This window comes from Anomalospiza imberbis, chromosome 1 (assembly GCF_031753505.1).
Source record: "Anomalospiza imberbis isolate Cuckoo-Finch-1a 21T00152 chromosome 1, ASM3175350v1, whole genome shotgun sequence".
Classification (NCBI taxonomy): Eukaryota; Metazoa; Chordata; class Aves; order Passeriformes; family Viduidae; genus Anomalospiza; species Anomalospiza imberbis.
Genome location: NC_089681.1, coordinates 44222976 through 44295064, shown reverse-complemented (window position 1 = coordinate 44295064; position 72089 = coordinate 44222976). Strand labels below are relative to the sequence as shown.

Sequence of the window (72089 nt, the reverse complement as noted above, 5' to 3'; positions counted from 1 at the left end):
CTTCAGTAGGACAGATACTCTGAATCAGCCTGTCAAGGCTCTTCCTGAGTGCATCCATCAAGGGTGTTTTTATTGCATTCATTCATTCATTCATTCATTCATTCATTCATTCATTCATTATTTATTTATTTATTTATTTATTTATCTCTCTTTTTTTAAATTTATTTATTGCCCAGTTTCTTAAAAATCTTTGTTCAGAAACTTTTTCATGCTAAAAAGTGGCAGGACAAAGGAAGAGGAAATGGCCTCAAGTTGTGCCACAGGAGGCTCAGATTGAATATTAGAAAACATTTCCTCATCAAAAGGGTTGTTGAGCATTGGAACTGGTTGTCCAGGGAAGTGGTAGAGTAGCCAGCCCTGGAGGGGCTGTTAAAAGACATATAGCTGTGGCACTTGGGGACATGGTTTAGTGGTGGAACTGGCAGTGTTGGTTTTATGGTTGGACTTGATGATTTTAAAGCTCTTTTCCAACCTGGGTGAATCTGTGATTTTTGCTCTTTGTATTGTTCTACACAATGGTGTGAGAGGAAAAAAAAAAAAAACTGTGACTGGGTGACTAATGACTGGACACTGTAGCAAGTTAGAGAGCAATGGTGGTAACCCAGCTGAGGTCCTCTTTCCAGAAAATCCTCAAAGCAGGCACTAGATACTTGCATTTGTTCCTATTACAGATCCTAGTACTTGATAGAGAGTAGTTAACAAATTCCTCTAGCTGGTGCCTGCCTCTTTCTTTCTTTTCTTTCTTTTCTTTCTTTTCTTTCTTTTCTCTTTCTTTCTTTCTTTCTTTCTTTCTTTCTTTCTTTCTTTCTTTCTTTCTTTCTTTCTTTCTTTCTTTCTTTCTTTCTTTCTTTCTTTCTTTCTTTCTTTCTTTCTTTCCTTCCTTCCTTCCTTCCTTCCTTCCTTCCTTCCTTCCTTCCTTCCTTCCTTCCTTCCTTCCTTCCTTCCTTCCTTCCTTCCTTCCTTCCTTCCTTCTTTCCTTCTCTTTCTTTTCTTTCACAAATACAGAATTTTAGAATCTGGTAGGAATGTTAATAACCAGAAGAGAAGGCATTCAGTATTAAAACATCTTGATAATTGTTCTCCTTCACTGGTCTTTGAAAATAAGTGATGCGCACTTACTTTTTTTGTAAATTAAAAGGTTCTCTACACTGGCTTTAGGTCACATTTTGCTTTATTCCCTGAAGTGATGCTTTCTGTATGATAATTTTCTTTCCCTGGGAATACATTTTTTGCCCTGAGTTGCATACTTAATAAGGGACAGACAAAAGTAAAAAAAGAACAGAAATCTTCAGGCCCTTTGAAGGATAAAATCAGAAGTTCACCATTTGGAAGATGCCTATTATGCTATTTCTTGCTTATCAGCTGCCTGTAGATGTGTTGTCTTCATCATATCTGTGCTCACATTTAATTACTTATGAACACTTCAATGTTTATTTATGAAAACACCTAACCACTTTTTTTTTTTAGATCTTCTGTTTAAATTATTTCTTTTCAATTAAGCCCGAGCCAGTGAGTGTTCCAGCATGTTGGCCTTTGAATGCCTGTATGAGTGGTAATTAACGCATTAGCATTGCCAGTCACAAGAAATCACCCCTGTAGGAGCAAGAGCACCGATGTAGGAGCAGCACTTTTCACCCTGAAACAAAAGAAGCAGGGCATTGTTTGTTTGTTGTTTGTTTTTTTTAAATCAGAATAAGAGCAGAAATAACAGATCTATAATTATTCCCTGAGAGGTGCTAACCACTATATTTCCATGTCGATTTCTTAATTTCCTTTGGTTAGCTGTTTGCGATGAAATGGTAGTGAAAAATGGCAGCATATGGTAGTGGGCAAGGAAGAGAAAACAGAAGTGTGGGAATGTACCAAGGCAAAAATTAGTAAAAGTCAAATCTGTGCTGCTGGGTCGTTTTCTCTCATCTCTCCTTGCAGTTAATTAACAGCAAAATATGCCTTATGCACATTAATGCCTCCACTGAGTCCCAGAGTAAGTGATTCTGTCTTCATCCATTAAATTACTGAAATAACTTCTGTTTCTTAGCCTTGAATTTTAACCAGAGCTTGTGAAACAGAAAAAAATGCAAGCAAATAGAATTTCAAATTGAGACTCGGAAGCTCAATTTTGGGTCTTCAAACTATGTGACTTAGTGTACATATGAGTCAACAATATGATGTTAGAATATGCTATTTTAACTGCAGCTGGAAAAGAGATGACTTGTACCCTGACTTTTAAATTCTGTGGAAGACCAGATACTTAATACTATAAAAAGTTATTTCCCTGGTTGAGCCTGAAAGGACAATGATGTTTTAATTACCCAAATCTGTAGCTTCCGTTTATGTCACCTGCTCCATTTCACTTCCCTTGTAAATAAATTCTCAGTCTTACTACAAGAAAAAATAAAATGTGTTATTTTTGTAATTTAATTTAAGGGAGAAAGGAGGAGGAGAACATGGCTTTTAGTCTTAAAGAGATGTTGTTTCTGCTGTTGACACACATGTCAGTAAAAGCAACAGTTTTGTTGCTGGTACAAGAGCTGCTGTGCTTTGACTAGCAGATTACAAACAGTCTTGGCAGAGTCAGTAAACTGTGACAGCAAGAGATTATAGCTACAGTAGAGTAGAGTACAGTTAGGTAGGATGTAGTGCTAAATGCCTGAGGGATAAAAGAACATGCATTGAAGTTCCCCGCAGAGATTTTGGATCTAGCACATATCCTGTAGTAGGACTAGGGCTGAAAAGGAGCAATCTCTTCAATGCAGTGCAGAGTCTGCTCTCTCCCCTTCCACCAAAAGGCAGATTTTGGATATTTTCTGCAAGAAGCAAACCTCATTGCCATAAGTCTACCCATACTTTCTCTCTATAAAAGAGATTCTCACTTCAGGACTATTTCCAATTTGTGTTGAGCAGAGTGATGGTCGTATTTGTCCACTGACTCGAAGTTTATTAAATGCTCTGATATGTATTTGAAACAAAAATATTTCAAAGTAAAGTTTAATCTATAATAACCTGTTAACCTCATTACTGTCTTACTTCTTTCTTTATTATGTATACAGGCATATATGTCTGCTATTATCTGGGCATTTGTTTTCTGTACTTCTAGTTACCTTTTTTTTAAATACTGAGTGCTCAGATAATAATAATGCCTCACTCATCAATGCAAAACTCCCATTAGTTTTCTTCACATCCGTTACCTGAGCAGTAACTTTCATTTTGAGACTAAACGTTAAACTGTGTAAATATCTTATATTCAGCCATGATTGATGACTGTAGAACTGAGCTTTTGTTTGCCAGGGTTTTGTGTCTGTGGTTTTAACTCCAGGTAACAGTTCTTACTGACCTGATATATTCAGGTGTCCAAACCCACACTATTTTCTGAGGTATTTTGTTTCTTAACAAGAAATAGAGCTGAATTCCAGTCTCTCAAATATTGAGAATCTGTCTTCTAAAATTATGAAGATTTTTGTTTAACAAATGATCAAAGAGTGGAGAGGGCTTCTTACCATTCATCCAGCTCCTACGTGCAGAAATGTTAATGACTTACTCCTCAGCTAATGATGAAATAAAGCAGTCCAAAATGTTCTCAGGACAGCTTAGATATTTTCAGAAAGCAATGATTTGCCATCATTTTCTCTATGCACTTTCTACCTAAATGGCTGAAAAGAGAAGAAATGGACAGAAAAAAACTCGGTCTAATTTGATGATGTGGAGCAGTGGAGAAATCTCTGCTGTGCTGCAGACTCCCTGTGTCAGCAGAAAGGTACAGCAGGAAAGGAATAACATACTGTCTTTCAAAGAGATGAGATTATTGTCATAAAGGAAAAGGGGGAGAAAACCAGACAGCTTTAATTCCTGTTCACAGATTGTGAGCTATCTTACTTATTTTTTGGCTGTTAATAATTCTACTAACATATGATAGCCTTCAGCATGGTTGCTGCTGTGCTTTTGGAGCATAACCTATCACACACTGTATCAGGGTCCTATACTATCACTTGATTTAAGCACAGTGAATACCAAAGGCATATTTTGAGTTAATCTGACTGATGTGTCTTCTAATGATGTGCTTGGGCAAGATGGAGACTAAAGGTTAGTTTTACTCTGTGCATCTGATGATCTGACTGACATACACTAAACACAAATTTCCATGGGCACAGCTATTGTGATTTGGCCTATGTACAGGGGTAATACTCTCATTTCAGTCTGTAAGTCTCCATCCAGGCTGATTATGCCATTGTACTCCTTTATTTGTGGCATCTAAGGTGTTGTCAAAGGCAAACTGGTATGTAACAATGTTCCTTGCTTCCCCCAGGCACTCCACTAATAGTCCAGAGCTCTAGAAAGCCTCCTGAATGTTGCTTCATTTTGTGTGGTTTTTTTCTCCTCTTTCATAACTGCTCGGTGTCAGTAGTTGCTTGGCATGTGGTTTTAAAACTATTCCTGTATTAATCACCTGTACAGCAAGGAATGTCTCCCTTGGGCTGCTGCATGACACCAGGTGGTCAGTGGACAATGGGACACACCTCCTAGACAATTCAGCTGAAGTGCCACTGCTCCCCATGCACACAAGCTGCCTTGTAGACTGATGGGCTCAGGTGTCTGCTAATTGGGATATCTCTACACTGTAATCTTCTGTAGAGTACCCCATGTACTGATATAGCCAATAGCTGCCAGGCAGCTCTGAAGAACTGAGCTGTAGTTGCCTTTCTCTAATGAGAAGAGATCTCTAGCAACATTATGTAAGTCCATAAAGCAAGAAAACAAAAATAAACACATGATTGTGCTTTATTTGCATCTGCCTTCATTACTGCTGGTGAACTTGAATTGGAATAAAGCTGATTCTGCTGTTGCCTACACCTTCTTACTTGTGTGAAACAAATATTTTTGCTGGCCTCAGAAAAAAAATTCAAGTAAAACTCTGCTCTGTTAAACCACAACATCAGTACTGCTTTAAATGGTTCTGAACGCCTCACTCACATGTGTCCTTGTGCTTTTCAGAAACCACAAAGTGAAGAACAACATATATGCACTGACCTTAATATTGCTCTTTTGCCAACTTTTTTCTCATTTTCCTTTGAGTTTGGGTACCACAATTAAATAAATTAATTTAGCACAATTGGGTAATATTTCTCTATTTTCTGTCTTGTTCAACAGATTGAATTTAGTGACACTAATCAGTTATGCCGATTATGCATGTGAGGTGTGTGTTTTATTTTTGCTACCAAATTTGTTTAACAAGGAACAAAATGGCAGATAGGAAAAACAATTCCTCTTTAAAGGCATTGACAACTTGGGGTTTTCTGGTGGTTCCTTCTTTCACCTTGCCACCCTAAAAACACCCCTTCTACTATAAAGGTATGAGTAGGCATAACCAAACTTTAGAGAATTGACCTCTAAAGTAGAATAGGAAAGGCAGTAAAAGCTTCTTTATAGAAAAGACATCTAAGTTCTGTTTTATCTTCACAACGGGCTATATTTATTTTGCAGTTTGGGGGAGTGTCCATAGAAATGCTTGTCTTTGCTGCAGAATTGTCTAAACCTCTGTAAATAATTTAATTGAGCTGTGAATATTCAGTGATTGAAAACTAATTACTTTGGCTTAATTTGAGTACTGCCTGACTGCTCTGGAGTTGCGGGTAATTTAACAACGTAGATAGTGCATGAACATGGAATGTTAAACAGTGACTGGGACAGAGTTAAAAATTAAAAAATAACTCATAGAGTTTACAAGTATTCCATGGACTGGGCTGTTTGTACAATCCAAGGGCTTTTTGCAGACAGTTTTATGCACAGTGCTTTCTGAAACATCTATTGGAATATTTTTGTACATCATTAAGTAATTGCTTTTCACTCCCCACAGAATTTTGCAATAATTTTGCTCATAAAGATTAATGATGTAGCACAATGAATGGTATTCACTCATGAGCTTCAGCTTTCAGTTTTAATCATTGGTTAGGTATCATGCAGATATTTTTCCTATGAGTTTCTTTAAACATTTTCACCAATAGTCTCTTTGTTCCTGGAGGGAATGTGGTGGCTGTGCTTTTCTTGAGAAGGCATTTCAGTCATGTTAAATTGCACAGTATGCGGTGTTTCTTCATTTTGTGTTGCTGAACCTGTAAAATGCAGATATCATTGAATATTCTTCCTACAGAACTTTAAGCTTTGTTTTCTGAGGTCATGACAAATCAATGCTGTTATTCTTCTTATATATGATTGCGTGCTTCTAGTTTTCAACTGACTTGTAATAGACTCCTAATATGAATGTCTACGGTTAAATTATATAGAGAGTTAATATTTAGCTGCCCATAAATTAATAAACTTCTAAAGAAAGCTGCATTTTAATTTTCATTCTTATTTTTTAGCAGTGACTAGGCAAAGTTCAGGAACTGTGTGGAGAGAGTTAATTTTTTTTAAAAATGTGTACTATGTACTTTCCTGTGGAAAGCAAGGGAAATGAGACCAATGGAAAAATAGAAAAATATGAATAAAGTTTATATACTATGCTTGTACTGTTCATCCATTATTCTGTGAGCTAGTCACCAATAGTGATGTGGCCAATAGTTTACTAGCATTTTACTAAAATTAATAAATAAGAGTTCCAATTAATATACCAGTTTATTATCTAACTTTCTGTTCTATGTTCACAGATCTCAAGGAAGATGTGTAAGAATTGTCAGGAGGATGGGTTTAAGAGTTATCTGTGTTTCATGACAATGAACTAAAAGAATTTCAAGGTTCTTCTCTACTGAGTACTGTGATGGTAGAAATATTTGTTGATTTTGGTTTTCTTTTCCTAATTATTTTACATGAGTAAGATGAGAACTTTTAACAAGAAGTTCTCATCTTCAGTAGATTAACTAAGGCCACAAAGGGGAACCATCCTGCAGTTCAAAGGCCTTCACAGGTAACATGCATCAAGTATGTTGGATCACTGCATAAAACTTGCAAAATTAAATCTGTGAACATAGTCTGAGCAATTCCTGAAGAGAGAGTGACTGTGCTCTGTTAAGGGGAGGATTTTCTTTATTGGGTATCAAATAACATCTGAGATGAGTTTCCTGCAAAGCTGAACAGAATTTAGTGCTGCTCTTGGACTTCCTGTGACACCACCGGGTCAGTTCTTGGGAATGACTGTAACAATCCTTAAAAGCTGATGGAAAAATAGTCAGCTAAGCTACAGTGCAGCAGGAGATGTTTCACATCTTAAAAAATAAAAATCTAAAATCCAAACCAAACCCAAAGCAATTCCACACAAGATCATGATTGGTTGAGGTGTTATGGTATTTTTTCTTAAGGATCTAACCTGCCTGTATGGAGAGCTTGAAACCTGTCATACTGTTATGCAACAGTCACCACACTGGACAACAGAATATATAATAGGTACAACAGGACAAGAGAAGCGGCAGGTATTCCAAAATTGTCCTTCATGGAGTGTCTGCAGCCTATGATGTCCAACCAACCTTTTTAGACTACACCTAGTCTGCGTGTAGTAAAATAAGGACAGAGCATTCACCTCACCCACAGGGCAGAGGAGAGAATAATTCATCCCCTGAACAGTACCCTGAGGACTAGTGTGTGCCTCCCAAGGAATGGTGATATTTCATTAAGTTATTCAAGTTATTCAATAAACAGTATGCTAGCTGGATCTGGATCAAGGATCTAATAACTAATTTTGTGATATTCTTTTACTGCTCTTATTGTCCCTGTTTTGGCCAAGGAAAGGGTTACATTTTTGAAGTAGCTATAAGGGGTTGGAGCCATGTGGGGGTGACCAAGAGCCTGGTACTATTCAATAACATCTTCCATCATTATTGGGGGTGGGAGGAGGAGAATCTCTCTTTTCTGGGAAGAAGGGTGTTCCTTTCTGGAACTTGGAAAAGTGTGGTGGCTGGAGGTTCTGTCTGCCATTGTTTTCAGTGGTCCTAGGCTTGGCGAGCACTGTGCAAAGTAAAATGCCCTCTCTTTGTACATCATAAGCTATTATTGTTTTCTCATTTCATTGGTGTTTTCAGTAAATTGTTCTTATCTCAGGCTGTGATCTTTGCCTTTTGTGTTTACAGCTGGAGGGAGAAGGGAAGCTAGTGCTGGCACAATTTCAGTGGGAGCAATAAATTGGGGAATACCATTCCTAAACCACAACATTTATCAGACTTTCCAGTATGTCAGAATACATGGTACAAATAAAATAAGACCCCTTGAATTTTAAACATATTCACTGAAAAATCCTCTCCACTCCAGAGGATGTGAGTAGCACCTCTTTTTGATTCTTCCCTCTTTCCTTCACCCTTGAAATTCTCTGTGATGGTGCTCATAAGAAAAGTCTCTGGCACAAGGGGATCTGAATCTTTTTAGAGTGTGCTTGCAAATGTTTTAATCACATGTAGTTTTCAACTTCGAAGTGAACCTGAGGAGTGCCTTTAAAACCATTTATACATCCAGTTTTCCCTCCTAGGATTGTCTTCAACCCTGAGGAGATTTTTCAGAAGTTACGTATATCCAGAGGGTGGGGCCTCCAAACTCTAAATGTCACAAAGTGCAATTCCTTGACTCCTGAGTAAAAAACAATCTAATGGTCCAGATGTTTTTTTTTTTTTTTTCCCTAAAAGCTTTGACAACCCTTGAGGTACAGAGCCAAGATTAAATACTTTTTTGTACTGTGAGACTACATAGGAACACAATAACTTTCCTTAGTCTGTCAATATAATGACTATTCTCTGGGTTTGTTTTTTAAAATCTATAAATGCTCTTGCAATGAAAGCCATTAAAGAAGTACTCCAGAAATTCTGCTTTTCTGGGAAGTTTTTCTTCAAGTAACCCACAAATTCAATCTAGATGGGAAGCTGTCCGACAGCTTTAAAATTCTATTGAAAAGTAGGACATGGACAAAGGTTTTGTTCTCCTGTGTTTGAGAAGGTGGAAGGAAGAGGCTAGCCATAAATAAAAAAAAAATCACATATTTCAAATTCTTTTTGAGATAAGGCATTATTATTTTCTAGGGCTGTTAATGCTGTTGTTTAACTTCACCAGCAGCAGTAGGAGAGGAGCTGCAAGACAGAGAAGTGCAGAGAATTCTATGCATTCTGTATCAGGTGGATAACTGATGGATGAATGTGTGATATATCTCTTCAGTTATACAGCAGATCTCAGAAGTTTTGAGTGACTGAACAGATTTTTATATTCCCAGTGAGCTAAAAGCTGAAAAATAGGATTATCCTTCACTGTGATTTACTTTGCTATATGAAGAGCAATGAGATCAAATAAGGTCCTAGAAGTAAATGGGAGCACCACAGTGGGTTTGCAGCAGTTGAAACACTTATCACTATCAGAACAGGTTCAATGATTCACCACAGCTTGAGTCCATATGCTGACTCTAGTCAGTAAACGAAGTGCAGGAGACTTCAGACTTCCTGAAGATTAAAGCTTGTTTCTACCTAGCACCTTGTTCTCTAATTAAGCCAATCTTCTTGAATGTAATGTTAGTAGTGGTCTATTTTCAAATGGAACAGATGGAGAGAAGTCTAGGCAGCCATTTGTTTAACAGGAGTGGAAACTGTGAAAGTGAGTGTACCACAGGATTCAGCATTAATAGCATGTGATAAAAAGGAAGAAGTATCCTGAATTGTGAAACTCACACTTTTATTGAAATCACAGAAAAATTAGGTTGGAAGAGACCTTCAGTCAAAGCAGGGGCAACTTTTAACTTACATTCCAAGCATAATTCAAAGCAAGTTTTGGCAAGACAGTGAAGAAGAGTCACATATGGATTTTTTTTTTTGTTTTGTTTTGTTTTGTTTTGTTTTGTTTTGTTTTGTTTTGTTTGTTTCTCCCATAGTCCTGAGGAATCAGTCCATTTTATTCACAAGCTTCCTGAGGGTTTTGATCAACTACTGCTTTAAAATACAGGAGTAAAATGCAGGACATGTCCCCAGACACACATGCTGTGTTTCTGCTCTCATTCTTCCCTGGGTCTTCTTTCCTTGATGTGCTTCTGCATAGCGCAGGGTAGGTCACAAGAAAAGGTAGCAGTACTCACAAGGGAAACTACAGGTATCTGAAGCTGACCCAAGCTCTTCTGTTCTCTGTGAAGAGAGATGCTTTTGCAGAGCACTAGAGGTGAAATCCCACTCTGAGTTGTCCTCTGGAACTCTCTGTCTCTATTGAGTAGAAGACTAATTTCCAAATCTAGGCCACTTTCAAAAGTGTGAAGCCTCCCAGGGCACAAGCTGGTGTCTAATCAGAATCCCAAAGGCCCAAGTGACCTTACCATCCAAGAGGTCATATATTCATAGCTAACTTTTTGCATGTTGTCAGTGTCTGTTTGCTTGAGTCTTATCTGGATGGTGCAAAGATTAATCAGGTATTTATAAACAATCTGACCTAGTATTTTAAGACTATACCGTCCCTTTACACATAGTGAGTAGTTAATTTGAATCCAGTGAAAGGAGTTATTTTTCTCCAGCAAAATCATCCTTTCTTCATTGGGTTTTGTGGGTTTTTTTGGGTTTGGTGGGTTTTTTTGTGATTTTTTTTTGTTTCTTTTTTATTATTATTTTTTATTTTTCTGGTTGTTAAAATTCTTCCCTGCTCTATTCACTTTTCAGCATCTGAGTAAGTGGTAAGTGGAAATATTCAATCAACACATCATTCATATTTGTCTTTTTCTTGCTTCAGGAAGGCATTCTCTTAGTCAATTTTGACAAAGGTACCGCGGTTGGTTCTTGGTTCTTGTACAAACTTCTCCCTCATGTAAGTAGTGATATCCAAACTGGCTGCATACTGAGAGTTTCACATCTATGGAGAACAGCAAATATTGCTTTGGAAAGCCTGAGAAATTATGTGACTTTCTCTGTGCTTTTGCAGCCTCTCTGAAAGGAGGTTCCCAAAGTAATTGGTGTTTGATGGAACAATACAAGGAAAGTTTGTTTACTTATACTCCCTCAGCCCTTCCTATACTTCATTTGCCTTGCATGGTCCCCCCCACATAATGAAAAAACAGTTGACTTTTTTGACTTCAAGTTATATTTTCCCTATTACTCTTAGACATTTCTATGATGAATCATCTCTTCCCAGAGCCTACACCAACTCACTGAGATTCACATTAACTCTTTCCTACTCATGTTGCTTCGTGGACTGATGGTTTGGGAAGCATGTAAGAGGCCTGCTTTTTTTAGTTCTCTACCTTCACAGGCATACAAAGTCATGTTTGCCACAATCATATATGCAATGCAAATCTGTGTATAAGTTTAAATTCCGTTTTTTTCCCCCTGCAATGTTACCTTCACAAAGAGGGAGACTTGCACTATCAGTAAATCTATAAAAAATTTTGAATAAAATTCTTTTTTCAGTTTGAGTAGCAAAATGATCACATCAGAATTGATCATTTGCCTCAAGTAGAGATAGGCAATGGATAAAACTGGGTAATATGCTTACTCTCTTACCCATTTGATCTATTCTTCACACACTTGCAGCAACCATAGAGTAGCACTGGAGTAACTACTTCGTTTCTTTCCAGTGCACTAATGAGACCTCTGTTCACAGTTTCAAACACAATACCTTTACTTTGCATAGTACTGATTACTCTTCCACTAAGATTAGAGAGTTGCATTGATGCAGTTTTACAAAGAAAAGGTGCTTAAATATGGCATCTTTTGACTTGTATCTAATGGACTTGGGTGAGAGAAATGTCCCCAAAAAGTACTTGAGACAGGCAAAAAAATAAAAGAAAATATATTAAGCTTGCTCTTGAGCTTTCTGACAGTGGGGAAACTGTAGACTTTGAAGGGAACTCTGCCTACAGGTTTAGTAATGGGGTTCCTGCTGACAGTGGAAGGGAATTCAAACCACTTTATATCTCTGGGGGATACTTTCCCACTTAATGGCAAGAAACTATTCCTATTTATGAAAACTACACTCAAGTGTTATATCCTAGCACATGGGACTGAGTTGGGGCAGAAGTTTTCTTCTTAGAACATCAATTAATTTTGCATATGGTGAGTTTATTGTACTTTACACTCTCTGTGCACTGTATTTCATCCAAGGCTACCCAAAGCTTTTGTTAATGCTTGAACATATTTCAGCAGGAAGAATGGAGATTTTTCTTTAGTTTTACACTGCCAGGTTTGCCAGACCCTGGTCAGTCTAGTCTACCTTGCAAGTCCACTTATGCTGATAGAACTTGGTTGGTCAAATGCTATCTCAGACAGCAATTCAAGTTTCAGATTATAGCACTGATTCAGTTTGCTATGATCACTGCCTAGTAATTATCCACAAACCTATGTCAAGGAATAATTTATTAGAAAATCTCATATTCCTTACCCTTTAGAAAACCTCATTTTCCTTATGCTTTAGGAGTAGAACTAATTTCAAAATCTGACATATAACTATTAGCAATAGATATTATAGAAGAATATCTGGCATTTATAGTCACAATTATGCAACAATAAATGCAATAATACTGCTTGATTAGTCCAAAGTATGTGAAGTGAAAAAAACTTTTTAACACACAACTTGGTTTAAGGTGAAATCACCTAAGGGATCTGAGAGTATAAACATTTTTTCTTAATATTAAGTCTTTTAATAGCATACAATGCTAAAACCTTGTTTCTGAAAATAAGGCAAATTCGGGGGAAAAAGGATGTTATTTATAGTGTTCTTCAGTGCAGCTATTTCTGCTCTTAGTTATTTTTGTCTTTTCTCATTTGCCAGTCTGCCATTAGTCTGTAAAGCTCTGCTCTATATAATTGTTTTCTCCCTTTCAAGACAAAGATACAATCAATTGTTTAGGATCTTCTTACAACTCCAGGGGAAAGAAATGTGATACTTTATCCTTCTGAGTGTAATAAATAAATAGCATCAGATTGTGGAAAAGACAATACCAATACTTTCAGGCATAGGAAAAAAAAAAAGAAAAAGCACTTTCATTTTTACCGTATTCCCTAGTCTTTCCTTTTAACCTGATTATGCCTGGAATTGTTATGGGAAGCTAAACAACTGACTATGTTTGGTTCTCTTCATATGTCTCTCTAAAAGTCTGCAAACACTAACAGTGCTCTGAAGCCTTGCAGCAATTCTGAAACAGGGTTTTCTTTTTTCTGTCTTCATACATATACCAAAGGATTGTGCAAGGTCTCTTCACAAGCTCTTTTAGGAGATGCCTGCAAAGATCTTTGTCTCAGCTTTCCATAACTGTCCAACATAGCCAGTGAAGGAATGCTGTACACCATTAACAGTGTAATCTTTTACACTTACATAGTATATTGAAACACTGGAGATTAACATTTTGGGGGGGTTTTTTGGGTTTATGATAATATTTCTTACCAAACAGGATGGGAAGAACTCAAAAGCAGTTTTATTGAGAAAAGATCTCTTTTGAAATTCAAAAGCACACAGGCTATTTTAAATCAATTATTTATCAAGTACGTTTGGGTGGTTTTATATGTTTTGTAAGTAGAAATACTTACAGAATCACTGAATCATTAAGGCTGGAAAAGGCCTCCAAGATCACCAAGTCCAGCCTTTCAACACCACTTTGTCAACTAGATCATGGCACTAAGTGCCACATCCAGTCATTTCCTGAACACCTTCTGAGAGGGTGATTCCATGATCTCCCTGGACAATCTGTTCAAATGCCTGACCACCCCTTTCATACAGAAATTCTTCCTGATGTCTGTCGGAACCCAGAATGTCCCTTGGACACTCTTGGATGTTCCGGGCCCAGGTCAGAAGTATCTGAGACCCTGGAATGCAGCCACAGACCCCTGTGGCTTTTAACCTGATCCATGGAACAATTTACCAGCTTTGCAAGAAGAACAAGAAATCCCAAAAGTTTAGATATTATAGTGGAAGTAGTCACAAAGTGAAAGGAAGAAATTTTGAGTGGTGTACAGGGGGGTTTTAGGCCTTGTACAGAGGGGCCTGAGTTTTGTACATGAGGATCAGAAGTTCTAAGATGGAGGGACTTGGGTGTGCCCTGTCCTCTTTCCTTCTTCCTCCTAACCTCCACGTTCTTGGTGATGTTGGCACTCACAGATTGGTTTAAAGTAGAAAGTCACTGTTCAATATAGGTGATGGGCATTGGGGAAAAACTGTAAACATCTAATATGTAATATATTATATAAAAGAGGGCACCAGCCCCCTGGGTGTCGGAGTGTGCCTTTGCCTGACTGCTGAACGGACCGCAGCAGCTCAGGGAGAAATCTTTTAGATAACATACAATAAAATACCTTGAGACCAGACGGCTGAAGACTACTGAGTCTTTCTTTTGAAGCTCGGGTTGGAGGAGAGACTTTTCCACCTTTCCAGGCCACCTCAATCAGGGGGTGAGGCCCGACAACACAACAAAAGTTCCCGCAGATGTCCAGCCTGAACTTCCTCTGTCAGACCCTGATTGAGGGTTATGTCTACTTGTCCTGCACTTACAGTACAGTGTACCCTTTGACAATGTCTATTAGAAATCTTTCTACAGAACCAGTATGACTGTGACAAGCTTATTCAAATAATGTTTGATAGCAATGTTGTTGCATCCCAGGTTTAGGTTCACATGGGTTTTTCCTTTGTTAGTTTTCCAGTTCTCTGTACCCTCGTGCATCCCCCGGGTTTTCCCCTACTCCTGTGGTTTCCGTGCCCGTCTTCCCGTTCTCGTGGTGCCACTCACCCCCAAGTCTCGTGTCCGCCCCTGCCGTGTTCCCATTGGTCACTGTAGTACACGTCATCACCACGATCTCTGTACCCATTGGGCGGGAGGACTCCCCGTCCGCCCTGTCCCTTCCCTATTTGATCCCACTCCTCGGCATGCTCGAGGCCATTTGCGTCCATGCGAAGCTGGGAGCTGCTGTCGCCTTTCCATCGCAGCTCTCGCAGCCAATAAAGCATCCAGCCGCCGCGCGGACGGATTTGGACGAATTCCCTGCCTCTTTGTTTCTTCCCTCGCGCCGACGGCAAAGCGCGGCCAACAGCCCACCCCAGAGCGCGACAGCAAAAGCGCCCGGAAACTGCGGCGAGCCCCGGCCCCGACGAAAAGCTGAGACGCCCAAGCCGGGCATTCGGGAGCTTACCGGGGCAGGCAAAGTAAAGAGCAGCCGCGCAATGTAAGTTTCCTTTTCGTTTTGGAGGTATAACTGAAGACCTCAGATAGACTCTTATTATGAAGCTTGGTCACAACAAAATGTAGAGAAAGATGGAATTTTTTTTCCCTACAATAGTAATTATAAGGATGTCCATAAGTCAAAAATATAGTATGACAGCTTTTGAGAAGATTTTTTTACATTTTCTTCAGAGATGTCTAACAAATGTCATATTTTTGCTGTATCTATAGGTGTCCCTTTAGTAAAAACCAGGTATCTCAGAAGAGGTTATAAAGTTCAGATATTTCTATACTTTTGAAACTTCTAGTCTACAGAGTTGTCAAATTAGCTTATTATTAACAAAGACAAATCTGTGGTATCAATATTATCTGTTCCACCTTGTTTGCATTACATGCTGGTAAATATATGTTTATTTAAACAAATTTCATAATCACTGAATAATTAAGTAGGATGAGAGCTCTGAAAGCCATCTGTTCCAAACTATATTCAAAGCTGGTCAAATCAGGTCAGCTTGCTTAAAGTGATGTCCAGTTGCATCTTAAGCACTTCTAAGATTCCCAGCCTCTCCAAGCAACCTCATGTTCAACCACACTCAAGAGCTGTTTTGTTGGTTGAGGGTTTTTTGGTAAGCTTAAAAGAGCAATAATAATAATAATAATAATAAAATCAGAATTTCCTCTTTTCTAGTTTATGCCTATTTCATCTTATTTTATCACTGTGCACCTCCAATAAAAGTCTGGAAACCTCTTGTATCTATGCTCTGATTATGTAATTATAATATCTTTCCTTAGAGCTGCAGGAAGAAAGGCTTCCATGAAAATTGTCAGTAACAATTATATGCACTGTTCATTGTTCATCAATTTTATTAATTTACTATCCCTGGAAACAATTATGTGTAGGCAAAAATATATAGGCTGCATAAGTTCCAATTATTTCATTAGCTTATTTATTCACTCTGTTTTGTGAAAAATGAATTTTAAAAGAGAAAGAAATCAGCTAGAATTCATAAAGCTTCCAAAGCTTTATGAAATCTAAATTCATTAGATAATTTATTTCTAGGAAATAATTAATCACTTCGATTTATAATGGAGATTGGAGCAGGAAAAACAGTACCTTCCTAACAAAACTCAGACAGATTGGTTCCTAATTACAATGTTATACATTCCAGAGTCATGTAGTCTTTTGGGTTTTGTCTGTATTCTTCTCTGAGAAGAGACATCCATATAAAACAGCTGCAGCTCCAAAAGGACTTTAAGTGGTAAATAGATTTGATTGATTCAAATTTGATTACATACTGGAAACACATTTAGTTCAAGTTAAGCACATTAGCACACATCAGCTAGAATAAAATTCCAATTGCTTCTTTATTATTCATTAATGGAACTTAATGACTCCAACAAAACATTAATGAAGAAAAAATATTGGCTTGCATAATTCATTTGGAAAAATTAATTAATTGTTGTATTAAGGGCAGTCTATTCCATGGAGTAATTACTGAAGCTTTGGTGGGGAATACTTCATGATATTTATTTTGCAAGCTGTTGTTTACTCCTTTCATTTCACATTGATTTCGTTATGCAGATAGTATAGTTTTCCTGCAGAAGTAAATGAAACACACTTTGTAATAATGCTCCTAACTAAATATTTGTAATTGATAGTGTCACCACAGTTTAAAACTCAAGCTGTTGACATGATGTTTACTACTTCCAGCACCTAGAGGAAAGATGAGAAAATTTATCAAGACATAATATGCAAAATCAAGAAAGACCTTTAATAGAGCCAATTCACCTGTCACAGTGTACAACATAGATAGTCACTTCTGCTCAGCCAAAACTTTCTAACAAGTAGAAAATAACATCTAGGGCTATATTTTCTTCTTGTGGACATCCATTAAGAAATACATGAGAATTTCCCATAATTTCTTACTAAAGACAATGAAGGTATTATCTAGAAACTTCTTTTTTTCTTCTTTTGTTTTCTTTTGACCAAATAGTCATTCTGTAAATAAGGCAGATAGAAGTTCACTGTAATTTCTGCATTTAAAGGAGTCTTAGTTCTTTACTGAAGCTAATCGCCAGTTGATAAAATTAATTTTAATTAAAACATGACATGAAAGTGGTTTTAGGGGAAGTTGCAAGTAGTCTTATTGACAACAAAAACAAAGTTTACCTCGAGAGATATAGTTCACTGAAGCCAAGTGTCATTTACCCGATAATGGATATCTGAGAAGAAAAAAAAAAAATTGTAAAATACCAGCAGCTCCTTTAAATAATTCCCCAAGGACAGTAGAACAATTTACAATTTTTAGGATTGTTTGTTTTGCTTTTTTTTCCTTCAGTGAAAAAGATATGTTCTTTTATCAGTGTTAGGTGAAAGGGAAATATGTGAGTGAAAATATTGCGTACTTCTAGCCAGAATGCCAGAAGAGCCAGTTCACGGAGCATTTGGAAGACTGCAGGCTCTAGATGTAAAGTGGAACCATGTGTCATCATATTTATTAAACTTTACAAAACAAATCGGGGTTTTGTTCTGTATCTGGGTTCTTGTTGCTGCCTAGATATTTGGTGGGTTTAATGAACAGTGTTTGGCTGTTCAATCATTGCTTCAGCAGAAAGGCAAAAGCTGTTTGTTTATATGACTTTTGGCATTTTGATCGCAGACTATGTTCCATGTATGATTGGAGTTTTCTCTTTTTCTTCTTTAGGAATTAATTTTAGCAACTTGTACTGTCTAACCAGCAAAGAAACTGCCTGACCACCAGAGATATGATCCAAAGCTTACTGTAATTTATGTGACCTTCTCCCTGCATTTAGTAGGATTTGCATTAAATTTTGTACTTAGCAATATGCATGGAACATGGTAGGGTACAAACAGATGGTGGAGATGTGTTAGTTTAGGTGGTCAGAGATGGAATAAATTACTAAAATCTTCTATTAAAAATATTTAGGTAGCAATTTTTCAACAAATAATAAATTATTTTGATAGTACTACTGAGGAATGAAACAAAATACTTCAAGCAATCCTCCTGTGGTTTGGGTGGGGAGAGAGGTTCAAGAGAAAACCTTTTTCCAGTTACTTTTATGATAACAGAGAAAAAGACACATTATTTATGTAAATTGAGGTAGAAAATGAAACTCATTACCAAATAAAGACATAATTTTCCTTCCTCATGGGTTAAAAAAAAAAAAGGAAAAAAAAAAAGAAAAAAGAAGGTTTAGTAGAAGTCTTAAACCTTCTGTTCACCAGTTTCTGACCGCTACTAGGTAAGGCTTTCCAGTGAAGCTAAAAATTACCCACAATATCAAAGGTTCAGCAGCTTCTATGCCTTTTACTGTTTGGCAAGACTTTACTGCAATGTCAGCCTGGATTTTCTGCTGGTTTTGAGAACAAAAGACAAAACCAGAAAAGAATCAGAAGAAGAAAACTCTCGAGTGCTTCTGGGGATTCAAGTCTTCCACCTCTCTCCTGACAGTCAGTGCCAGGCCAGCAGCAAATGAAAGAGAGAAACAATGGAAAACATGCATTTGTTTTTTCCGATTAATTTTCAATGCATGAACATGTAACATACCACACGATGGCAGCACAGTCTGAAAAATGCAGAGGAGTTGCTGTACACAAAAAAGGGGACAAACAGAGAGGATTTAACTTTGGGGCTCCTGTCTTGCAAATACTTCTGAGGGGTAGGATATCACTGAATATAACCAGCTGCAAAGTGAGGTTTTCCTGTTCACAAGTCACATCTATAGAGATCACTTTTCCAGCAAAGATTGTCTTTTTGAGATGGTATACATATTTCTTCTCAGAATTATAAGGACTTTATTGTCTACAGTGACATTTTACTTTCCCACTGCCCCAAATTTTCTGTGCTTTCTTTAAACAGAAGTAATGCCCTCATCTCAAGATGCACTGCTGCACTCTGACCTGCTCCACCTGCACAAGGTGAAGGTTACAGCTTAGCAGGACAGAACATACTTGAAGGTAGAGAGTGGTTCTAGCAGAAATTTTTGCTTTCCGCATACATCTGTCTCTGGCACCATTTCAAAGATTTCAGGTTTCAAAATGAAAAGCAAGATGAACCTCAGGAAGGAAAATAAGCTGCAATTTTGAAAACTGATTGAAGGTAGGCTTGGGAGCTGTGATGAAGAAGGGCTGGGTTTGAAAGCTGAACAAGATGCCCTTCTCTGCTGCCTTTTTAACTTCCCCTTTGGTTTTTTTTACTTCCTTTCTGTCCCAGCAATCCTGGACATCTGACTTTGTGCTCCTTTTTTATCTGTTGGTGATTAAGTGGTTTCTAGCAGACAAACACCAAATGAAAATATAGAAATCATAACACTTACAAAAAAGAAATAGCTGTCTAGAAACAAAACTGGATACATCACTTTGTCTGGATGTGGGATTATGATACCTTTTAATTCTATTTCACCCTAACATGATTTTGTGGTTTGTTACTGCAGCCTTTAGTCTGCATTTTGTTTGTTTGCAGCAGCCCAGGATGCAGTTTGGGTTGGAACTGATTATTAGAAGCTCTCTCTTTTCTGCCATCGCATGCTGCCATCCTGAGGCCAGTTCCCGCAGTGCCTGGAGCCGTGCATGCTGCGGGCTGGCTGCGTTGGGATGCACAAGCACTGTTTATCCCTGCCTGCTGAGAGACCACCCGAGATCAAAGTTTGACTCTATTGAGAATCATCGCAGTTTCAGAGGTAGTTCAAGATAATTTTTTATTTTCATTCCAAGGAGTTAAATTAAATTTCACTTTTACTAAGCACTCAAGTTTATCTTGTACTTTTAGTCTGTATGTTATAGTTTGAAAACATACAACTACTATTTTTACAACTGAAAGTTAAATTGGTGTAGTTCTTCACTTGATTAATATAATTATGCCAGGCACAATCATTCTTTGCCTTTTCTGGATCATAGATTATATATCTGTATTGTCTTGGCCACAACAACCCCCTGCAGTGTTACAGGCTGGTGACAGTGTGGCTGGACAGTGCCCAGGCGGAAAAGGACCTGGGAGTACTGGTCAACAACAGACTGAACATGAGCCAGCAGTGTGCCCTGGTGGCCAAGGCCAATGGCATCTGGGCCTGTATCAGGAATAGTGTGACCAGCAGGAGCAGAGAGGTCATCCTTCCCCCCTACTCAACAGTGGTGAGGCCACACCTTAAGTGCTGTGTCCAGTTCCGGGCCCCTCACTTTGGGAAGGACATTGAGACGCTTGAGCGTGTCCAGAGGAAGGCAACGAGGCTGGTGAGGGGCTTGGAACACAAGTCCTATGAGGAACGGCTGAGGGAGCTGGAGTTGTTTAGCCTGGAGAAAAGGAGACTCAGAGGCGACCTTATCACGCTCCACAACTTCCTGAAAGGTGGTTGTAGTCAGGTGGGGGTTGGTCTCTTTCTCCAGGCAGCAACTGACAGAACAAGAGGACACAGTCTCAAGCTGAGTCAAGGGAAATATAGGTTGGATATTAGGAAGTTTTTCACAGAAATAGTGATAAAATATTGGAATGGCCTGCCTGGGGAGGTGGCGGAGTCACCATCCCTGGATGTGTTCAAAAAAACACTGGATATGGCATTTGGTGCCATGGTTTAGTTAAAGTGTTTAGGGCATGGGTTGGACTTGATGATCTTGAAGGTCTCTTCCAACCTAGTCATTCTGTGATTCTGTGATTCTCGGTGTAAGTGGTGTATAACTAATCACTGGTTATCTTTGGGTCCTAAACACTCACATAGAATTTGGGAGGATGAGTACGTCACCTTCATAACTGCGCCTTGTTTCTAGTATATGTTTTGATCATAGGAAAAAGGCCTGAAATGAAACTGGATGTTGCCAAGCTTTGGGATAACACACATGAAGATAAGTGAGGCCAGCGAGGTGAATGGAAGCTGAGAGACACAGCAGGAGCTGGGAATTGTGACCATTAGGATAACAAAGGTCATGATGCCAGCTATGTGGGTGGGCATGGAGAAGGAGGCAGGAGACAAAGACTCAGGAGCAAGAGTGAGACTGTTGCAAGACTGGCACATGAGGAGATTGTGAGGGTATAAAAGCCCAAGTGTTCCTTGGCTGGGGATCCTCCTCAGTCAGACCAGCTCTGGCTGTTTCTGTGTTACTGCACTGTGAAAAAATGGCTTTATGGAATGAGACATCTGAGATTTTGCCATAGGAAACCTGGGGTAAAACTGGTGAGGAAACCCGGTCTGATTGTATGAGCAGGGTGTGTGGGGAGCCAAATGGGGACCCATTAAATCACTGGAGCCTCCTGCTGTGGAGGGACTTCAATCCGAGCAGTGAAAATCTCTGGCATCTTAAGTACAAATACCAGAAAGGTTTGTAAATGGTCAGACTGGGAAGCTTCCTTAACAAATGAGCCCCACAAGTTTCTATTATGGATCACAATGACAGAATGGGTAAAAAGATTGGGTTCAAAGTGACATTTACTCCTCTGTTCAACTGTGGATTCCTCTGTGTCAGGGAAATCATCTGCTTTGGCCCTGATAGGAAGAATGAGTGTCAAAGTGTAAACTGAGTCCTGTTATAGACTGGACCAGTAGTTAATGTAGTCCTGTATTGTGTTTCTAGAATCAATTGCAGACATTTTAAATGATGAAGCATAAAACTAGTTAGTTATTAGTAATAAAATTGTTTGTTTTCAACTAGTGTTTCTAAAATGAAACTCAATTCCTTTAACTGTCATCTCCGACATCCTCCCCAAAAATGTAGATGCAGTGTTTCCTTCTTTGTGTAAAACATTAATTCTTTATAACTAATTGAATAAGAGATAGCCTGTCTCCATGTGGCTTACTGCAATATTTAATTTTAAATATTTTCCTATTTAGGATCAATGGATTTGTTCAGGATGGAGCTTCACTGACAAGAAGCACTGGATGGAGCTTTCTATAGGAGGATCCAAGTTTCCCAGGGTCTCTTTCAATCAATAGCGGCCATCAGGATCCTCAAAAAACACTGAAAAAAAAGCTCAGATAAACTTATTTTCTGACATCTCACAGCAGAAGAAATGGAAATGTAGGAGTAGAAAATTGTAGGACTGGAGAAAGTGAACTTTCAAGCTCTCTGTTTCTCAACTTACTGTTGTGGAGTACATTAAGCTGTAAAACCAATTCAGGATCTTTATCCTGTGATCCTAGGTTAAACCAAGAATGCATACAGCCTGTAGCTAAATGCCCTTTCTAAAATTTCTACAAACAAAAATACATTTAATATGGAATTATAATGTTCTTTTCTGCAGGGGTTTCTTTCGGTAAACTTGAAATGCTAGATCTAGTGGAAGTCAGTTCTGGTGCTATTACATCCCCCTTAAGCATGAATTGGTACAAGTATTTCTTATCTCTTTAAGTACATGTGGCTAGATTTGCATTAATTTTCATTGTTTGTTTGGGGTATTTTTTTAAGCAAACTTGTAATATGATTTAATTCTTGCCTATAGAAGATTTCTTAGGTAATAAATTGAGAAGTAAGCTTGGAGAAAATCAGCTCGAAACACATTAGTGAGAATATTATAATTAAAATATTAATGGCTTGTTGAAACTTGGATAATTATGAAAATCAATGCAGTAGAGACACTCAGTTGTCATATATGAATATTAGGATAAGAGGAGAAGACCATATTACCTCAACTGAAATTGAGAGCAAATCTTATCCTTTGTAGTAACATGAAATAAAGAAATATGAAGTGTGTGAATAAGTGTTTTACATAAACTATAATTATCATTCTGAGGAAAAAAAAGTCATGTTTCCCACTGTAAGATGAATGAAAATATTTATACTCCTATGAGTACATGAGAGGAATAGTGTAAAAAGCAGCACCACATGGTAAAATCCAGGTGGAACACTGAGGTCCTGATACATCTGTTGACTGGAGAAGCACCCAACTGTTTTAGGCAGTGTTGTACATCTGATGATGCTGTCCTTTACCTTTCAATCAAAGTTCTTTGATTCACTTCTGTCGTGGTTTAACCTCGATAGGCAGCTAACACAGCTGTTTGCTCACTCCCCTGCAGAGGGGTAGGGGAGAAAATAAGACGAGCAAAAGTGTGAAAACACGTGGGTTGACATAAGGACAGTTTAAGAGGGAAAGCAAAGGCTGTGTCCACAGCAAAGCAAAGAAAATAAAGGAATTAATTCACCACTTCCCATTGACAGGAAGGCGCTCTGCCATCTTCAGGAAAACTGGGCTCTATCACACATCAGAGTTACTTGGGAAGACAGATTCCATAACTCCAAATGTCCCTCCTTCTGCCTTCTTCCACCAGATCTGGTCAGCTGGGGTGAGCTGTCCTAACTGTGCCCGCTTCCAACTCCTTGTGCTCTCCTAACCTCCTCACTGGTTTGGTGGGGTGAGGAGCAGAAAAGACCTTGATTCTGTGTAAGTGCTGCTCAACAATAACAAAAACATCCCAAACTTATCAATGCTAATTTCATCACAAACCCTCACCACAGCACCATTCAAGCTACTATACTCCAGCCAAAACCAATACAACTTATTTATAGTGCACACTCTGAAGTGTAGGCTCTTCTTGTTTGTCTTCTGCTTGTACAGAGTAAGCACAGCAAACCTGACCTATGAGTCTTACTGTTACCTGGAGTAACTTCAGACACTGCAGTCTTTGGCTACAAAGCTGTTACCTGTAAGCCCTCTTACAGGAATGAAGGGTTGAAGCAAAGAAAATGTGCTGTAATACAAAAAGCATAAATACTGTTTCTCCAGCATGTCGCACCATAATTTATTTTTACTCTCAGCCTTCATTTCAGTGGTCTAAATTCAATTCCTTCTGTTTTCAAGCAACTGGAATAGTTTATGCCAATATCTTAGTGAAAGAGTTTATCTTCGCCACTGCTGTTCTAACAGTTTCATGTTCACTGGGAATTGGCCCAAGAGATGAATGCTGTAAATCTGAAAGAGCACAAAACTTAGAGAACTGCCTGCTTGCTCTTCTCTGCATTTGCATCTTAGATAGTAGTGAAGTTCATGCACTCCATCCTGGTTCACTTTTCCTGTGAAGCTCAAGAGTTACTACTTAGCACTAACAGGGATTTTTGCCATAATTTCTTTTGCTTCTAGTCTTCACTTCCTCTGATAGCTACTGTACCACAATATTATTATTTTATAGATGAACGTCATAAAGCATTTGGGAATGCACTTGTTAGGAACAACAGTGGAAAAAAGTGATATAGCAGTTCTGGCTATGCAGCACAGTGCAGACAAGTAGGAACTGATCTGCAAAGGACATTGCCTGGTGTTGAGGGGCAGTGTCCACACTACAGGACAAGAGAATTCATGATCAGCTGTCCCTGTGTGTTTCACTGCTCAAGGTGAAGGCCAAAAAACAGGACAATAAAAAAGAAAATACAGCAGAGAAACAAAAAACTTTGACAAGCAAGAAACAGAGATTATGTTGATGACGTGTACCTAAGGAAGCTAAACTAAAGATCCACCCTTCAGTTTCTGAACTCTTGCTTCCAGGCACTCACCAATCACGTTTGTGGTTTGGTGTTCTACAACAGGTTATTCACTTTGAAGAGCTTAATCTTCCTTAGAGTTTAATCTTCCTTTCATATATGATTTTCTGATGATTGTGTTGGCCCAGTTGCCTCACAGGACATTGTATTTTAATGTTCCTTTCCAGAAGAATAAATCCAAGACATGTCTTTTGGCAAAATTAGCTTTACTGGGTGTCTCATGTGGCAAGAGTCAGATTTAGTTGCTCAACATTTCCCTTCTTCTATTGCATTTATGTTTGATCTTGTTCACAACTGAGTCACTGTTGAGGGAAATTTTGCAATCATTGTTCTTTGAGAATTTTTATTATCATAGCAATTTTGTTGGGAGCCAATTAAATCACGTTGGTAAAACATGTTTGGACAGTAAAAGGAAACTGCCTTGTACCAGCAGAACAGTACTCAGTAAGACTGTCAAATCACAGCAAGGAGCAAACCTCATGAACAAATATATGAATTTCAGCTTGCTTTTTAAAGCAGGTTGCATGACCAAAATAGAGGCTAGCAAGCAAGTCAATGTAAACTAGATATTTATACAGCTGCTAATGGATGCAATGCTTTCAAATTTATTCCACTTTTCTTTCTCATTGCTCATCTCACTTCTCCCTTCTCTTTTCTTTCTTTTCTTCTCTTTTCTTTTCTTTTCTTTTCTTTTCTTTTCTTTTCTTTTTTTTCTTTTCTTTTTTCTTTTCTTTTCATCAAGTTTATTCATTGAGCAAACTAATAATTTTAGCATTTTGAAAGAGTTGCTGGAGTATATGTTTTCTGCTCATTTAATCTTATAATATTTATTTCCTGTGTTTACCTAGAATGTAAAGGAGTATTTTATATAAATCACAAAGACAAATACATAAGAAATACCATTTTGAGAAATAGAAAATGTTGATTTCAGAATATGAGGAGACAGTATTATTCCAGTATATATAAATAATTTTTTTCTCTGTGCATTAAAATGCTAATGATTTTTTATATAAGCTCAAAGAGATAGCTGATGCAATACTTCAACTTTTTTTAACTTGGCTTGAAAATTGTTTTGAACAACTCATATTCACACAGTCATTATCTACACTTAATCTAACTAGTTTTGATATGTGCCTTCTGCCTTGATCTTAACTACTTTTAATATTCTCTTCATTCTTAGTATGATGCTATCAGTTGTCCCAGATTCTGCACCTACTATGTCATCAAAAGTTTTCTGTGCTTCACTAGCAAGATGTTCACCAGTTTCTTCACAGCTACAGACTTACAAGTTGATCCAGCCAAACAAATCCTGTTTTCTTTGTGCATTTGAGTTTCACAGCCTGGGGTGAATATGACCTTAACTTAACTTATATCAACAAATTTGTCACTTGATAATTTTAAAATATTAAACCTGTCTCATTTCTGCTTTTATTGCAATGAACCTGTCTTTCCATGTGGAATGACCCAGATAAATGTGGTATCTGTTGCTGAAGGCAACCAGAAAAATATATCCTCATGTATCTCTAAATTTAGTGAAATACAATAAGAAGTCCTTGATGAACCTCATGCAATATGAATTTAGGGATGACTTCTTACAGTGTCAGACAGAAGAGAGGTTTATAGCAGATGACAGGTCTCACATGCTTTTGACAATCTGCTGGTTTGTACATACCTTGCACTGGGCAAGAGTGCCCCAGTCATCAAAGCAGTTTTTACACAGACATTTCTCTCTAGAGTACTTTGACATAAATGTCCAAGTCATCCCCACTTACTGCATGCTGGTGCAGCTCTCAGACCAGTTCTGGTAGTAACAAACAGAATTTGTTTAAGAGGAAACTCAACCAAATCTCTGCTCTGTGTGTGCATTAAATACACTCATCACTCCTAATGATGATACAAAGCTTCAGCCAGTGAACAGCCCTCAAAGGGCCTTTAATCACTGGAAGGGAATGTTCCTGTCAGGGAACCAGGTTAAATCTTGGCTGAGGTCGCCTGAAATTGCCCTAATCATCCTCAATGTGTAAGTAGAAGCCTTGGCACCAAGCACTTTAACCTACTGTTCCAGTATTGGTGTGACAGATTGTTCGGTAATGTAAAATTAATCTGGAACTCCTACAGCCCCTGTAGGATCAGCCTCTAGGGTTCTGGTCACTCATTCATGGAGTGTGCACGGTGGTTCTGGAAAATTCACCTCATGCCAGAAGTTTTGAGTACCATCACGCAATTGTCCAGCTGTTAGAATTTAAACAGTATTTTAAAAGGAAGTGATTTCTCCCTTTTAACCAAGCAGATCTATGCAAAGGACAAATAATTTCCAAATTTTTTTTTTACTCCGTTTCAGTTCTGTCTTGCAATTCTTAACTTGTGCAAAAATGCTTCAGTTTCTTTCAGTAAAAGGGTTGAGCAAGGTTTCAAATTTAGGTCTGTTTTCATGATACTTACTTATCAATGTTGTCTCTGATTCATTCAAAGACACATTGTATGTAGATGTTTATTAGGGCATAAATGTTGAATTTTTTGCCTATATTTTGTTGCAATAGGCCACAGAGAGGGAATCTATGCTCTGCATATCCTGTGATGGATGTGATGAGTATGGGTCTGTTATCCTAATGTCAAAAATGTCAATTAATAATTTGCATTTTTTATCTGAATTCACATACATCATAGTACATTTATACTCTGTCATACCAATAGCTGAATAACATTCTATTTCCTGTCTTTTGCAGATCCTGTTTCTACCATACTCTTGTTCCCATCCTTAATGGAAACAATTTTCAGTCATAGCTGTGGTCCTTGTCAACACTAACAGCACAGCATGAAGAGCTTCCTGCACAGATGTCAGGAAAGGGAATTTTCTGTCAGTCAGGTCTGTCAGACTCTGTGCTCACAGATTTTTATGTACATAAATTTATGTGGAACTGATGGCCACTGTCCCACACCTGGCTACAAGTCCACAGTTGAAAACATAACTGCAGCTTCCAGGATCAGCTGATTGCACAGGTTATCTCCTGCTGAAATCAAACTTTGTGTTTCAGCTGCAATAACAACAAATCAGTAGTTTATTTTATTACAACACCTGCCCTACTTTTTTTTTTTTTTTTTTTTTGACCAAATAAACCATTTCTTATCTTTCAAGCAGAAGTAACTGCTTTACAAGTGCTTTACTGCCCAACAGATTTCCAGGTTCATCCTCCCTGTTAAAATGAAATCAAGGACATTCTTCACCCCATTTACATATTTTTCTTTTTTTTTTTTTTTTGTATATATTATTGTGTGCATGTATGTGTCCCCAAAAAAATAGAGAAAGCCTTTAATGGTCTAGAAAATTAGTTTCAAACTTTGTATTTATCAGCAGCAAACTGTCATAGGTGACACTAGGCTCAAATGATATTAGGAGTTCCAGCTTTTCCATAACTGTATTGAGTTTCAGAAAATCTATAGGGCTGCATTCTTGGCAGGCATGTATTATATTGCTGGCTGCACTCTGCTCTTCCCTGCAAACCCATTTTCAGAAACTATACAGAGCAGAGCTGGCTTGTCCTCCCAGGCTTGGCAACTCTTCCAATCCCTGTCCATGGCTCAGCAGCAAGGGCTGCTCAGCTGGGGCACAGGCTGGGAAGGGTGTAGAGATGTGCACCCTCACTACAGGGAAGGATGAACAAATCAAGGCAGATATTGCTGCCAGGAATTCTCATTCCTGCCAACAAGTCATTCTTTAGTATAAGTTTCAAATGACCTGTCCTCTCACATGTTCCTAATTGAAGGGGTGAATACTGCAAAAGTGCTGAGAGCGGATGATGTGGCTTTTTTAAACACTCTGTGGGGTACTTAGAAAGAAATGTATACTCCTTCAAAAGTGATGGCTCAGAGATCTTCACATTGAGTATTATGCCTTAGATGTTTGCATTGACACCCTATCTCAATACTCGTGTATCAGACTAACAGAAAGCAGAGCAGTTTTTGGAAAAATTATATAGTTTTATTAATAATGATGAGGGAAATAAAGTTTCATCTTCGCAGTGTTTACACCTGATTCCATCCAGACAAGTGAGCCTTATAATGAATAAAGAGGGCATAGCTATTTCTAACATCCTCCTGCCACCATTTCTCTGATAAGAGTAAACTATGTTTTTTTCCTTTTTTTTCCTGATATTCATGTTATAGACCAGTGTGATCCATGCTATACTGTCACCAGTACACAAAGGAGACAGCTATCCTAGGAAAAAAATTATATAAAATATCACTGGTTAAAAAAAAATTGGATTTTTTTTGTCCTAAATCTAGAACAAAATAGGGTTAATATTTTAGCAAAAAAATTTTCCCCATACAAATTCTGTAGGATAAAAACTAATAAAGCTAACACTGCAAAGGGTATTATTGTTTGTACTGCTACCCCACATAATATTATGATCTTTAAATTTTCCTTTTGATATTATTTCCTTCATAATTATTAAGTATAATTATTTGCTAATAGAAGATTATCTGTTGTGTGATTTTTTTGCTGGCTATTGCCAGCACTGTAAGTCTGGAGTTACAGATATCTGGTTAATTTGAGAGAAAACAAGTCAAAGAGACATCCACTGGTCATCAGCAAAGGTTTTTTTAATGTTACTGCAGAATTTATCAGTAGCATGAGAAAATCATGTATTATTTGACTGCTACCTAATGGCTTCCTGTATTTGCTTTATGTTAGTGTAATATACATAACTTCTTCCCTTTAGTTTTGTTACTGATGTAATGACTGATTGAGCTGTGTACAAAACAAAACCCAAGATATAAGGTGATCTCGAAACCATGTGTTAGGAAGGCAAGGAAAAAGTGCTAATCACTTTTGTGTTCTAGAGCACAGGGGGATCGTTAAACCTCATCAAATACTCTTTGATCTGGTCAAATTACAGCCTACTTAGAGTGGAAGGAAAGAGTTGGGACTTTATGAGCTTATTTGATTTTTAGCATTTATGTGGTAAGTTTGTCATTATTTGGTTTTAGTTACGGGATGGCTTAATTATAGGTTGATCCAGCAGTTACCTGTACTTAAAGAGTTGCGTAATGCGTCCTTGTTTGCCCAAGACTACTTTCAGTCTAATAATGTCAAGTGATAAAGATCATTTGCATTGAAAATCTAAGATGTTTGGCATTAGGTGAAGGCTGACTTTTTTCTTAACAGCCTATTTAACTTTAGTTCAAAAATCTAATGCTTTCTTAAAAAGTGAAAAAAAAAATCACGTGCACACACACACACAACCTTCCTGTTCAAAAGTTTCAGTGTCTCTAATTTTTTAAATAGAAGTTTGACTATTTCCATGGGTTTATTCTCCTGTCAGTTATATGTGTATTGGTATCATGCCTGTCCCACATGATCAAACTGGGAGTCTGATTTGCAATTTGCAGACAGCCTATGAGTGTCTGTTGGCTCATATGCAAAGAATGACCTTTCTGAAACATGCTTTGTCTAAGGATCTTTAAAGCTGACCAAGGCTTTCCTTTCAATTGCCACTGTAACCATAATTTTCTGACTGAAATTAGATACAGAGGTGGGATTCGTTTAAGCAAATAGAAACCTTTATCTTCAGATTGAATGAATCATGATCCAAAACCCCATTATCTAAATCTCTGCTAACTAGAAATTCACTGTGTGATGATTACCTCATTTGTAGATGTCTACATTTTTAAAATGTAATCTATAAAAGTTATATGCCTTTTCCTCACAGACCCTGGTGTGCAGACAGCCCTCTCAGACTCAGATTACACAGAAGCTGGACTGCAAGAAGAGAGGGCAAATTGCAAAAGAGGTGTTTGACATAAGAAAAAAAAAAAAAAAAAAAAAAAAAAAAAAAAAAAAAAAAAAAAGACAAAACATATCTTTTGAGAGGCAAGAAATGATACCAGCATTCAGACAGAGACATATCCTGAGGCCAAGGCTGAGAACAAAAACAAAGGGGAAAAGAAAACTGGGATAAGAAAGGGGTCTGGAGGCTAGAGCTAAAGAGAAAAAGTCCCAAAATAGTATGAGGAGGCTGGGATCAGAGAACAGAACAAATTGCTTGGGGAGTTGCTTGAAAACAAATAATGTCATTTCTCCTTAACACTTGAAGTTAGTACTTTGGAGTTGCAGATTTCTTCACCGTATTTGCTGATGGAAAGCACTGCATACAGAGTTTTCAAATGCCTCAGCCAAAATGAGACTCTAGGTGTTTGAAAACTGTTCAAAACAGTGTACTGCTTCTGTAGATCTCCTTGTTTAACTTTGCTGATCATCAATATTACCTGGGCAACTTTAAATCCAGAAAATCTGATTTTTATACATAACTCTTTTTTTAATATCACAGATTTATCTGAAGATATTATAGAAGTTCGAATGAATGTTCACATTGTTCTACTTGAATATATACTGAAGGGTAATAATCAATAAATATTTCAGTGGAAATCAATAGTAATCCATGGGAAAACACACACTGTCCCCTAAAAAAAAAGATAAATCACAAAAGTTGTAAGGCCAAAATAAAAACCATAGCAAACACTGAGAGATTTTATGGTAGTCTATTTTCTGTTAGACAAGCTGGTGCACTTCTCATCTCATGTACATTTTTTTTCTACTAAGATAGTCCTTTTAACCTAAAACACTTGTCTTATATTCATTCAGAAGGCTCTGAATGGGATTAAAAGAGCAAGAACAGCGTGTTGTGTAACAGTATCCTGATAAAAGAATCCCCCTTACTCTCCCTCTAGGAAAATACATAAAACCAGGAAAAATGCAAGATCAGTGACAGACTTTGAACCCCATTTTCATTGTTATGCTTAAGTATAGCTCCAGCTTGAGGTTGACTGAGGTTGAGGTGACTCATTTTCAGGTCTTTTTTCCTTTCCCCTCCCACCAGTTTCTCCACACCTCAGTCACCCCAGCACAGTGGATGTAACCACTCTCCATCTCAAAGAGTATGGCCAGCACACAAAGGCTGAGCTCAGCCCTCTGATCCTGGCTGCTCGATGAGGCATCATGGAGTGTCACAGACCCTCCCCATGCTGCCTGTGTTACCTCAGTCCTCCTCCTCCTCCTCCTCCTCCTCTTCTTACAGTCCCACAGCAGCAAAAAACACAGGGCTGGAAAGAGGGGAATCCTTTGTATGAACTGAAAAACACCAGTGGCATAAATATTGCAAAGGAGTGAATATTAAGGTAGGTTCACTGCCCTCAAGGAGGAACGAGGTGTGCTCTCAAGAGAAGCATCTGCACCCACTGACCCCAAGCCATGCAGAGGAACCAGGAGGAAGCCGCGAGTGGGTGACAGCAGCGGGTGACTCTCTGCTTTGAGGGACAGATAGACCCAGCTGTCAGTTTGACTTGCTCTGTAGACAATTTTGCTCCTTGCTTACTGAGAACTTATCAGAGGGGATTAAGGAGTAAACAATGTGGGTAACAAGGTAGAGTGTCTGCTGTGCATCCCCTGACCAGGAAGAACAAGTGCATGAGGCTTTCCATGGGCAGCCGGAAGCAGCCTCCTATCTGCAGACTCTGGTCCTCATGGGGCATTTTTACCACCCTGATACCTGCCAGAATGGCATAAGCAGCAGTTTAGCTGCTTGGAAAGCACAGCTTGGCAGCATAGGACCTGGGGCTCCTGGAGGATACCATGAGTCAATGTGCTTTTTCCACAAAGGAGGCCAGTGACATTTTGGGCTGCATGTGGAGTGTTGCCACCCAGTCAAAGGAAGTGATCCTTCCTTTCTAATCAGCACTGGTAAGGTCACACCTGGACTGCTGTGTTTAGTTCTGGGCTCCTCAGTACAAGAGAGACATGGACATACTGGAGACAGTCCAAAGAAGGCATAAAAAACAATGAAGGGACTGGAGCCTTTCTCTGATGAAAAAAGGCTGAGGAATGTGAACTGTTGCATGCCGGGTGGGTTCAGTTAGGGGTTTTAGTAAATGCTAGTTAAGTTGGTTCTATGTACTGTTATTTTCCCTTTAAAATGGTTCGCTCCAAGCTCTCTGCTATAGGAGCTTTCACCTGTCAATCTTGTGACCACTCCCTTCCCCACGGAAAGTTCTGTGTCAATCACCCCACCTCTGTAATCCCATTTGTCCCAGAACGCTGTACGCACCCCTGTTATGTTCCCATAGGTTGCCATGGTCCGCGTCACTCCCCTGTCGTCCATCCCCATTGGGCGAGGGGGCTTCTGCCCCTGTCTGCCTACCCCCTATTTAACCCCATGCTCCCTGTGTCCAAATCACCATTTTGCCCACACAGGCTTGAGAACAGCTGCTTTGTCCACCACTGCAGCCACGCTGGGAATAAACAGTTCTCAGCACCACGGGGCAGAGTATGCCTTCTCTCACCCTTTATCTTGCCTCAGCATGAGGCTACGGACATGGCAGACCCATGCAGAGGCTCAGCCCTAGAGCTCCGCACCCACGCGGCGGCCCCGGTCTCACCAAAAAGCAGCGTGCCAGCCAGGAACCCCCAACTGCCTGGGACCGGGGCAAAGAAAAACCCAATGCCGCAGTGAACTATTGCCTGGAGAAGGTTCATGGGTGATCTTATTAATTTATAACTGTACCTGAAGTAAAGGTACGTATGTGGCAGAGCCAGGCTCTTTTCAGTGGCACCCAGAACACAGGCAGAACCATCTGAAGACCAGGAATATTTTTACTTTGAAGATGACTGAGAGGTTTCCCAGAAAGGCTGTAGTCTCCATCCTTGGAGATACTCAAAATCCACATGGTCCAGAACAACCAGCTGTAAGTGGCCATGCTTGAGCAAAGAGGTTGGATCAGAGGACCTCCAGAGGTCCCTTCCAATCTCAGCCATTCTGTGAATTTCCCTTTCCTTGAAGCTCGATAGCCAAACTTACATTCCACTTGTCTCCTGATCATAATATCATAACCCCCACTATACTGATATTCTGCAGCTTTACATGCCAAACATATTAAAATTTGGGTTATCTGCTGCTACTGGTTTTCAAATGGTTTTTATGAGCTTTGCAAAGCAGGCACTGTGTATTTTTTACAAATTATCAGCAAGATGACAGAGTAATGCTTTGTACTCTTAATATCCTGAATTTGCCAAGTATAAACTCCAGCTAGACCCCTCCTCAGCTCATGCTTCAAGGACAACTACTACTTGTATTACAGCACTATAGTGGCACAAGAGCACTGCATTAAAATTTAAAAATCCCCTTCAGAAATAGGCATACTTATCTTCATAGACTGGTTCATGTACAAGAAATGAAGAGTTCTTATAGAGCATTCTTTTATTTTGCAAAAAATTTATTACTCACTGTTGTACAAAATATACCTAAAAATATGATGTTAAGATAATTTTGACACAGCTAGGTAGATTGCAGATTACCTAGTTGCAGGGAAGAAATCTTCACAATTTTTAAAGCGATTCAAGACAGTAACAACAAGTGAATTATACATTTTGAAATATTCCATTTATAAGATTTACACAAATGTTACCTGGTACTTGGTATCTGTAAACTTTAATGCTTTGTACAAAGTTTCCATTCACATAATTAGAAGATATAATGAAAATAATATTTTGCAGTTCTTTTTTTTAAGCATCTCACTTCTAGTCTTGGTTTCACAGAAATAGCTGGTTCAACTCAGATTTTTAGTTTTTAAAAGAGACGAAGGAGTAGAAGTGATTCTACTAGTTTGTTTCTAGTTTGTTTAAAAATGGGAAAAAAAAGTAATTAGCTGTGTTTTCTGAAATGTAAAAAAAAAAAAAAAAAACAACCAAAAAACCCCAAAACCAAATAAAACATTTTAAGGTAAATTAGATTAGAAAAGTATTTTTTTGATTTAAATAATGTATTATTTTAACTCTATGATGGTAAGTTGGCAGCCATCCACTTAAAATAGCCAACACTGATTCAATTTAAGTTCATACAAATTTGGTCTATTCTTTTAGAAACATACTGCTACTGTATTTTATGAGGAGAGAAACCATATTTGCAGGGGTTTCTCTACACCACCCTCCAAGTAATTTTCAAAAGAGTGCAGTCATTATTTATCCTAGGTCCTTTTGAACCACAGGATTTTTCATATAATTTAAAATACAAACAAACAAAAACACCACCAAACATTATGAGAGGGAGAGGGAGATATTACTATTACCTTAAAAAGTGTATAGCTAATAACTAAACATAAAATGCAAGACAAAGCAGCAAGAAAATCACTAGGGGACAGATCTTCACATGACATAAAGTCAGCATAGCTCCACTGGCAGCAGCAGAGAAATTCTGACTTGTATGAGTCACAGATCTGACCATCCATGTACAGAAAATTTTGTTTATGTTAGTGATAAAGATGAGCAGTGTTCAGAAGAGAAGTGTTAGCACACATTTTTTAAAAGAAGCAAGTTTGTAACACCTTGCTTCTCATCTAGTATTTTGCTGCTGATGACTGTCATTCTTGCCACTGGCAGTGTATTTACTTCAGGAAGAATACATTACCACTTTCAAATGATACAGTAAAATATATTTAACATTAGTCTATGAAGTTCTTAACCACAGCTAGTTCTTACCAGAAATATTCTGAAGCCCATTTACAGTGTAAAACATAAAGTTTTAAAAGTACTATTTTATAATATTGCTAAGTTTCTATACTGTTATGGGTTTTCATTGTAATTCTTATGGAATGAACTGCAACCACTGGAAGTCAGCAGTGACTGAAATTTAGAGCAGCATGACTCTTGGTTGTTAGCAATTATTCCTATTACAGATCATTAGTTATAGTAATTTTTTAAAAAATATCTCTAAAGCGTATGTTTACAGAGCAAATCCTAAAAGATTTTATTGCTACAGAACTAATAATTGCACAAGTTTCTCATAGGCACCGAGAAATAAGTAATTGCACGAGTTTCTCATAGGCACCGAGATGTTCTTTTAAGGCACAAGAGAATTCCCAGAGTGCAGAAGACAGATTATTAACCAGGAGTGCAAACATTAAAAAACACTTAAAACCTGGGAAGCAGAGGTGGAATTCCACCTGCTGCTTATGGCAGCATTCAAGTCCCACTACTGTCAACTGCCAAAGGTATTTCAGACTTTTGTGTGTTTGTGTATATATATATATGTATATAATGTATATGTATGCTTAATCTAGTACAGTAACAAATGGGATTCAGACGGTTTCTGCCAGAGATGTGCGTAAACGCTGACCTCTACAACTACCTGAAATTACACTCAAAACAGATGGTTTCTCCCACTGTAATTCTGCTTCTCAATAAAAATGTATCTCAAAAACACATTATTAACACAGTGTTGTCAATCCATTTGAGCCGTATCTTCTGTCAAGCTCTACTTCCAAAAAGAAAGAGTTTAATGAAGTCCATAGCAGGGCAAGTAGAAAAGGTAGCGGTAGCTACACTGGACAAAACTCTCGGCAATGGTCATCATTTCTGCAATGATACTATGTCAAAACTCACAAGAAACTGAGGTACAAACTTGTGCGAAGTAAACATGAGATTTGTATTGCATTCATTTGAAATATGATAGTTTCCTCTATTGCGTTTTTTTTTTTGATCTCTTATTTCCTTAAAAGAAAAATACATCCTTGCATACAATGCTGATACCTTATGTGGTGATGCCATAAATCCCTTAGGATAGAAAGTTTGATGGGTGGTAACCCATTAGGAGAAAAATATATTTTTGAATATTATTTTACATATATACAATATATATATATATTTAATTTTCAATCAAAATGTAAAGTTTTCTAATATATTTGTAAGTATTTTTATGTCCAAAATTAAAAAATATTTTGTATCTCAGCTCATATAAGTTAAAAAGGTATTTGATATCCACCAACAATATGATTTGCTTCATTTCTACAAAAATTAAAAGAAAACAAAGAAACAGTGAGTTATAAAGCTTTCCTCTCCAAAGCCAAATATAATAAAATTTTGAAGCTGGATAATTAACTAAAAGAACACCAAGATTTGCATTGTGAGCAATCACAAAGAACACAAAACAAAATCTAAGTAGAAACTAGCATTACTACATTAACCTAAAATATTTTGAATCCTTTTGTTCTGATAGAATGTGTCCAGTGTAAGAAAATGTAAATTTAAAGCAAGAGTTATTTACACTCTCACCAGTCTATCTTAATTTTGATAAACCTCTACCCCTCTCAATTCCAAAGTACCTAATATCACAAAAGTATGACAGCCACTTATTTACAGGTTTTTTTTCAGCCCTGTGAAAGGCAATTTATCTTTTGATGCATGTTTCTGCTAATGTCCTAAACTTGGGTTCCAACTGATCTAAGAAGTCAAGTGCCTCTTCCTCATGCTGATCACTGCAGCAGCCTACAGAGCCAGCCAAGGATCCTTTTCCTTCATAGTTATATGAAAGGAGATAATCTTCAGAATGCTTCTGTTCTTCATCCTGTCTGCATAGGTGCACCTTCTGGATAGGAACAGAACAGATCTCATCATTTTCTTAAATTGTTATCCTAAACATATTGCAAAAAAATAATTCTTTTTGATTTACCTTTCATTCAATTATTTTTAATCACAGTGTGTCCTCTAATGGATTCCTACATACAAAAAATGCACATGATTGGTCTATATCATTAAGACTACAAAATATAAGTATTTAATAAAGAAATAATTTCTACTAATTACATATGTAACAATAAAAGAGGAAGAACCTGTTTAAATAACCTGTCAAGCAACTAAAATTCACTGAAAATTAAAGGAAGACTGATTTATACAAAACTAGTTAGACAAGTAGTGAGTTTTTTGATCTCCAAGAAAAGGACTATATTTTTAATGCTGTACATTCATTCCTGCACCATTGCTAAGAATGAGGTTTAAATTAGCACAAAGCAAGCAGTTAGACTAAAAGCAAACAGACATCCTCAGAAAAACTAACAAAAGTTTCAGTAATTATTCAAAATGAAAAACAGCACACTGCCTATAGCTTAAGCCAAGAGAAGAAAGTAATTTACACTTATGCCTGAAATATGTCAAGGATTACTCCTTGAAAGAGCAACATTCCAAAGGGGATGCAGAGGATCAAAGCAGAGGAAAAATGAAACGAAACCAAAACCAAAAAGCCACCTTTCTAGCACATTTACAAATCTTCCTTGAAAAGCTTGTATATATTGACCATAACCTACACTTCAAAGAAAATCAGTTTCAGAATACTTACTTCACCTAAACGAGGATGTGTGAAATTATGCCACTCTGAGTAGGAGTATCTACAAGTATCCATCACAGTCTGTCCTCCTCCTTCTTTAACTGATCCCAGAGTCTGATGTCCACCTCCCTTGACTGATTCCAAGGTATGCCCCCTTCCTTTTACCATTTCAAATGTTTGCTGCTCTCCTGTCTTTACTCCATACCCTCCTTGATCACATGTATTTTGTAGAGGAATTATATTGTGATCCTAAACAAACAAAACAAAAAAGCAGTAGTGAGGACATCTTTTTTTCTCCTAATTTCTTTTTCATTTTTAATTCAAAAAGAAGAAATGGCAATCAGAAACTGTCACAACTGAAATTTGAGAAGTCTCTTTCTTGGCACTGTGATATTTTGAACAAAAGGCTATCCTTAGTGTTTAAAGATCAGTAAATAATCTTGGGAAAGGATACTAAGACAAGAGCGAAGAGAGGATATCTGTGATTGATATGATATGATATGATATGAAAAAATGGAAGTTTATATAGGCATATAATCCATATTCCAGCTTATAATGGCACTACATTATTCTTCCTAGGCAACAAGAAATTTTACTCGTGCCACCATAACGATTTCTTGCTTTGAAACATGAAATATTATTTTTAAACTCATCTCCTCTTCTTGAGGAAGACAATGTCAGGGGGTGGAGGATGACAGAAAAGAGGTAGTCTAAAGAGCTAAGTTATTCTGCATTAATGCAGTCCCGGACTGAACTATGTTCATGGTAGACTGAAAGAAGCTTAGATGCCAAAAGCAAGAAAAATTTCATGAACATGGACCTGTTCATGAAATCAACTGCATTTGAGGTCATTTTTCAGGGGAAGGGCACAAATTGCACATGAAATTTACACAGCTATCTGCTAAATATATAAATCCTTCTCCAAGGAAAAATAATGTTTTGCCAGTAACACATTTTCAACATAGGCAAAATAATTAATTTCAATCTAATCTCCTTGTTGAAAATGACTGGAAATGTTATTAAAATGTTCACCTGAAGCTACCAACAAAATCCTTAAAATCTGGAAGAATTACAAGTAGCCAGCCTAACGACTACAAGGTATATTTAAATGTATATAGTACTACCACCTCTGCCTAAAGTAAGAATTTCCAAATTCTTGTTAAATAGCAAAGTACATCTAATGATCCCTTCATTGTTTGCTTATTTCCTTTATCAAATCACTTACTGACAGGTGGTCCTGTTCTCAAACTGCAATGCTATGGACATCTCAATTGCAAGTTTCTGTGTTGAAACAAAGAGATAACTTACCATCACTTCTTCTCCTGGAGCTTCTGTGTTTGAAATGATTAAATTGTGATTGGCACAATCATCAGTCACCTGCCTGTGCATTACACCAGCGCCACAGCAGCCACAAATTGTGATCAGGATTACTATGGAAAAGGAAATAATACTATAAATTTTACCTCACAATGGTATCTACTTATGTTGGATAATGAATTTTAAGGGCCTAAGCATCAAGAATGGTTGAAAAAGAAATTCATTTCCAAAAATGCCCATACTTAAAGCTTTATATATTCACATTTTTTTCACCAAACAGTATAGGGAGTAATCACTGCATTGTAGAATTATTTCATTCTTCCAAAACACATCTGGTTTTTCCAAAAAAATGCAAACATCCTTTATGAAAGCACTGTGACTTACACAATTTCACAGTAATGAAAAATTTAGTCCAAACCCAGGTGAAAAATCGTGTCTTATGCCTACAATTAGATTGTACAGGAGATATTTTCATGTCTGAATATGCAAATGTCAAATTATATCATAAGGCACTAATAGGCAAGCTAAACGTCCCAATGCCAGAAACTTCTGCTTCACAGGAAAGGTCAGCAGAATCCTAGAGGACTTCCAGGATTATGCTATAGAACAATTTAATCCCTTGCATTAATTTTATTCCTATTAATACTATTTTTTGTTGTCAGAAACTCACCTAAAAATGACTTTGAATAATAGAATCATGATTAACTAATACCTTTCCTAAACAAATGACTAAACCTTTAATTCAGAGAAACATTCTGTTTTCTGCACTTTTCAAATTGTTAGCTTAAAAATAAAGCCCACAAGGAAGAGTTCTGCCTAACTGCCCACTGAGAAATTTGATTTCTGAACATATAAACTTCTGTCAAAATTGGCCAAGAGCCACTTTCAAGCTAATTTAGCTTCTGTAGCATCAGCTATCAGAGAGATCTGCATCAATGATTCTACCAGGTTGCTTCCTGATGCTGACAGATGGGAAGAAGACATCCATGACAGCATTGAGCAGAGGATGTAAAGGATAAAACCTATCCACAGTAAAATAAAGGACCTGTTTGTAATTGATGCAGTCAAGAGGCAGTGAAAAAGAGGTAGGTGACGTTTCACACAGCTCTCCTACTTCATGTTCCCACACCTGAAAATTCCACCTTCAGGATATATCCCAAATTTGGGTACCTGCCCCACTGAGATAAAACATTGATCTAGCTAGCTTTCAAAACATGTCCAGGTCCCAGCGTTCCAGCTACTTAAGTAAGAACAGCTAGCTGAGATTCAACGGGAGCAAGACAGTTTTACTATGACCAGAAAAAATGGATAAGAAAGAAGGAAAAAAAAATCAAAAACCAAATTGTGAAATACTAGCTACTTCAGCATGTCCTCTGTGGTTTTTAAGGGTGTTATTAGTTAGACTGTGTTTGATTTTATTAAAAAAAAAAAAAAAACAAACAAAAAAAAAACTTGCTTTTGCTTTAATATATCACTGTCATTTTCTCACTGGTTAACAGCAATATTACTCTTCTCAGAATCTGTTAAGTTTTGGGCAGCTCCAATAGCACAACATCTATTCAAGGTTTTGGTCTGCTGTGAACTATTCAACTTGTCCTTTAATGTTTCTGCACTTCAGATGGGGCAACCCTGGATGTGTGTGGGGACAGGGGAAAGAGATGCTGGAGAACAGAGCTGCAGAAAGGGACCTGGGGTTCTTGGCAAATATAATATCAATCAGCAGTGCCCTGGCAGCCAGAAGGGCCAACCCTGTCCTGGGGTGCATCAGGAACAGCATCACCAGCCAGGCAAGGGAGGGGATTGTCCTGCTCTGCTCTGCACTGGAGTGGCCTCACCTGTGTGCAGTTTTGGATGCCACAATATAAGGAAGATTTTAAGCTATTAAAGAGTGTCCAAAGAAAGGCCATGAAGATGGTAAAGAGGCTTGAGAGAAAGCTGTATGAGGAGGTGCTGAGGTAATTTGATCTGTTCAGCATGGAAGAAACTGAGGGGAGACCTTACTGCAGTCTACAATTTCCTCAAGAGAAGCTCAGGCGCAGACACTGATCTCTTCACTGCTGTCACCAGTGACAAGGAAATGGCATTAAGCTCAGTTTGGGGAGGTTTAAGTCGGATATCAGGAAAAGATTTTTCATCCAGAGGGTGGTTGGGCACTGGAACAGGCTCTGGAGGGAAGTGGTCAGAGCACCAAGCCTGATAGAGTTCGGGAAGTGTTTGGACAATGTTCTCAGGCACCTGTGTGAAGCCAAGGATTTGGGCGCAATGATCCTGATGGGTCCCTTTCAACTCCTTATATTCAATGGTTTCATGATTATGTGGGCTCTTGTAAAATCCCTTGTGAAATCCAGTGTCTCAGATACTCCATGTTTTAATACACAACACAACAGAAATCACAAAATACTCTGGAAAAATGATTTCAGCATTCCTAGAAACAGAATTGTTTCTAGAACTCACAAGCTATTTTGAAGTCTTTTGGTTCAAGTGCTAAATACAGGTTTTTTTGGCCTCACTTACATGAACATACAGACATCTCACACAAAATATACTTAAACAAATAAACAGAAATCCCCACACAGTAACTACAGCACAAGATGAGAGCAGGAAGCCTGTGATACTGATATAAACAGAGCAGGTACATTAAGTCACCGATGACGGCTATATAACAGCCAAAATAAAAAATGTTTGAATCGAGTTTGAATCTGGTTGTCGCAGCTAATTTTATAATAAAGTGAATTGTACTTTATGTTTTAAAAAAATGTACTTACGCAGCAATAATAATGATCCTAAGATCATTGCAAGGATGGCCCAGAGACCAAGGGTAACATTTCCACCAGAAAGCTGACGAGTTCTGCCGTCGCATTCAGTTGGAGTAACACAGTCACAGAGATTAACTCTTACTATGTTCTCTCCTCTCTTTCCTCCATTATCCATCACACTTACAGGAATTTCATAAATTCCATATGGAGTATCACTCTTAGGTGAAAGATACCAAGAATTATCTGTAAAAAGAAGACAAAACCAGATCTAGGGTCAATGATGCTTGGAACTTAGTTGTCACAAATGTGACTATAATCACAATTTTCCCTTCTGTTACAGCTATACTGCTACCAGATCCACAGTAATTAGTTTCAAGTTAGATTAAATGTGTTGATAGAAAACTAGATCTTGAATGGATTTATACTTTCGGCACCTTTTAAATGTTAGAACTGACAAAGTATACCTTATACAACCCTCTGAAAACACATGATTTGAAACTCTGAAGTTGATTTAGTTCATTATAGGAAATGACAACACTTGGGCTTAGTAGTAAAGATCATCAACTAAACTGACATTTATTAAAAAGGCTTTTGGTAGTGTGATTGGACTAATTAATTATAAACTTAATTGATACCTCTTCTACTCTAGTTATATTGCTATATTCAGGGAGAATGACTATTTCCAGTGGGGGAAAAATCCATTTAATCTGCTGCCCTGTTTAGAGGCAATAATTCATTAATATTCTTTGAGGGGTAAAAGAAATAATTTTTAAAGAAATGTACAAGACTGACACTGATCTACATAATGGTTGTTTTATGATGAGCTATATGAAACAATGTGAATCATCCAAAATGTGGTTTTCAATTTGTCTGATACAAAACTTGAAATTCTTAGATGTCTTTGCTTTCAGACTTTTCTGTCTTTTGCCTTTCTTAGTGAATATTTGATGAAATGCTACAGAATCATGTCCTTTGCAACTAATTCATGTCACCATAGCAGCAAATGTATGTGCTGCTCTTGTTTCCATCATCTGGCAACCACCAGGAAACCACCATCAGCTATAACTTTTTATATCAACAAATTTCAGGAAACAGTGATTGCTAATTAACTGTTTATCTACTGCCCAGGTCAGCTTTACAAAAAGTGTGCTGGGTACCAGCAGTAGTAACATAAAAATTTCCAGAACTTTTTTTTGTCAGCCTATAATCAATTTTAGGTAAAGTTTCAGTTTCCTAGTCCTCCACTATAATAACAGACTAAGAAAAGTTTTATTTCTCTTTGGAATACTAGCCATTTCATTCTTAAATTCCTTATGAATTATGAATCTATAGTTAGTTTTCCAAGTGTTGATGCAATGCATTACGTCAGATTTTGTTCTTTCTCCTGATCTTCTTACATCATAATTTCAGAAAGAAGATGATTGCTGACCAAAGGATGCTAGGGACAGATTCTTATTTATGCTTTAAGAGAGAGATCTTTCTCCTTGCCTTTGGGATGCCAACACTGTCATTTCTCTGTGGGTTCCTTCTCACTGGAGTGGAAATAGAGGTACCACTAGGGACCATCAGTGAGCTCCATTGACCAAAGTAGCTCCTCTGACTATATCAATTCCAAACAGAGATTCCTCCAATCTATTCTTGCAGAACACGTAAGTGAGAGATAGCAAAGCCTCCTCTGGCAGCCTGCAGCTGAGTGAGGAGGAGGAAGTTTTAACATACCGTCGTGCGGAGTTAACTTCCACATGGAAGCCAGTCTTCGGTCGGTTATGCGATACACAAAGGGTGCGCTGTAAGGAGCCTCATCGTCATCCTGTGCCGTGAGGCAAATCGGTTTTCTGTCTCTGCACATGACATAGTCTGTTTGAGTGATTCGTGGGAAATTCTTGTTGCCAGGCACGATGCAAACCTGAATTGTTCCAGTGCCTGTTTTACCATCTATGAGATAAAAATAACTAGGTTTAGCACTTACTTCTAACATTCACACATTAATTTCTGGTCCAAAGTTTCACAATTAAATATCATCAACTGTAATATTTGTGTTTAGAAGTAAGGTGGAAAGCAATTGCTGATTTAGCCAGAGAGAGAGGGGGAGTTCTCACACCTCTTTCTTGGCTGCTTCTCTTTGCAGATGCATCAGCAGCTCCCACATCTCCATATTCTGCATGTTCAGACTGTATTTTGCTGAGTGTGTGTGTCTGTGTGGGAACACATACTACTCTAACAGAAGAGTAAGAGCTCATTAACCAGGACTAAAGGACACTATGACGAGCAGAGACAAAAGCAGAAAGTGAAGATCTCCAGCCTTCTAACTTCTGGAAGGAGAATATTAATTACACTTTCCCTACCTTCACCTCTCCTGGGAACAAAAACAATAAGAGAACAAGGCACTTCTTTCTGTCCTCTACCCTTTAAGTCACCATGCATTCATCAGTGGCACATACCATGTCACCAAAGTCAATAAGCAAGAAATGAATGAACTCTTCCTTCCAATTACAGTTTTTCCAATATGCAAATGGTCAATGCTAGTCATAGGCATTCCAGTGAAATTACATCAAGTCTACTTTTTAATTCTTTTTCTAGAAATAGTTGATTGCAGATACCTATATCATGTTTACTACATAGACAATAGAAGTTCTAAACAATTTAAATTTGTATTATTTATATTTGACTTTAAAATGCAAATTTGGAGAGAGTTTGAATTTTCTACTGCAAGTTCAATGACTTCTTTTCAAAAAGATCTCTCCGCTTTCTCTGTTGTCTGGCTCACAACTGCCAGGAGCTGTCACTTTAAAAAGAATTGTCAAGAAATAGAAAAAATATACTCCAGAAAAAAATCTCTCAACTTAAAATTACTAAAGGATTTTAAATGGGGCAGATAACTTCTCAAAGCATTGAGATTGTGCCTGATTTATAAAGGCTCTCCCTGCTAAATAATAATCCATAAGCATTTGACAGAGCTATTACAAAGACAAGACAATGGACTAGGTAGGCCACTGGTCTGAACCACTACAGTTGTCCCCACACTATATTTGCACATAAACATCTGTTACACACCACAGGGAACTCCAACAATATTTAGTACTCACTTCTATCTATTGCAAGGACTGTGACATTGCATTGACCTCGTCTCATTTCTCCTATGTCTCGGTCCAAGACCCTAACAGTTCTGACTTCACCTGACTTGTCATCTATGTTGATCCAATTACACTGGCCAGGTGGTATCCGGTATCTGTGAAGAAGAATTTGTCTTGTTAAAGATCCCAAACATAGCACACGTGTATGTACACACACCCATATTTAGATACATGTACGCTGACAGGTGTGCAGGTGCACACACGTACATACAGCCTCAACAACAATTTCCCCCTTTCCGTATCCCACCCATGCTGTACTCCAAAAACACCTTGTAAATAAAGATGTTTCATACCTTATGCCCTCACTATTTCCACTTTCTGGATCTTCTGCTACATATCTCCCAATAGCCGTCCCAATATCTTCGCATTCTTTAACGTCTAAGCGCAACAGACAGGGTTTAAACACTGGTCCCTCATCCACATCCAGGACATGCACGGTAACAGAGCAGGTGCTCTGGGAAAGTTGCTGTGAATGGGGAGCCAGCAGGTAGGGTGCCTCATTGTTGACTCCAATCACCAAGATCCTTTGCTTGGCAGTTTCATAGTCCAGTCCCTGTAACAAAGGTGAGGCAGTGTTTTTTTCCCTTCGAACCAATACAAAACTTAACATTCTTTTCACCATGCAATTATTACAGCTGTAAATGTACCACATTTATTTACAAAAGAAGCCAGCTGTCCTCAAATAAGCCATTGAGACACAGTAAAAGGACATGATTTCTTTTTTAATGTAAAATTTTAAGTTAGTCAAAGAAAAGGGCCTGAAAAATACCCAAGCATGCAGTACCACGGCAAAATTTCAGAAAAATACTCTGAAAATTATTTACTGAAATAAGAGAAAGCAATTAAATTTAGTTGGGGATTTTCTTCTTCCATATTTAGTCCATTATTTTAGCTTACATATACTTCCTTTTCACCAATAGTCAATCACACTTCTTTCTAGAAGCTGTAAATCCACCTAAGAATTTATGGAGTTGACAGTAAGGAACTACCATTTCTTCTTCAGACACATTCTCCAAAGTCATTTTATGCCTTTAATAGAGCTAATATTATCCTAGTCATAATATTCTCTAGTCTACTACATCATTACAATAAATGTAAGAAACTTCAGCTGTGTTCATATACTAGGGACAGAGCTTTAGAAAAAGTTCTAATGACTACTAGGAAGAAAAAATCCATAATAAACAATATTAATTAAAAAAATTACTAGCATCTCTACCTCTACAATTTACACATTCAAAATTTAATATTAATCTTTTCTACTCCTTAGAAGTTACTTATGGCAGTTATAAAAGATAATGAAAAAGGGGCAAAGGGATCTGCTGGAGTACAGATGCAATGGGCCTTTTACCTCACACCTGTAAAATACTTATAACAAATAACTAAACTGACACAAATTCTTATATGTAAATGGCCTTACTCAAGCAAACCTGAAGTCAGTACACTGCAAAATAAAACTTGTAGAGCTTTATGCTGAAATCTTAAGTCTACTTAACTCCCAGAGAGAACAAGACTGAAGGAGGTGCTCAATCCTTCCCTGCTTTGCCGCTCTCTCATTTCTGTTAGAAACCATGAAGCATTCCTCAGTTAAATCCCTAAGTCTAAACAACTCCAACTGTAGAATCAGGCCAAAGCACCAACCTTTTCTGAAATAAAAAACCAAATTCTTTGGCTTCTGAGCACACAAAATTGAGGAACAGTGTGGAATATGAGGATTGTGTGTTATGTTTTAAAAACAAAACTTGAAAATCCATAAATTTTCCCCTAGCTCTTCAATTTTTACTTACCTTAACAACACACAGTATTCCTTCATTTGTGTTTTTGTCTGTTGTAATTTCGAAGGCCTGATCATCATTTCCTCTTATAATTTCATATACTGCTCCTGAGCCAGGTGAACCAGGTTCATCAAGATCAACAACAGAGACTCTCAGTATTTCTACACTCACTCTGTTTTCTTCCACTCGTGTTTCATACTTGGAGTACCCAAAACAAAAAAATTAATTTAAATCAGAGAATACTGTTCCACAAGGCAGGACTGAAGAACACCACATTTAAATAAGACTACTTCAAACTAAGGAGTAAATTTACCAGGCTGCTGTAATGATTTATTTTGTTTTCATGCATTAGAGTATTTTCCCCATTCATCCCTTATACCCTGAATCAAACAATAAACCTTTCCTGACAGCACAACTGAAATCTCAGCTTCTTCATACACTCAAATTATCACTGACATAATTAATTCTGGAAATCTGCTTCCAGGAAAGGTAAATTAGCACAGTTTCCCTCAGTTACATCAGCTATAGATTGTAATTTGCGTTCAACATGATCAAGCTGAGAATAAGAAAAGGCATTGGGGTAAATATATATATATATATATATATATATATAAATAAATAAACCAACAAGAACTTGCAAAAATCCAAGAAGGATTAAATACATCTCTACTTTGATGGCAAAAGATAAAATGATTTTTTGTATTTTTTTATCTTTTTCAAGAGCTGTGTTATTCTGTACAAGCTGAAGAAGAGCAGATAAGAGTGATTCTCAATTAATATTACTGATGATATTCTACAGTAGTGAACAGAAAGGGTAAATTACATGTATTCCTTATGAGTAATGAATTATTTTTTCATATATTTCATATTACAAAATCTCCTGTGGTATTTGAGATGCATACACAGTTGTTGAGACACACTCTTTGCCCTGAATCATACTCATGGCTGGAATAAGCAAAGGCATTTATATGGGCATTGACTGTCTCAGGGCATTAGACTTAAAATTTGAGGGACTGTCCATCAGGAAATTAGAAAGGGGATGAAAATGTTTTTTTTAACCTTTATACAGACATTTTACTTATGCAGACTTACTTGTAACTGTTTAAAGGATGGTGCATTGTCATTCGTATCCTCGATTTTGATGACAACTGTTCCTGTAGTGCACAAACCAAAAGGCTGACCTGCCATATCTCTCACTTCAACTAACAAAGTGTAACTGGGTACAAGCTAAAAAGAAGAATAAAAGCATACACAAGTTTGTCATACTCACTTTTTAAATTACATAGTTACACACAGGAGTAGAACTAAATATTTCATTCCTGTTCCATAACTCTGCTCTAAATTCAGTGCTTTCCAACAAAATGAGACAATTGGTTTTGGGGCTTTTCGCCCTATAGATCAAAAGGAAAAGCAGAAAATAATTTTCAGTGCCTAAGCAGTACTGAGTTCAGCCAGCATCTGTCAGTAACACGCATGCTACATCCTGTATCAAATAAAGCTTCTCATAATGTCAGCATTATTTTCCAGAACCTGAAGTTTTGGAAGATACAGATGACACACTTTCTGCTGTCTCCCCTTTGCAGCAACAGAGAATTCCCTCCGGTTGTCAACAGGTGAAGTGTTTCAATGCATGTCTCTTATTTCACTGAGGATGAAGAAAACTGTGCTGCAACCAGCCTCTCTCTAGGCAACACAGGTTAAGGCAATGCCTGTCATTTGGCAGGGTCTGGCACTGAAGGAGTCAGCATCCTTATCAGTTCCAAGGGGCTCCCCAATAGGAAGCAGCCCACTTAAATCCCTAACTTGAACCAGAACAGCAGAAAGCTTTTTTTGGTAATGTGAACAACCAAGGAAAAGGGGACCAGGGGAAAAAAAGGTGTGGGTAGTGGGGAGGGAACATATGACAGTACAGATGGATTAGGCAGAAAAAGAGAAAGTTTGTAAATAAAGACAATAACTCTAGTTCTGAATGCCTGGAAGTAGCACTGGGTTTCTCTGGTGCAGGAATTAAATCTCCTGTTCTACTTCATAAGTTTATCTTTAAAAGATAGACAGTGGATTTGTTTTTCAATCCCTCCTTTCTTCAAGTAGTCACTCTGACAGCTTCCTTAGTAATCACAGTGATGCTCAAAATCACTGCAATTTTCTCCTGCTAAAAAAGCTGAGCACTGTATCTGCAAGTGCAAAGTTTTGCAACATGATGTTTTACATGGATTTCCAGCCATGAAACAACACAAGTATGCTGTAATATAACTCCTTTTATCTTCAGAAAAGCTGTGCCTGTTGCAATGTCTCCTAAAATTACTTTCTCATGTTAGAATTATTATTATTTTGACCTACACGCACCTGTCATTTTTATCCTAGTGTAAACTATCTCACAGGACATTCTATCAAAAAAAAAAAAATCCTGTATTTTACTTGCTTGAAAGCTAGCTCATAAAAATAAATGGGTGGCACATTAGTTTTAAGAAATGGTGTATTATTGTTTAGGTTTCAACTATTAGAGATATTTCTGGTTAATATAGGATGACTGAGTACTTCCAGAGAAACCAGTTCATCTTATCTATGAAGAAACAAGAAGCATTCAAATCGAGCTTAATTAGGAGGAAACAATGGTTCATGGGTTTCCTGAACAGAGAAAGTGTTCAGTAAAAAAGTGAAAAATCTATAGGTTGAATGGCTGAGCAGTAGGAAGTTCTCTGCCAAGGTTAGCTAGCATATGGTAATCTATGCAGAAACTCTCTGGACTAATTACAGGTTTCTGAAAAGCTTCAGAAGAAGCCTTAGAGACGTTAACAAAAAATGAAACAGAAGCTGTGTATGTTGAACCCCATGCCAGCATTTTATAGAATCATAGAAAGGCTTAGGTTGGAAGGGATTCTAAAGATCATCTAGTTCCAAATTGCCCATGCCACGGGACTTCACCCCCATGAGCTTCCACCCCCTAAATCAGTTTGCTCAGGGCATTGTACAACCTGGTCCAGAACACTTCCAGGAATGTAGGATCCACAACCTCTCTGGGCAAGCTGCTCCAGTGCCTCACTACCTCTGAGTAAAGAATTTCTTCCCAACATCTAATCTAAATATCTCCTCTTCTAGTTTAAAACCACCTCCCATTGTCCTATCACTATCTGCCCATGGAAAAAAAAATAGGTCACTCTCCTTTTGTATAAGCCCCCTTTAAGAACTAAATGGCCGTAATGAGTCTTCCGTTCTCCAGGCTGAACAACTCCAACTCTCTCAGCCTGTCTTCATAGAAGATGTGCTCCAACTTTTGGATTTGAACTTCTTCACATCCATCCTCTGGACCTGCTCTAACAGGACCATGTCCTTCCTGCGCTGAGGAGCCCAGAGTTGGATGCCCTGCAGGTGGGGTCTCACAAAGGCAGAGCAGAGCAGTGTTAAGCTATCTGTGTGCACTAAATGACAGCTGAGAATGCTTCAGGAAAGATCACCTCTCTGTCCAGCTGTGGCAGTAATACAGAGATGACACCGGTGTCACCATGTAAAGAAAACGCTGGGGTAATTGGTGGGGTTTGTGACACAATGCGGTATTTCAACGTGGTATGCAGAGTATAAGGCTCATCTCTGTCCTCTGCAGTCACTTTCCCAACAACTATACCTGTGAACATAATACAGCGATTTTTAGTTCCAGAAAAATCTACAAATAGTAAAAAAATTATTTGAAAAGGTATTTCTGTTTTCAACATGTGAAAAGAGCTACTTGATCATTTACTGAGGCTCTTTGCAAATTCAGCCTTTGCTGTAATATAATACTCCCAGGAAATCCCACTGAAATGTCTTAAAAGCCAGCATCACACCTAGTCATACTGGTATGTAGCAAAGCTGAGTAGTGGTGTGTTCAGTGATTTAAAACTATTCTTACCAGGTCTGGAATTTTCAGGGACACAAAATTCAAAAAGGTCTTGTGTAAAATATGGAGCATTATCATTGTCATCCTCTATCCTGATTGTATGCACAAGTGGTACTTCTGGTGAATAACCATCTGGAGTTGTTGCAAAGCAAATTATCTGTAAGAAAAATTCAGTGCTTAAGCAACATGCAGAACTTTTAGTTCAATGGAGGAGTCCATAAAACGAAATCAAATACAGCATGCCAAGCACATCCTTCTCAAGACCAGGCTCTTCAGGCACATGGAAGGGGATGTTACTGTTATCTTAGAGTGAAAGCAGAACAAAACCTCTGAATGCTTTCCAGTCTTTCCCTCTTCCACTCCTCACACACTACAAGTACTTTAATCACTTTCTCCCTGACTCCTCCTCCAACTCTATCACTTTTTTCAAGTTTCCTGAACACTTATTTTTCAGGTGTTCACAAGGTACCTCAGCTATCAAAATGTAGATGTATACATTGTTATTTAGAACAAAACAAGAACCAGAGCCAAACTATTTTCCCCATTATAACATAACCTAATAAAATGCAGCAATAGGTACTGAAAATTACGTTTTAGAAGTTACTTCTAACTTCCTTCTTACACTTCTCAGCCAGCAGAGAGAGCAGTGTACCTTGTTAACAGAACTGAACAGCTTGAGAGATTCAGAAAACCATAGTCGTCTAGAGTTTACAATTATTTCTGTTTTCTGCAGATCTTTTCAACCTTCTCTAAAAAATTCTCCCAAGAAGTGATGCAAATCCGATAGCTCACTATATTTATGCTGCAATTAGAGATTAAGCAGTGAAAAGCAAAACTACTCTCAAGATCTAGATGACCAGCTATTTATTTATTTGCTACTGATTTTATCTCTTCAACACCAAGGATATTACTCAGAATAGACAGATGATTCCAGATCTTGTTTGCTACCATTTCCCCTGCAACCCAACTGTCAAATATATGCATGAGAGATTTAAAATAATATAGATAGATAGATATATATTTAATTATATTTACATAACATAGGCCAGTACCTGAAAACTTGGATACTGTTCACGGTCTACCGCACGAGTAGCAAAGATATTTCCAGTTTCTCTTTCTATGTAAAACAAACCCTTTGGATCTTGATCAATTCCTGGTCCACTTGCAGAATAATAAATTGTGTAGTTCTGAGCTGTGTCTGACTGGACCTATAAGAAGACATTTTTAAGACCCAGGACAAACAGCAACAGCATCTCAATACATTTCCCCCTTTTCATGATCATATTTAGCACAAACAAAAACTCCTAAAACAAAAAAAACAAACTTGATTTACTGTTCACAGAATAGGAGAACAGCCTGACATGTGACTGCCTTCCTTTATAATGTGTGTACATGAGAAGGGGAGTTAATTCAAACTCATAAATGTATAATTATCAAATTAAAGAGATGACAGTATAAGAAAAAAAAATTGAAATCTAATCTCTCTAGAATACTTCACACATGAAGCATATTCAGATACAGATGGCTTATTTCTGAACCTGTGCAAGAGACTTTAGTTTTATTGCATTTACTGAGAATGTGATTTGCACCTAAAGAAAAAGTGAAGGAAGGGAAGAAGGAATAAAGACCACATAGAATATAGTTCAGAGATATGCCAATTCAGATAGCATCTGCATCTCATTATGAGCACCAAGGAGGCAACATTAGACTTATCTATTTATAAACACTCTTCTCCCAAAATACTTTCCTTATTTACTGAATGTCAGAAGTTAGGAGGGTAAGATTAGTAGAAGAATGCTCTCACAGACTCTGTCATTACACTTGTCTACACATCTGCTACCAGCCACTCTGTAATCTAGTGAAGGCTAGATGGGTCTATGATAACTTTAGTTCTTGCATTTCTCTTTCACGCCTACTTGTTTTCTCCCACTAACTACTTTTCTGAATAACATAGCCATAGTCAGTCTTCAAGGCTGAAGGTACACACCTTGAGCTCCAGAAAGGATGTAGACAAGCAGGCAAAATTTACCCCAGCCTGTGTTTACAAAATCCTTTTCTAAGCAATGTTTAGTGGAGGGTTGTTTGCTGTTGTTTTTCTTTTAATTACACAAACTGATTTCCTGGCCAAACTCTCTTTGATAGTACGTCTCTCTTGTTTTTTCAACTTTTGCACAATTCCATTTCACTCCAACAAGTAAGATCACAAGTTATTTCAGGTACAAGATCACGAGATATACAATGAACAGGACGGAACAAGACAGAGGAATAATAGCAGGAATGTCATTGGTAGAGAATACAAGACAGGTAATTTTCTTTATCATAGAAGTCACACACAGAACTAGCATGGGTCATAAAATTAAGGTTCATACAAAATATACCTGCTGTATTTGCAGCGGGAAAGGTCCCAGTGAGTTCTCTATCATGACAGATGGAATAGGGCCCCACCTTCTTTTAGTTCTCTTGAGAACTGTATCTCTAGCATGCCTGGCATTCGGTGTCTGGGTCAAGAAGATGGAAAGATAGATTAGAATACATCCATATATTCTTAACTGCATATATGGCTTAACTGCCTTCCTGCATTTCCATCTTTTTCCCCCCATTCCAGTCTTCCTACTGACAATTTGTTTTTCCAAGGTCTTCATTTCTGATTATATCTGTGATAATATTCCAAGCTTTTTCATTTCTTGTAATACTTTGCATGAATAAGATCTGCTTTAATTCCTCAAACATGGCTTTTAAGATTCTTGACATTCCTGATTATGCTACTAGCTAGCATCTCCCATTTGAGAAAGGAAATCTGCTGACTAAGCAACACAGTAATCAACAATTGCTAAACAAAAATACACTCTACACCAGTATTTTGCCTGATTATTTGAATTCTAAAATTTAACTACAGATACTTAGTATGAAGCGGTACTCTGTGAAATAGTATTTCAAAAAAGTAAGATATCTTGAAATTAGAACCTAACCTTTTTTTCTTCTTCCACCAACTCAACCTGTATTTTCTTTTGAACTTGTTCTTGAATGTCCTTAAGTAATATGGTAAAAGTCTTTTTCTCAGCAGACAAAGAAAGAGCAGATGTTGTATACACAGAACCATCCTCTAGAACCTTGAATTTCCCATCACTGGAACTGATAAACTCTGCAGACTGAAGGCATTCTTTCAAATCAACTGTAAAAAAATATTGAAACAATAACTCAAACAGCAAAAACCAATATCACTTATAAAACAAAAACAAAAAAAAAAACCCAAGCCCCAAGTAAAAATTGTATTTACTGACAGATAGAGTCTTCAACAGCCTGTCATTCAGTATTTAAGCAACACCAATATTGATTTTAAAACCCACTTATGCACTCAGATTTGATGAAGTTTTCATTAATTTCCACTCTTGTGTTCATTAGTGCTTCCTAAATGACATGGGTGCTATACTGATATCACTCAACGAAACACTATTACACTGGTAAAATTATTGAAGCATCAGAGATGAAATTATGTATATTTAAATGCAAAAAACATTGCAGACATGCCCATTACTGGAGCAGTAGCTATTACATTTGCCTTGTGCTCCATGCCCTACAATATCGGTGAAGACGATTAATTAATGCAAATGCCCAATGAAGATGTTACCTCTTGGAAGTTTTGCCCTCAGGAGGAAAGCACTGACTGGTACTATGTGATTTAATAATCTGGGGAGGACAAAGGCCTTTAAATTATGAGGCAGACAGATGGGAGAGATAAAGATTAACTCTAGAACAAACAATTAGCAATTTTTTAATATGCATGTGATAGAATCCATACAGGTAATTTCAGCATACTTCCCAGGTATTTTTCATTGTATTTGCTGTCACTTGTGGCTGAAATAGATTTTTTGCACTTCAGTAAACTCGGTTCACCAGCAACTAGTTTAGCACTACAGCTGGAGAAAAAGCAAAATCGGGATATGACCCAAGCCCTAAGAAAGAATGATTTTACACCCTGAAAAGGATGAAAATCAGAGACTCAAACTCCAAACAAATGATCATTGAAGAGAACAAGAGGTGTGTCATGGTCTCAAAATCAAAACTTTTCAATACTCTTTCAATGGTATCATAGTGGGTGGGACACTGCTGTATGAAAGCTGATTGCAAAATTCAAGAAGGTTCAGAATTTCATCCTGTATATGTAAATGACATTTTCAATAAACTAAATTTCATTCCACTTTCAAAACTGCAAAAACAGATGGGAAGCATAATTTTAAATACAATTTGATTTCTTCTTCCTCTTAAGTCTGTCCTTTAAATGCACAAATTATGATTTCCTAGACTTTCTATGGTACTGCAGGAGTAACTCCTATCCTTTTTCATCTGTACAGTGCAAATAAGTATTGAAAAGAATATCACTGCCTCACTTAAATGTGCCTTATACTGCTGCCTATTACAGCACAACATTTCCAAAAATACCAGATTGAAGATATTGTTGCTAATGGTTATATAAGTCAACTCTACAGTCCATTAGTTAGAGTTTTGTGGGGTTTTATTTTTCTCTTTAAAACCTCTAGTATAAGATATAAATAACCCTTATGATAAATGGAAAATCCTGACTAATTTCACTGTCAAGGTATGGTCCTTATATCAATGCAAAATATTTCTCCATAAATGCTTAAGTAATGTCTTTTGAGCTATAATTGTTTTGTTAAAAGTTTTGGGGGAAAAATAATTGAGAGTTCCATGTTATACAAGTTCTTTCAAAGCACTGCAATAACATGAAGTTTAATTTTTATATAAATGAAGTTTATTTACATAGAGAAATGTTAAAGTCTATGAAAACTCAAACAGCTGTAGCAGCTTCCTTGTTTTAAATTTTTAAAGTAAGATCAAGGAAGTTTTACTATAAAGCTAGATTTTTCTGAGCAATTGTGATGAACTACCAATTCACTTTATTTGTTCTTTCTACAGAAATATGGATTAGGACTGCAGACTTGGAGCACACTTCTCTGTTGTCATAGGACTCACAAAGGGCACCTCTGAATTCTCAAATTCGGTCTCAGGCAGCACAGAATCCTTCAGCACCTCCTATGCCACACCTTTCAAAGCTGCCTTTGAAAGACTAGTCTGAAAAAAATAGGAGTGGGATGTTTTCTGGTCTCCTTTATTCCTCCCAGTCACCGGTAAACTGCCCTAAACTGAGGCAGACCGTCCAGTCAGACAGGAGCACTCTCCCAGCAGAATGCGCATGCAGGACACCTCTGCAACACGTCCCCTCATGTGCTCTGAATGCGCCAGCACTGCTGAGCAGTCACATCCCGTGTTTCACACAGAAGCAGCAGCCTCTTGGTGCCTGGTTAAGCAGGTTTTGTCTTCTTTTTTTATCATTTCCTTTGTCCAAAAGACTTATTCTCTTCTTCATACGACCATGGGTTATGGGTGAAGTTTGGAATATCAAGCATTTATTTAAATAGTAAGATTTAGACTCCAAATTTTGAAAATATTAAATTCTGCCATTTTAGTTTTAAATTAAATCCTGTAATCTGACAATAGCTCTTTATGCAAAAGTCAAATGGATGCATGGAGCTGGTGTTCAAATCCATAACAAACACAGGGCGTATCCTTCGTAAAAAGGCTGATCCAGCTGTTAGGCTGGCTCTCCAGTCATCCATTCATTCCATTAAAAATAAGTCTCCTCCATTGTTAACAGCATCTCCAGCAAAGGTGCAATGCTGTGTTGTTAAGCTCGGAATTTCATAGTTTCTCTCACCTCTGCCAACTAACGTGTCAGCCTCTAGTTCAGAAGGAACATGAAAAATTACTTTCTTGCAAGCTTCACAGCACAAACTCAGCACCTAGAAAACAAACAAAGAAATCAGGAAAAAAACCCGCATAATTACATGGTATTTTGAACTAGACACTGATGCTGACTTTGGCTGGTTTGTTTGTTTGTTATGACAAGCAAGTGAAACAGCACAGAAAGAACTCCTCCCTAAAAATTCAGGTACTGTGCAGCACAGCACACAAAGTTTCAAACTGTGAAACAAGTGAACTGCTGCTCCTGTATTTGTCCATAGGTCATGTTTTGGTTTTTTCTAAAAATCACTGCACCACTGACATTAATAGCAAGAGTTCCCTTTGACTAGAGGATTTTGTCTGCACTCCTACTTCAGAAGAGAAAGAATAAAATACATCTTTGCTGTGCGCTCCCTCTAACAGCATTCCTGGCCAATTTAGATCCAAGGTCTCTAAGTATTAAGGTTTAATACATCAACACTCAGTTTGGTAGAATTGTGGTGATGCTGAACATGAAAGGGACAAGTGTCTCATTAAAAGCACATGACGACACTTGCACTTATAGACCACTTTGCATCTTAAAAGTGCATTCTCAACAAACTAATTAAACGTAGCTTCAGCAATTAGATATGACATAAATAAAATGTCATGTATCACAGCAGTCCTCTCCCATATAACCAGTTACAAAATAGGGTCCTCCTAAAAATTCAGATGAGTAGAGATAACCAGACATTTTTCTAAAAAGAATCGCATAGAGGTACAAAGATTTTCCTCAGCACAGAGCAAGTGAATCCTGATCTCAGATTATATGAGTGTGTTTTTACCTGGTTTCTATCTCTATGTTTAAAATTGTAATCTAAAAATCACAAAGACAATTAAACAAAGACATAGAAAAATGTAAACAAATCTATCCACCCTTTTATGTGCATTTACTCTTTCAGGATGAAAGTCTAGCAAAAAAGGAAAAGCTTTTTTATTTTGCAATACCTTTAGGATTAAAGCTATAAAGGAGTAAATAGCTAATGGAAATCCTGAAAATTACTTCTAATGTTTATTAAGAAAATATTTAAATAAAAATACTTTAAACTCTGAAAGACATTAGGACCCTTTAGAAAAAAAAATGCTGTGTCTGCAGCATAAAAGCTCTTCATATAGTTCCCTATATATATACACAGATAAAAAAATTGCATATATACAAATAATTTAAACATCCCTGCTTATGTATTAGTAGCCTTTCCTTATTAACAGACACTTAATACAACACACTGTCCTGAAAGACATCGCACTAATTTTTAAGTTATTGAAATCACAACATCTTTTTACACTGTTCTGAAATATTTTAAGAGTCAATGTGACATCTAATTTTTAAATAGTAATGCCAAGCCCAGTCTGATGTCAGCACAAAAAACTATTGAGGAGTTAAATAAATGTAAGTGGTAGTTATTCATGGACATCAAGACATAAGGAAACATCAGGTAAAAAAAAGTTGTGATGTCCTTTCACTTTACACAAAGAAGACACCTCAGGATTTTTTTCCTTGGAGTATTGTTTGGTTTTTTCTGCTTGATGGAAGATTTTTTTTTCCTTTTTTTAAATTAGATGTATGAGTAAAGGTGCTTGCATTTCTTTTGGTTTTACTTTAATATCCTTGCAAAGGCAGGCACACAGTGTCTGAAATAGTAACATTATCATTAAAATGTGCATATATAATTACTATTAAAATAATAAATTCAGTGCTTCAACACTACCAAGTATTTTTCTTTCACAGGTTCAACCGACCATCTGCCCTCTTTTTGTGAATGCAATGTTTATAGGGAGGAAAGGGGCTAGGAAACAAAAGACAAATCACTTTCATTCATCTACTATAAATTTTAAAAAATTAAAATGTGAGAGAGAACTACCCTCCTCTACCCGCCAAAGGCCTTTCTGGAGCTGATAATTATGTACACATAAAATAAACTGAATGTAAAGGAAATCGCTGAAAAGTGTTTCAAGCACAACTAACTCTTTCAGAAGAGCTCAACACGCTCCACACTGTGGCACAATCCTTCCCACGGAATAAGGAGAACCAGGTGGGGAGAGGCAGAGTGGGAGACTTAAATAAAATGAACTGCGGTATTTTTTCCTATGAATATCCAGCAGCAGCATCAGCGACTCGAGCCCATCGCGTAACCTCACGGGAGGCTCCAAAAGCCACCCGACCACCTGTCCCAACGCGAGCTGCGCATCCCGCTGGATTCCTGCCAGCGCCGAAGCCCCCCGAGGTGCGCCCCGCGGCCGCGCAGCCTCCGCGCTGCTCTGTGCCCCTCGCAAGGACCCTGCCGAGGAGAAACCCGACTCGGAGTCAAGAGCCAGGCAGAGATCACCCGCTCGGATGTCTCCCCTGCGCGCTGCGCACCCGAGGTGCAGCAGGAACAGCGCGGGGGAAAGGCACGGCCAGGTGTGTGAGCGGCCGGCGCGCTGCGCTGCGCTCCCCCCGGCGCCCACCCACTCATCCCACTCATCCCAGTGATCCCGCTCGCTCCCTCCCCCCCTCCCTCACTCACCAGGAGGCCGAGGACCAGGCGGGGGAATGCGGGGGCCATGGTGTGCGGGGCTGGGCGGGAAGGGGGGAGCCGCCGCCGTCGGTGCTGCCACGGCGGGCGAGGGAGCGAGCGCGAAGTGGCGGCGGAGGTGGCGGCGCGACTCCGCGGGAGCCCGGCTCTGCTGTCCCCTCCCGTCTGCCACAGGAGCCGGCCAGTGGGGAGGGTGGGACCGCGCGCGGCAGCGGCGACTTTAATTACTGCCTTTTTTTTTTTTTCCGCCTTTTGGGTAATGCCCGTCCCGGGCACGGCGCAGGAACACCCCGCCCGCTCACCGCCCACCTCCGCGGCGAGGCGCTGCCCGTCCCCTCCCCTCGCTACCCCGCCCCGCCGCGGCGCCGGCAGCGCGCAGAGCCGTGCGGAGCCGCGCCCGGGAGCGGCACGCCGGGGCGGGGGCAGAGCTGTCCCGGGCGCGGCACCCTCGCCTCTACTCCCTTCTCCCTACCCTTCCCCTTGTCTTCCCTTTCCCTGCGGGCCGCGCTCCGCGGGGCGCAGGTTCCGCCCGGGCGGGTCCCGTCCCATCCCGTCGGGGCGGTGCCGGCCGGCGGCCGCCATGGCGGGCCAAAGTACGCTGCGCTCAGAGCCAAAGTTTAGGGTTTTCGGCCGGGTTTCTCCGTTTCGGGACGATTGTGGTGATCTGTGATCTGTGTGGCTTCTGGGTTTCGAAGTGGCTTCAGGTGAATAAAAGCCGAAATAACAGTACTAAACCCGGAGACGCGGTTGCGCACGCAGGAAGTGGGCTTCCCACGGGAACAGCCTGCGCTCAAAAGACCTTTCAAGCCTGAATCAAGGAATGGTGTTTCTATTGCCGGCTACATTTTATTCCACGTTTTGCTTCAGAAACAATTATTGCTGAGTTGTAGCTAGTCCCATAGCACGTCAAGAAGGAGACCGAGTATATTGCACTATTTGTTTACATTCGTGTACATTGAAATTCACAGTTCAGGAGCAAAAACTCGGAAAAAATAAACCTGTTTCTTACAATTTTAAGTTAATAAGGAAGGATCAGTTGCATCTGACAGCATGAGATGTTCACTGAGGAAGGTCACCAGTAGTGACTGTAGGTGGCAAGAAGGTAGGGAGCAGTAAAACCATCGGGCAGTGGTAGTAGGATGTGCACGTTTGTGTGGGCATGATAATGCTGAAATGCCTAAAAGCATGGCCATGTCCCCCCTCTACTCACGTGGGCATCCACAGAGGTGTGTGAGCAACTGGTTACATACCAGTGCACTGTGGGCACAGGGCACTCTGTAGGTTAACCTCTGGTAACCTATGATAACCTATGATAACATTCGCAACTATGTGCTGCAGTACTTCATGGCATGTTGGTGTTGTAGGATGGCTCTGCTGATGGTTGCACCCTAAACATACCAACATTGCACTGAATTCCATAAACAGACTCAGTTGGGGCAGAGGAAAAAGGGCTGTAACACCTTTTTTTTTTTTTTTTTGAACTTGTAAAGTGTTATTTGTCTTAAGAAGCAACCCCACAGTGGCTGTCCCGCTTCAAGTGTTCAGATTAGCACAAAGTAAGAGCCCTCAGTCCCCTGCAGCACACAGCAGCCCCCTGCAGCTGGACCAGGCCCTCCACTTTGCCTTAGTGAGGTTTCCAGCCTGGTGGGAAGCATAGGACCCAATTTCTAACTATTTTAATTCATTATGCTCCGTTCAAGCACTTGTGGACATGGAAAAGGAATGAATTGTCTGGACCTGCAATAATTTCCATCCAAACCTAATAACTCAGAATATTTACCTTGTGGTCAAAACTTCATTTTTGAGCTTTTGAATTCTTTGCTTAGTGTCAGTGTGGGACAAACCCACATCTGTCAGAATAGGTACCTAGATTGGGTTGACCCAGACTGTCTATTCCAAAGCCCTAATTAACAATCTTAAAATTCTGGCCTGGCTTCGTACCACTCGTGTTTTCCTCCTCCTACATGCTGTTCAGTATTTGCAGTAACACATGGACCCCTACACTGAACATGATGCTGCTGCTGTGGTTCAGAAAGCAGGAGTTAAGGGAAGATAGGGCAAATGCTGGAAGGAGAGACATAGACAGGATTAGTAATGAGATGGGATTGTGGTACCCTCAGCCCAAGGCTGCCTTGTTCTTTATATTTCTGGCTGTTGGCTTACAGCCACAGCTGGAGAAAGTACACTGGGCTAGAGAGGCCATTGACTTTGACACAGCTTGTTTGGCTTTTCATGTGATCCTGTGCTACTGTGAGTTTCTCCCAGAAATTCTTGGGTCTTCCTTAATGTCAGTTGCATCAAAGTCTCTCAGCTGTTCAAAAATCCAGTTGGAAATTCCACCTGAGTAAATGCCTTTTAGTCACAGCACTTTTTTAGAGTCATTCATGCCTTCCTCATCACCAGGAAGCATTTGTACAGCAGAGAGGTATTTGACAATGGGCTGTCCTGCCCATTGGAAGAGCTGTATTGTGTAACTGGAGTAAATCCCTGCCTGATGAGCTGTGTGTCCATGAGCTTATACACTGATTTCAAGGCTTTGGTTTGATCATGAGCAATCTCTCATAGCTGGAGCTCTGAATTAACCTTCTTCCCACCCCATGCTTTTGACCATAGGTGTGCATGGATGTGTTTATATTTTAAGTTCCTGTGAGTGCATTCTTAGATCTAGAGTCAAGCAACAGCAGTGTGAGGGGGGAAAGCATTCCTTTGTCTCATGCTATTTTGGACAGAGAGACCCTACAAATTTCCACAACAGAGTCACATAATTGCAGAATGAATCCTCGAACAGTTTTACTCTGACAGCACTGGTATGCATGATAATCCTGGGGGAAAAGTTTTAACAAAAAAAAATATTACTTGTAATTTGATTATCTTGGAGACCAGTTAGTATAAGGGATTATTAAAGGGTGGGCTTGGTAAGCATGTGAAGACATCTTAAATATTGGAGAAGAGTTAGTATGACTGTCATAGAGGGCAGTTACATCTCAAAAATCAACCAGAGTGTAAGACTGGACTCAGTACACAAATTGCTAAGTTTCACCTGTTCAATGCAGGAGCTTCATCCAAGAGCTTGATAAAGCCTATCACCAAAAAGTATCCTAAATTAAAATTAGAATAGGAGTAGAGGTATTTCTGTGATCATAAGTGCTTCTAAATGGGGAAAAGAAGAATTATGTAAGTTGTGTTATAGGAGAAGTTGGCAGCTAGACCTGACCATCTTTTCATAAAGGATGTGTGAAAGGCAATTAGAAGTAACACAGTAACAATGGAGAATTAGTCTTATTCATGACAGCCATATTTAAGGCTAGCTACCCAAAGTAAAACTAAAATGTTACCATGTTTCACTCATAGGTGAGTGAAAAAATGCTAAATTGATAACTGAAATTTCAAATTAATATAGTAATGGAGCTAATGTAATATGAATAGAATAACAGGCTGCTACCTCACTGAGAACAGATTTTATATAGTTCTCTGCAAATATCTTGAGCTCAGTGACTAATGTCAATCAAAGGGAAATAAACCAGCAGTAATTATTTTGAAAGAAACAATATAAACTTTTTAATGTTTAGTGTTATATTCTCTGTAGCCACAGGTACCTCCATATATTGAAAAGGATATATTTGCAATTCTTTTAGGCTATTTCATAAAAGGAGTAGTAGAAGCAAAAACAGTACCAAGAAAAGCAAAAATAAAAGGTTGTAGATGTGAAGACTAAGCAGACCAGATTCTTGAGCTTGGAAAATAGGAATATGTTAGAGGTATACACAATTGGTAACAATACAGGGAAGACAAGCTGCAAAGGACTGCATACTTTCTCATAATCTAAATATCAAAATAATTAGATCTTGGATATTAAAAGCAGTTTCACCTTTCATTCAGAAAGTTCTAAAATGCTAGTGGTTGGAAGCGAGAAAAGATTATATCTATTTTTATAGGTAGGAGGAATCATTCAATAATTTATTATTTCTACTCTTTTTCTGTAAAAATCAGCTACTTTCTACTGCTGAGATAGCAAACTATTGAGATAGAATAGCAAACCAGTCCTTAATGCTTCCTTTGGTAGGTCAGAGTACTTTTCTCTCTGGCTGTGCTCCGTTCTTCACTACACGTGAAGCAACATAGCACCAAAAAAGATTTGGAAAACATGGAAGCCACTTTTTCCTCAGCAGCGGGATGGCGCAACCTTTGTTGGTCAAGTAACCAAGAACCTGTAGCCAGATGTTTATTTTGGAAGCATCCTTGGATGTGAAATTTGATTCCTTGGTAGGCCACCTCAGAAGGGAGAGGCACAGCATATATTTTGGTCAGGGGTTTCTGTTACTGTGCATTGTTAATAAAATGTGCAAAATGTGCCTAATTTAGGTCAGGCATACTAATTACTTTACGAGTACCTGAACAATAAACAACAATGACCCTTACTGAGAAACTAATTAGCTTTGAAAATTTGGCTTTCGTAATCATCAAAGAAGTTGAGTTAAAGCTCATCTTTAATTTAGAGAATAATTATTATCAGTGGTCTGAAGCTTTCCACATTACTCATTCCAGCATGAAGGTTGGATTGAATAAGGCACTGGAGCCTCGTACATTTGCACTTCTGTTTTTCTCTTATTAAAATGCAAGCATACTCTGAAATTTAAGATTAAATCTCCAATTTTGAAACGGTTTTCATTTAAATGTTTATCCAAATTTTTATTTATATCAGTTTTACATCACAGAATAATAAAATGCACTGTTTTGTACTTAAGCTAGCTTTTCTTGTTTGCACTTACTAATTCTCATTATTATTCTTATATGAAAACCACTATTTGCCTAGCAAAAGGTGTACTTTTCATGATCTGAGTATATCTGTTGTCACAGCAGATCTTGATTTTCATGTGCTATTTTCAAAGGAGAAATAATCAGGTATTTCATTGAGCAATTTCAAACAAATACTAGGTAATTTCTTTCTTTGCCATGTAAGTGCCTCCAGATTATTATTAAAAAACTTCTATGTATTTAAACATTTTATTAAATAGTTCTTGTTTTAATAAAATAATTTTAAATACAGATAATGAATCTTTACATTAAATTGAAATAGTTTATTTAAAACCGCATATGCATTTTTTACACTTGGTTGACAAACTGTGTCTCCAGGTAAAAACCCAGGAAAATTGTTGCTGCTATATCAGTTTATTTGGAAGTGAAGATCCAGAACTTTCTACCTCCAAGTGGCAATGAAGGAAATATTATAGGCAAGGGGTTTTGCCACATTCAGGCCAAAACCAAGAGCAAACGGAAGCAAAAATCTCATCTTAAAACTATTTTTTTTTCAAAACTAGTTAAAAAAATTTTGTCCAAATTGAAAGATTTTCAAATGAAGCAGTTGGCGGTGAAATGTCATAAGCTTAACTAATGAAAAAATTGCGTAGTAGAAGGCAAAATATGTCTTCTAGGTAAGAAAGTAGGGCAGCTTTTTTTCTGTGTTTAACAAGTGTTTAGCCAACTGATCTTCACTATTACCAAAATATAAGTGATTGTTTTCTGCAGGTGTACACACTTGATCCTGAGTTGCAGGAAAAAGCATGAACAGCTTTCATTGCAGAAACCCCTCATGGTAAAGGAATTTTTGTTTCTCAGAAAACCTCAGGTCATTACTCGGGGCCATTTGAAAAGCAACTGGAATCTCAAAACTTATTAGGAAAGGAAGAAGGGTGATGCAAAATTGAAAGCAGAATTCACTGTGTGAAAGCAGAATTCACTGTGTGAATGCAGGAATTTACACTGTGAAAATTCTGCATGCTGGTCCAGACATCTCAGAAAGCACCTACAGGAGGCAGAGAATCTATCAAGAAAAGAACTAAAATGTGGTTTTCATAGAATGAAACTAAATCCAGAGTCAACAATAGAAGGCAGTGGATAGTAAGTTAGATAGATGAGGAAAAGGACACTGATAGGGATTTGCAATGTAACAAATGACATATGGCCAATAATAGGGAATATTTAGTCACAGTTTCTTGTAAGCTGAGAATGTAAAAGTTATCAAAGGGAATGCCAAGGCAATAAGATAAAAGCAGTTTATTTTTATAGTAAATAGTTTATAGTTTTAGTAAAATTTTATTTTAATAGTAAATAATCATGTGGTGCACCTTAGTACTATCTTATTAAAGAGGAAAGAAGCATAAATATGTCAGAAAAAGAATCAGAAAAAATAGCACAAGTGATTGCAAGAGACACAGCTCATCAGTGATTGCTAGAGACACAGTCCTGAGTGCTTGACTATGGAAATCACTAAACACTGATTGGCAGAGTTGAAGAGTGTACTGGGAAAAGACAATGCACACATGCTTTGTTTCTTATACTATCATTTTTCTGTTGTTATTCTGTGAGAGACGGTATGAATGTAATGGACCTTCAAAAGGGTGTGGTAAATCAGGTTAATTTTATTTTTCTCTCATAATGTCTATCTGTTGTATTTTCCTAGACATCTAGCAGAGGTGAGGGCTTTAAGTGTTATGATAGAAATGCTTTTGTGCCTCTTATAAAACACATTGGGTACATTTAAAATCCTGAATTAGTTCTGTATTATGCTTTCAACTCTATTTTTTCTAGTTACATATATATAAATGAAAAACAGAATGACAGCAGCTTGTCAAATAGTTTGAAACCGGATGTATTTGTTCTGCACAGCTTTATTTTGTCTCACATCAAAGATTCATAATAAAATTGCATAGGAGGGGCTGATACAGGAGTTGCTTGAGTGTTACTCATCATACCTTTTTTCATGTACTATCTTTATTAATCCTATGACTCCTTTTTACTCACAACAGATGTCAAAACTGAAACTTCCCATAGTTGTATTCTTAGCATATAAGAGAAAAAGTAGAGAATTAACTGAAAGAAGATGTTGTCTTTAAAGAAGCCAAGAGCACTCCCTAACACATTTTATAATCTGGAAAACAGAGTTGTTTTTCTGCTTTGAGACTCTTAGAAACTATGAGAGAAATACATAGATTTCCTAGACATGGTTTCGACCCAAAAAAAAAAAAGCTAATATGTTACAGTATTAATTATACCACAACAGCAGCTTAGATGTTCTTGGAGAAAATACCAGAAAATTTCTTTAATAAGAAAAAAATTATAACTGCCATATTACATTTACTTTAAAAGCCATGAATTTGGCTTTCATTCAAGAGTTTGGACTGAGCTGAGAGAAAAGTAGATTGAGACAGTATTCTTGGAATGAGCAAGTACAGATAGGTTCAAAACTCCCACAATAGGTTCAAGTGCATTATTAGTGCAAAATTATTACCAAAGATTGGTAATAATCAAAGCTTCCACATTTTGAGGAAATAAAAGCAACAAAGAGGCACTCATGGACTAAAATGCAAATGACCCATGGAATCACATGAAGAGACAATTTCGGTAATCTGGGGTTGAGTTTTAAGCAGCAGTACACAGAAAAGAAAGAACTATGGGCCTGCCTGGACCACTAAACACCTCAAACAGGATATAGTAGATGATCAGGGAATTTACTGAAATGAGGTTGTCTTTCAATGTGTAGGTCAGAAAAATAGAGTCAAATGAGCAAAATATCTATCTGAGCTAGATCCTTCAAAGAAATGAAACCAAATTATAAGATTTTTAACCACAGTACTACAGAAATAATATGAAGGACACAAGTGAGGTCATATCCTGAGAATCAGACAGAGATTAGGGGACATTGAATGTCACACATCTTAATACTTTGCCCCAGTTTTAATTGAAGAAATTATATATATGACTAAGAAAAAATTATCCAACAAAAATAGGAAATGGAAATGATAACATCCATGGTGAATTCAAAAATAAGCAGGTATTGTGTGAAATCTGAACAGCCTGGATAGTGTCCAGTGACAGTTATTTTAAAAGAAGCTGCACTTTTAGTCACAGTACTTTATTGCTTCCATTAGAAAGTAGTAAATGTGATACATGTATCTGATAAGGAAGAGTGGAATATCCAAAAGAATTCCTCATTTATCTTTAATAAAATATATGGGTTTTGTATGGAAGAGTAACCAAGAACATGAAGTTTAAATAAGATGAATACAATATGATTTTGGCAAAAGTAGATTGTGTCATGTTATAGTACATCTTTCTCTTATATCCTTCAGGTGGGATCAATGAAGGCAATTTAATAATGTATGTTTCAGTTAAGCAATGACTCAAAGGAATTAAAATTGATATCAAAGGAAAGGAAATAAAAGCGGAAGTTAAAACAAGGACTATGGAATGATTAACCTGACAGCTGAAGAGAAGATTACAATGATAAGAGAATTTTCCAGATGGATAGAGGCTAGAAATTATATTTTCTAAGAACCAGTCTTAGAACAAGTTCTGCTTAATATCGTTATTTACGACACTGTTAAAAAAAATATTGGCTTTAATAAACCATGGTGTGGATGATGTAACACTTGAGAAATCCAGCCAATGTTGACAGGAACAGGTGGACTGCACATTGTGAATAGGAATTAAAAATGTAGGCTAAAATAGCATAATAGAAAGTAAGGCATATAGAGACTAAATCCAGTAGTTTTAGTTTAAATTGAAGGCTTGTCAACTGGAGTTGGCTCTTAAAGAGAGGGAACTGCATTTACGGGAAGATTACAGGAGAACTTTCTGTAAAGACTGAGGAATTTTAGCATTACAGTGCATAGTATTAACAAGATGTTGCATGCTTATAAAATAATATAAATTTGGATCAAAACATAGAAGGACTAATATAATAATAGGAAGAGGTATTTTAGAAAGTTTAAAAGGCTATTTAAGCTATCAAGGTAAAAGTTTTAGAGAAGATATGTTTATTCTTTAAAATTCATCTGGATAATCTCCAGAGACAGAATGATTTTTAGGCATAATGATCTTACAAAAGGCATTGTATATATAAATCCTGTAACTGTTTAAAGAGGGAAACCCTGTTTGTGCTTTTCAAATGAAGTGGTAGGCAAGAAACCCTCATTGTTGAAATATGATGCCCATGAAGTTTATGAGGGTTTTACAGACTTATACTTGCTTTTAAAATGCTGGAAATATTTATTGCAGTGTGTTTCATTGAATTCATCTTATCCCATGGATAATGGATTCACTTAGTTTGTACATAAGGCAGGAAATAATTTTTACAAGTTTTGATGCAAACACTCCAGGGAAATTTTAATTCCCTTTCTTCCAAGTTTGGAAGGTATCAAAGACAGGCAACAGCAAAGGATAAGATATCATCAATCATTGACTCAGAACCAGAAAGTAACTTCTCCTTAGATCCAAGTATCATAAGCCCTTGTTTTGGAGTTCCTCCTTAGTTTTTACATTTTTATATAGAATGCCTGATATCTTAATTCTTTGGATCAGATTATTTAATAATATTTCACACTCTCAATTTTTTTGTAACACAGACTGAAACAACATTCTTTCTTTCCCCAGAGAGAGAGAGAGCATGCCCCTAGATACAACTTTTTATTAAAGATCTAAAGCTTATTTTTAATAAAAGCCAAGAATTCTCAGTCACATTCTCCAGCTGATGTACAAAGGACAGGTAAATGAACTAGATTTTCTAATGGGTTCTTCTGGAATTAACATTGATTGTAGACTGTAATGCCATTCTCCACTGTGATACTGAGAGCTAGCTACAGCTTACAACAGAAGTGAGTCCTAATCTCAGTTCCATACTGCAACTTCCTTGTGAATACTGTTTTTAAAAGTCATTTAAGTTTTGCAGGAGTAATTTTGAGTTACCCAGGTGTTTGCTAAGCAATTTTTGCTGTGGCTGAGCCTAAGACCGTGTAGTTACATTTTAAGAGGATTTAATATGAAAAATCTAAATATAAGCATCTATTGTAATAGTTCTGATCACAATATATGTGACAGCTATTATAAAAGTAATGAAATATCCTTGCTGGAACACAGCAAAAGGCAAAAGTGGCAGTCTGGTATTGAATGCTGGTCAAAAATAACTATTTAACTCCAATTAATGAATCAAAAACAATTTGTTAAGGCAAATGAGGACTCTAGTTCAAAGTTGCATGTTATTATTTTTTCTGCTGAAAGATTTGGCTAAGTTCCTAATACATTATTCAGACAGATTTCTGTTGAAGACAGAGCTGTAGCTTATGCGCATTTCATGGAACTGTAGACATGTTCCTCTCTTCTCGCTCCTCTCTTTCCTACAGCATCAGATGAAAACTTTTTCTGGAAGATGAATCTTCCTAGAAGGTGAAGTTCCTGAGACAACTTTCTGTATTTTTATATAAAACACTAGTATAAAGTAAAACTCAGGAATTGCCAATGAGAATAAAAGCCAGAACAAAAATTAGTCACAATTATTTGGGATTCTATGTGAAAACACAGAATTGCCCATGAATGTCTTTCTCTCCTTTATTTTTCTGTGTAAATTTATTTTTTAAGTTCATCTAATAATAAAAATAGTTATTTTAACAAATGGAAATATGAATTTAACAAATTGTAAGTATGCCTGAAAACCTTAATTTTCTTATAATCAAGAAGAAAACCTTTAATACTCTAGAGAAAACAATATTTTGGTGATGTTTATATACTGTGCATGTCAGAAAAAAAATAATATTGCCGACACAAGGGAGAAAGTAGAATGACTAACCAGGTTTTGAAAATATTCCTGCAGCTGATACTAGTTTTGTAGTTTTATTGTTTTGTAATTTGATTAGTACGTCTTCTACTGCTACATCTAGTACTGATATGTCTGATCTGCTTCCTTGCTCTACCCTGGGCAAGGGTATTTATACTGTGTTAGAGGAAATATGCAAATAATATAAAGAAAATTAAAAATGTGTACAGAAATATAATGCTTCAGCTAATGAATGGCATGCATTTAAATAGCCTTGAAAATCTAAAATAGTCATTTGCCAAAAAGGTCTCTTTTGACAGCTGTGTATAGACATTTTCATTCTATTTCATTAGTTGAGTACTGCTTTCTCATATATAGATAAAGGTAGCAAATTGATGTGTTTACAGGGTATTGTTTTACAGCATTTAATGTTTTTTTAGAAGAAAATAACTGAGCCCCAATGCTTTTTGTTGGCTTCTCTTGATAATAGAAATTTGTGCAGCTCTAACTTATTTAATTTTCCTCTCACACAAATAATTGCATTTAAAAGAGTTTCCTAGGGCATGTCTCCCAAGTGTCCTTGAATGTGGTCTTCTCTGGGAACAAAATAAACCCTAGGGGTTGCTCTTTTTTTAATTTTTTTTTCCCTGAGGATTACTAAAATTAGTAGATATGAATGATTTTTGAGAATTACAACATTTTAAAAGTCTCTGTGCAGGGGAATGGGAATTGCAAAGGGGCAGTAATGTCTCTTGTGAATGAGGAAATAGGTAATTTTTAATCTCAAGGAGAAGAAAAGAAGGGAACAGAAAAATTTAAAACTCAATTTCCAGTGTGTGCTACTGGAATAAAAATAGTGATCCTTCATTTCACAAAGTTTTGTCATATTGCAAAATGTTCCTTCCTTACTATTTTTTTTTTAAGATCATGTGAACTTCTGTAAATGTGGGTTACTGTTATTAGGCAAATTCAGTTAGTGTAAGTAGGAATGTCGATGAAATGCCAATGACATATTTTTTTAATCAAATGGAGCTTCTGTGAGTACAGTTAAAAGACACAATGGTACCAATACATGTGACAGGTTAAAATACAGGCAGTACTTTGACTTTCTTACTGTTACTCTTCTCTGTGCATCTAGAATTACTACCAAAAGTAATGGAGAAGGTTTGCAGAAGACATGCTGTTTCATTAAAGATAGGATGAAATAATGAGGGCTTTCCTAGAGTATCAATTAGATGATGACTAGGTGAGATGAGCACTCTATTTCTTTATTTCTGTTCAAAAGTATACACTCGTGATTAAATGCTTATGTAGCAGTGGGACAAGTTCTAGGGGAAAGTGCTTCAGAGAGTTTTTCTTTATTACTTTCCTAATTTAACTCCATCATATTAAAAATACTCTCTCTAAATGGTACTATGGATAGTTTCCTTCTGTGCTCTGAAATTAACATTTTGAGAGAAAAAATAGTCTGTGATCTTGCTAATGCTACTGCACTATCCACAACATATGAAAAAATTGTATACCTGATTAGCTAATGTTTCTGAACGAAAATTTCCCAATTAGATTGTTTACATTTGGATTCTCCTCAGTTCTCTGTGGCCAGTAAGTTTGTTTACATTTGGATCCTTCTCAGTTTTCTGTGGCCAGTAAAGAACAAAAGCAGTTAAAATATTTAGAGAGATTACTTCTTTTCAAACAAAAGAAACTGTTTGTATTATTGATTTAAGACATATGAGCATATAATATATCCTTTTAGGTTTACTAATCTTAACTTGAATGACTCAGTGTCAGGTATATCCAGTAACATCTGTACTTTTAGAACTAGTTTACATCTTTAAGGGTATTTCTCTATATGTTTACCTGACTCTTTAGTTGACTTCAGTACTGCAAAGCAGGGTTTGCCAGAACTGGTACTAGTCCTGTATATGTGATCAACACTAATCTGACAAGGGGTGCAGTCTGAAAAAAACCAAAATGGATGTATACCTTCCACATACCATGCATTCTGCATGACCATCTATGACCTTAACCAAGACCATTAAGAATAATCCTTCAGGAAGACAGGGGAAATTAAAGCTGTTTAGCTGAATTGTACTGAAATGTAAAATTCTTTATCCTTATGCATATGTCTTAAGCATTATTTAAGGAAAAATAGAAATTATTCAGAAGCTAAGACAACACTAGCATTGGTATTCAAAGTCAATAAAATGGAGTCTTGAGTGTACATTCTTAGAGATATATGTAAAGATATATTAGGTTGTGTAGCTTACATTGAAAATCATGTAATGTCCTCGCTGACATACCTGCAGTTGGACGGGTGACTTCACTGATGGTTAGGGTATATTGATCTCCTGCCAAATTTTGCTACACACAGGAATACATGTAGCCTATATCTTACTCCACTAACTTTCTTTGAAATTACATCTATTCCTAAGTTTTACAAATGCTTATTGAACAGCTGGCTTTAGGATCAAGCAAAATAAGCAGGTACATAAGGTGGCAAACTTTTGGGACAGTGTTAAACAGCCTTTGTAAGAGACAGAGTAAGTGGATGACCATACAGGCCTGTCAACCTACACGAAATTTGGTGGCTGTTGTCTCCAAAGAACCAGTTCAAATCAAAGGTTA

At 37.7% G+C, this 72089-nt stretch overlaps 1 protein-coding gene across 2 annotated transcripts; it reads right to left on the bottom strand.

Annotated features, from left to right (window-relative positions):
* Window positions 1–36043: 36043 nt before the first annotated feature.
* On the bottom strand, window positions 36044–59165 carry LOC137473911 (desmocollin-1-like). Of its 2 annotated transcripts, XM_068190034.1 has the most exons (17): window positions 58865–59165; window positions 56293–56377; window positions 53528–53730; window positions 52937–53056; window positions 51611–51766; window positions 50571–50715; window positions 50140–50306; window positions 47777–47911; window positions 46697–46882; window positions 45206–45465; window positions 44865–45007; window positions 43498–43713; window positions 41788–42021; window positions 39014–39135; window positions 37718–37954; window positions 37055–37100; window positions 36836–36970 (listed from the first exon to the last, which is right to left on the bottom strand). In XM_068190034.1, the coding sequence occupies exons 1-16, from the start codon at window positions 58901–58903 to the stop codon at window positions 37062–37064; spliced, it is 2487 nt and encodes an 828-aa protein (XP_068046135.1). In that variant the 5' UTR covers window positions 58904–59165; the 3' UTR covers window positions 36836–36970; window positions 37055–37061. The 2 variants fall into 2 exon arrangements, with proteins under 2 accessions (XP_068046126.1, XP_068046135.1); XM_068190025.1 differs by lacking the exon at window positions 37055–37100 and having other exon boundaries at window positions 36044–36970.
* Between the last annotated feature and the right edge of the window lie 12924 nt (window positions 59166–72089).

Bases quoted from the DNA above. Each gene is read 5' to 3' on its own strand.
- LOC137473911 (XM_068190025.1), bottom strand. From the start codon at position 58,903: ATGGCCCCCGCATTCCCCCGCCTGGTCCTCGGCCTCCTG. The intron at 56,378-58,864 runs GTGAGTGAGGGA...TTTGTTTTCTAG, and splicing joins GCCTGGTCCTCGGCCTCCTG to GTGCTGAGTTTGTGCTGTGA. The intron at 50,716-51,610 runs GTACTGGCCTAT...TTTTTCTTACAG, and splicing joins AACAGTATCCAAGTTTTCAG to ATAATTTGCTTTGCAACAAC.